This window comes from Cetorhinus maximus, chromosome 7, assembly GCF_964194155.1.
Source record: "Cetorhinus maximus chromosome 7, sCetMax3.hap1.1, whole genome shotgun sequence".
NCBI classification, from domain to species: domain Eukaryota; kingdom Metazoa; phylum Chordata; class Chondrichthyes; order Lamniformes; family Cetorhinidae; genus Cetorhinus; species Cetorhinus maximus.
The window spans coordinates 13,193,598-13,265,686 of record NC_135885.1 but is presented as its reverse complement, the minus strand read 5'-3'; positions in this window follow the sequence as shown (position 1 = coordinate 13,265,686).

The window sequence follows — 72,089 nt, the reverse complement described above, 5'->3', positions numbered from 1 at the left end:
GAAGCTGCAGGCTAAAAGAGGGGGCCTGCCGGCATGAAAGGCTTCCACCTTGTCGTCAAAAACCCACGCCTTGCGTCACCCCCCTCCGCCCCGCAAATTTGAATTTTTATGCACGTGTCCGAGGAAGCTTCCCTTTTGAGGCAACCCCCGAGGTCTCCTGCCTGCCTCAGCAGCTAGCACCTCCCCCGGTGTGGATGTTGATGTTTCAGAGCTGTTGGCCTTCTGATTGGGGATTTGAGGCCTGCCTTTCGAACGTCATGCTTCCAAAGCCCGTGGTAAAGTTCAACGTCTTGTGTGGGAAATGGGAATATGTAATAGTGAAGCAGTAAAGGGTGCTTTTCTGACATTGCACTTGAACCATATTTTGGGCAGAGTAGAGTCAACTTGACTCTGCATTCTTACCTGGTCTGGCTTACTCCAGGCCCACAGCAATGTGGTTGACTCTTAACTGCCCTCTGCAATGGCCTAGCAAGTCACTCAGTTCGAGGACAATTAGGGAGGGGCAATAAATGCTGGCCTTACCAGTGACGCCCACATCCCATGAAAGAATAAAGGCAAAAAAACCCCTGAAAAATACCTTACCTGAGAGTGCTCAATACTGACACTGGGTTCCTGAAACAGAAAGTGCTCTAATCCTAGCACTCAGGTGGGATGAATACCACGAGTAAAATTGCCTGGAAGGCATTCCTCCTCCCCAGCTAAAGGCCTTCAGAGGAAACAAAAATGCCAATGAGATGCTGCGATCTACATTACAGAATCCTGATGGATTGAGTCCAAAGGTGACATTATGATATCGTCAATGGAATTCCTTTGTTGTACTTTCATATACCATCCTCTTGGAATATTAAAACCTGGGAGTACAATTCTAGTCTTTGCCATTCCAAACTTGTCTAATGACTGGATGGAGCATTTTGATGTAAGTAATGCTGGGGTGAAGTGCAATAATATCAGTTCTGCGTGTATGGAGATGAATATACTGGCACTCCAACCTCACACTCATTCCGCAGCTTCAAAGCTGGTTCTGCTCACAATCAAACATTCTGGATGTCAGTGGGCACTGTGTTGAGCTTGGCTGCGGTGACTTGTCAGGGTTAAATATTGGAGTTGTAATAGGGTTGCCAACCCTCCAGGATTGGCCTGGAGTCCCCAGCAACTGAAGATCAATCTCCAGGACACTGCTGTGTGCAACCCTAGAGAATTGGGATATTAAAGAATACTCTTTTATTTTTGTCTTTGAAAAATTCTCTTCACCAGGTATAAAAACATTGGAAACGAGGGAAAAAAAGCTGCTTTGTTGACGATCAAGCATCATCTGATTGGGTAATGAGTCTTTTTGCTTTCCAACTGGTGTATGGAGGACAGTGCATTGCAAGGATGGATGTGTTGCCCGACTGATGGCTGGAGCATGGGGGGGGAAGTCATGTGATTGAACCTCCAGGAACACATTTAATCAGGGTTGGCAACCCTTTGTTGTAAAGAGGAATGGATATGCTGAAAATATGATTGAATCATTTCTCCTATCTCTTTCCTTATGTTCTCTGTCTCTACAACCCTCTGAGACACCTGAGTTCCTCTAATTCTGGCCTCTTGAGCATCCCCATTGCTCCTCCATTGGCCCTAAGCTCTGGCATTTCCTCCCTAAATCTCTCCAGCTCTTTATCTCTCTATCCTGCTGTAAGATGTCCCTTAAAACCTATCTCTTTGACCAAACTTTTGGTCACTTGCCCTAATGTCTCCTTACGTGGCTCAATGCCATATTTTATTTTCTAATGTTCCTGTGAAGCACCTTGGGGTGTTTTATTGCATTAGAGGTGCTTTAATAAAGTAAGTTGCTGCATTTTTGGGGGGGCACCAGAAAGGCTTCTTTATGCAGAAAGCTACCCTTAGGGTTTTAAATGTGTTTAATGAGATAAATTCATAATAAGTTAGATTATGGGCAGGATTTTCCCGTCGGCGAGCAGGGGGCGGGGCCTGGGTAAAATGACGCGCGGTGACATCGGGCGGAACTCCCGACGTCACCGCGCCCCATTTAAATTTTCCTGTAGGCGGGGGCGCAGCAAATTCAGCTGTGCGCCCGCCGACCTGTCAATGGCCAATTGAGGCCATTGACAGAGTCATTAAACTAATTAATGGACCTGCCCGTCCAACCTTAAGGTTGGTGGGTCGGCTAGGAGCCCCAGCGGGCATTAGGAAAAGCATAAAACCTCATCCACCGGCGGGATGAGGTTTCATGTAGGTTTTAAAAAATGTTATTAAAGTTTTTTTGAAAATTATGGACATGTCCCAACTCATGTGTCAGTGTCACAAATGAGGGGACATGTCAGGAATTTTTTTTTTCTATTTTTAATGTTTGTGACAGAACAGCCGATCTCCCTGAGGCAGCACTTAGCCTCAGGGAGATGAGTGCGCTCTTTCGTGTGCATGCGCGTAAGAGCGCACTCTCGGGTTTAGCGATTCCCCCCTTCCTGCACAGGGAGCTCATAGCGCTTCCGTGCGGACGTCGCGCTGGGCGGGCCTTAATTGGCTCGCCTACGTAAAATGGCGCCGCGCCCCCGATTGGGGGTGCCAATCGGGGGCGCGCCTGTGCGTGCCCGCAATTCAACTTCACCCCCGACGGGGGGAAAATCCTGCCCATATATATATATGGTCTGTGGATTAAATGGGCCAAGTGGACTTTACTCATTCGATTCTTTTTTATGCCTCGTGAAGCATTTGCTTCTCCACTGACCAGCTCCCTATCAGCAAAAGTGTACCGAAATGCTTAAAAAGGTTAATTTCCTCTTGTTGGAGCTCATTAAGTTGTTTTGGCTCGAGAAATTTGGAAGCTTTCAAAACAAATCCAAAGCACCAAGTGACAAGTACTTTTCAGAGCACTCCTTTCTTTTGTTCCAGGACTGGCTCGAATCCAGTAAGTTATTTTCAGTGTCAGGATGCGCATGCTGGGGAGAGGCCCCTCTGACTTGCTTCTGTCAGACAGTTGGGAAACAGTGCTTAATCTCCGATAGATGAGGGTTTATTTACCTCAATTGATAATTAATTAGGGCAACGCCAGTAAAAGCAGATACCGAAGTCTCCTTACAAAGTATTACAAAATAGAATGCAGAAATAGGGCGTTCAGCCCATAAGACCTTAAGACCATAAGACATAGGAGCAGAAATTAGGCCATTCAGCCCATCGAGTCTGCTCCGCCATTCAATCATGGCTGATAAGTTTCTCAACCCCATTCTCCCGCTTTCTCCCCGTAACCTTTGATCCCCTTACCAATAAGAACCTATCTATCTCGGTCTTAAATACACTCAATGACCTGGCCTCCACAGCCTTCTGTGGCAATGAATTGCATAGATTCACCACTCTCTGGCTAAAGAAGTTTCTCCTCATCTCTGTTCTAAAAGGTCTTCCCTTTACTCTGAGGCTGTGCCCTCGGGTCCTAGTCTCTCCTACTAATGGAAACATCTTCCCCACGTCCACTCTATCCAGGCCTTTCAGTATTGTGTAAGTTTCAATCAGATCCCCCCTCATCCTTCTAAACTCCATCGAGTATAGACCCAGAGTCCTCAAACGTTCCTCATATGTTAAGCCTTTCATTCCTGGGATCGTCCTCGTGAACCTCCTCTGGACCCTCTCCAGGGTCAGCACATCCTTCCTGAAATACGGGGCCCAGAATTGCTCACAATATTCTAAATGTGGTCTGACCAGAGCCTTATAAAGCCTCAGCAGCACATCCCTGCTTTTATATTCTAGCCCAACAGATCTGCACTGGTGTTTATCCTCCACATGAGCCTCCTCCCACCCCTCTTCACCTATAGCATCAACCTATTGAATGACACTTGTGCAGCAGTAAATAAGCCTGTGGTACGTTATTTTTCAGGGAGCAAATGAACGTCGTTCAGGATTTTTTAAGTTATAATGGGAAAGGAAGGGAAGTAATATCAACCAGCAAATTCCTTGGCTGTAGGGTGTGCCACAGAATCGCAGAATTGTTACAGCACAGAAGGAGGCCATTCAGCCCATTGTGCCCGCGCCAGCTCTCCGAATGAGCAATTTTTCCCAGTGCCACTCCCCGGCCTTCTCCCCGTAACCCAGCACGTTCCTCCTTTTCAGATAACAACCCAATTCCCTCTTGAATGCCTCGGCTGAACCTGCCTCCGCCACACTCTTGGGCAGTGCATTCCAGACCCTAACCACTGGCTGCGTGGAAAAGTTTTTCCTCGTGTCGTCATTGCTCCTTTTGCCAATTACTTCAAACCTGTGCCTTCTTGTTCTCGACCTTTCCCACCAAAGGTTTTCCCTCTCTATCTGAAATTGGACATCAATGAGTGTTTCTAGTTATCTATGTACATGGGGATGGGCTGGGGACTAGCAGGATGGCCCTGCAGTTGAACAACCACAGCTTAATTGCAAAGCGCTGTTTTTTGTTTAGTCTAATTTGGTGTAATTTGTAAATCCGGCCCGATAAACAGACAGTCAATCCGCCAGGAAATGGAATGCTTGAATCGGGATTATGCTTGATCGGAGTTTTTTATGAGCTGCATAGAAAAATAGTTGGTAAGCCTTTTGTAACACATTGTCCATTTAATCACTCATTCACCAGTGCAATCTGACTAAAACTGCACACCAGACCCAATTCAAAAGCTACAAGTCACATGGAAGAGATTGCATTTCTTTTTGCAGTGATAATGGTCCTTTGGTTACCACACATCCTCAATGTTTACCCTCCCAACACATGCTCTTTGTTTATACAGCATCGTGGAGTTCAATTGATGAAGAGACAAATCAGCAAATGTTGCAGAGTAAACATGGAATGCTGATTGACGCTATACTTCTAGCATGACGTCATGCTTGTTGGGAGCCCGGGATGGGGACAGGACTTCATTCCTGCAAGGATCCTGACACTGGGAGGGCCGGAACTGCATGTTTTCCTTAGTAGACCTAGGAGCAGTGACTAAGAATGTACAGCTTAGATGGGCATAACAGAAGTGGGTGACAAATAGACCTTTGGAATTTATGGGGCTGAATTTTACGCCAGTGGGATCTTACGTTCCAGCCGAAGTCAATGGAGGTTCGAATGGCTCACCTTATTATACAGCCCCCTCCCCACCACAACAGGGCAGTAAAATTCCGGCCTATATATTTTCTTTTACTGAATTTGGGTGAAATCAGGTTGAAGCAAACAATAAATTTGGAATTCGTTAGAGTTTCTTCTTTATTCTTTTCATGGGATGTGGGTGTCACTGGCAGGTCCAGCATTTGTTGCCCATCCCCAATTGCCCTTGAACTGAGTGGCTTGCTAGGCCACTTCAGAGGGAAGTTAAGAGTCAACCACATTGCTGTGGGTCTAGAGTCGCATGTAGGCCAGACCAGGCAAGGATGGCAGATTTCCATCCCGAAAGGGCATTCGTGAACCAGATTGGGTTTTTATAATAATCATTGATAGTTTTATGGTCACCATCACTGAGACTAGCTTTATATCCAGATTTAATAATTGAATTTAAATTCCACTAGCTGCCATGGTGGGATTTGAACCCATGCCCCCAGAGTATTAGCCTGGATTACTAGACCAGTGACATTACCACTGTGCAACCATCTCCCCAAGAGAAAAGCAGCTACAGAAGAGAGAAATATAAGTAGGGAGGTCATGTTGGAGTTGTATAGAACCTTGGTGAGGCCACAGCTGGAGTACTGTGTGCAGTTCTGGTCGCCACATTATAGGAAGGATGTGATTGCACTGGAGGGGGTGCAGAGGAGATTCACCAGGATGTTGCCTGGGATGAAACATTTAAGTTATGAAGCGAGGTTGGATAGACTCAGGTTGTTTTCGTTGGAGCAGAGAAACTGAGGGGCGATCTGATCGAGGTGAACAAGATTATGAGGGGCATGGACAGGGTGGATAGGGAGCAGCTTTTCCCCATAGTTGAGGGGTCAGTCATGAGGGGACACAAGTTCATGGTGAAGGGCAGGAGGTTTAGGGGGGATGTGAGGAAAAACGTTTTTACCCAGAGGGTGGTGACAGTCTGGAATGCGCTGCCTGGGAGGGTGGTGGAGGCGGGTTGCCTCACATCCTTTAAAAAGTGCCTGGATGAGCACTTGGCAGGTCACAACATTCAAGGCTATGGGCCAAGTGCTAGTGAATGGGATTAGGTAGGTAGGTCAGGTGTTTCTCACATGTTGGTGCAGACTCGATGGGCCGAAGGGCCTCTTCTGCACTGTGTGATTCTGTAAAGTGCTTCAAATAAATAATAAACATCTATGACGTTATTCACAATGTTCGTGGTGTAGCTGACTGAAGGTGTGTCAACTTTTATCTGATAACAATCCTGTGAAGTGCCTTGGGGAGTTCTATTTATTGAAGGTGCTGTTTTCTTGTTGTTCTTGGTTGCTAGGGAGAGAACATGAGAGGTATTTCCTGCAGCCAAATAGGAAAACCTGTTGTACAAGACATGCTGTTTTCTGACAGCTTGCATTTCTGCAGTGCCTATAACACGAATGTTCCACAGTGTGTCACAAACCGACGAAGGGAAACAGTGAATGGGACAAGGAGGGCTAACTCCAGGTTTTATTGGGTTCAGCCCCAGCTTTGGAACTCATCTTTTTGGAGAGTAAATTTGAACAGATGTCAGGGGAGTCGTGAAATACAGCAAAGCACACACACTTTCAAACCAAGGCGTATCCGCTTGTGGACATAGAGAGAGCGGAGAGGTAGCAGAATGTAACTTTCAGGCTCGATTGGTGTGGGTTGGATTGAGGTCACGATTGCTACTTGTATGCTGTCCTTTCCAATGTATTTCCATCTCACTGAGGGGTAGGAACCAAAGTCATTCTGAAAGATAATACAGCCAGCATTGCAATGGGATAGCGAGTGTAAATAGAGTGCAAGTAACCGCGTGGTGGCACTTAACAATGGCGCAGTTGGTGGGAATGGGATCGTGAGGCACCATCACCACTATAAGAGTCATCCTCGAGCCCGCTCAACCAGTTAACTAGATCATGGCTGATCTTCTAACTCAACACCATCTTCCCACACTATCCCCATATCCTTTGCTGTCATTGGTATCTAGAAATCTATCGATCTCCGCTTTGAATGTACTCAATGACTGAGCTTCCAATGATTTGCACTTATATGCTGCCTGTCAAGACCACAAGACATCCCAAGACACATTACAGACAATGAAGTCGTTTATAAGCATAGTCAGGGTATAATTTAGAAAATGCAGTACCTGAGCTGCATGCAACAAGCTTGACCACAATGCAACACTGAGCAGATAATCTGTTTTGGTTGCTTGTGGGACAAATATTGGCCAAGACACTGGGGATAACTCTCTTGCTCTCCTTCAAAATTGTGCCATGGGGTCTTTAACGCCCATTTGAGAGGGCAGATGGGGCCTTGCTTTAATGCCTCAACCAAAAGCCGGCACATTCGACACTGCAGCACTCATTCAGTGCCATCCTGGAGTGTTAGTCTAGATTTTCGTACTTAAGTTCTGGAGTGGGACTTAGCCCACAACCTTCTGACTGAGAGTGCAAGTAGCTGCATGATGGCACTTAGCAAAGGCACAATGGGAATGGGTTGGTGAGGCATCATCACCACTATAACGGTCATTGGTCATCTCTCATTTACAAACCTGGTAAAATGAAAAAGAAAGACTTAGGAACATAGAGAGATAGGAGCAGGAGTAAGCCAGCTTGAGCCACAGATGACACTAAAATGTCACTTGTCACTATTAAAGTACCTTTGGCCTGTGAATAAACCCCTCATTAATTCTTTTCAATTAAAGTCCAATCACTTCACATCATTAGTTAAAAGCAAAATACTGCAGATGCTGGAAATCTAGAACAAAAACAAAAATACCTGGAAAAACTCAGCAGGTCAGACAGCATCTGTGGAGAGGGATACAGTTGTCATTTCGAGTCCGTATGACCCTTCATCAGAACTAAAAAATATAGAAATGTGGTGAAATGTAAGCTGGTAGAGTGGGGTGGGACAGGTAGAGCTCGATAGGGGGCCAGTGATATGTGGAGAAGAGACTGCCAAAGATGTCATAGACAAAACGACAAAGGGGTATTGATGGTGGTGATATTATCTAAAGGATGCGCTAATGGGGACATTAAGGGAAGCAAGCTAGTGGCAGATGGCCTTAATGGGGGTGGGGTAGAAGGAATCGAAATGGGCTAAAAGGTGGAGATGAAACAATAGATCAAAATAAATTTAAAAATAGGTGGCAAAAGAAAAATATATTTGAAAAAAAATGATAAATTATTGGAAAAATGGGGATCGGAAAGGGGGTGGGGATGGAGGAGAGAGTTCATGATCTGAAATTGTTGAACTCAATATTAAGTCCAGAAGACTGTAAAGTGCCTAGTCGGAAGATGAGGTGCTGTTCCTCCAGTTTGCGTTGAGCTTCACTGGAACATTGCCGCAGGCCAAGGACGGACATGTGGGCATGAGAGCGGGGTGGAGTGTTGAAATGGCAAGCGACAGGGAGGTCTGGGTCATGCTTGCGGACAGACCAAAGGTGTTCCGCAAAGTGGTCACCCAGTCTGTGTTTGGTCTCTCCAATGTAGAGGAGTCCGCATTGGGAGCAGCGAATGCAGTAGACTAAATTGAGGGAAGTGCAAGTGAAGCGCTGCTTCACTTGAAGGGAGTGTTTGGGCCCTTGGACGGTGAGGAGGGGAGAAGTAAAGGGGCAGGTATTGCACTTTCTGCGGTCGCATGGGAAAGTGCCGTGGGAGGGGGGTTGAGGTGTGGGGGGGTGATGGAGGAGTGGACCAGGGTGTCCGGGAGGGAACGATCCCTGCGGAAAGCCGCTGGGGGGGGGTGAAGGGAAGATGTGTTTGGTGGTGGCATCATGCTGGAGTTGGCGGAAATGGTGGAGGATGATCCTTTGAATGCGGAGGCTGGTGGGGTGATAAGTGAGGACAAAGGGGACCCTATCATGGTTCTGGGAGGGAGAGGAAGGTGTGAGGGCGGATGCGCGGGAGATGGGCTGGACACGGTTGAAGGCCCTGTCAACCACCGTGGGTGGAACGCCTCGGTTAAGGAAGAAGGAAAACATGTCAGAGGAATTGTTTTTGGAAAGTGGCATCATCAGAACAGATGCGACGGAGGCGAAGGAACTGAGAGAATGGGACGGAGTCCTTACAGGAAGCAGGATGTGAGAAGCTGTAGTCGAGGTAGCTGTGGGAGTCGGTAGGCTTGTAATGGATATTGGTGGACAGTCTATCACCAGAAATTGAGACTGAGAGGTCAAGGAAGGGAAGGGAAGTGTTGGAGATGGACCACGTGAAAATGATGGAGGGATGGAAATTGGAAGCAAAATTAATAAATTTTTCCAGGTCCCGACGAGAGCATGAAGTGGCACCAAAGGAGTCATCGACGTCACGGAGAAAGAGTTGTGGGAGGGAGCCGGAGTAGGACTGGAACAAGGAATGTTCCACATACCCCATATAGAGACAGGCATAACTGGGGCCCATGCGGGTACCCATAGCCACACCTTTTATTTGGAGGAAGTGAGACGGGTTTAAGGAGAAATTGTTCAGTGAAAGAATAAGTTCAGCCAGACGGAGGAGAGTAGTCGTGGATGGGGATTGTTCGGGCCTCTGTTCGAGGAAGAAGCGGAGAGCCCTCAGACCCCCAGTGGGGGATGGAGGTGTAGAGGGATTGGACTTCCATGGTGAAGAGGAGGCGGTTGGGGCCAGGGAACTCCAATTTCCAGGGGTCTCCCTTGTCCTCACTTATCACTGACCAGCCTTCAAAGAATCACCCTCTGCCATTTCCGCCAACTCCAGCATGATGCCACCACCAAACACATCTTCCCTTCACCCCCCCCCCCGGTGGCTTTCTGCAGGGATCGTTCCCTCCGGAACACCCTGGTCCACTCCTCCATCACCCCCTACACCTCAACCCCCTCCCATGGCACCTTCCCATACAACCGCAGAAGGTGCAACACCTGCCCCTTTACTTCCCCCCTCCTTACCATCCAAGGGCCCAAACACTCCTTTCAAGTGAAGCAGCATTTCACTTGCACTTCCCTCAATTTAGTCTACTGCATTCGCTGCTCCCAAAGTGGTCTCCCTCTACATTGGATGGATCAAACACAGACTGAGTGACTGCTTTGCGAAACACCTTCGGTCTGTCCGCAAGCATGACCCAGACCTCCCTGTCGCTTGCCATTTCAACACACCACCCTGCTCTCATGCCCACATATCCGTCCTTGGCCTGCTGCAATGTTCCAGTGAAGTTCAACGCAAACTGGAAGAACAGCACCTCATCTTCCGACTAGGCACTTTACAGTCTTCCGGACTTAACATTGAGTTCAACAATTTCAGATCATGAACCCTCTCCTCCATCCCCACCCCCTTTCCGATCCCCTTTTTTCCAATAATTTATAATTTTTTTTCAAATATATTTTTCTTTTCCCACCTATTTTTAAATTTATTTTGATCTATTGTTTCATCTCCACCTTTTAGCCCATTCTATCCCTTCTCCCCACCCCACCCCCACTGGGGCCATCTGCCACTAGCTTGTCCTGCTTGCTACCCTTAATGTCCCCATTAGCACATCCTTTAAATAATATCACCACCATCAACATCCCTTTGTCTTTTGTCTATGACATCTTTGGCAGTCTCCTCTTGGCCTCCACCTATCACTGGCCCCCTATCGAGCTCTACCTGTCCCACCCCCCTCTACCAGCTTATATTTCATCTCATTTCCATATTTTTTAGTTCTGATGAAGGGTCATACGGACCTGAAACGTCAACTGTATCCCTCTCCGCAGATGCTGTCAGACCTGCTGAGTTTTTCCAGGTATTTTTGTTTTACATCATTAGCTGTTGACTGTATCTTGCCTTACTTTCTTCTACTCCTCTGACGTCCTGCACCGTGGGCCTTCATCTATCACGTTGGTTGGTCGATGAGAAAAATAATGTGCTCAAAATATAAAGTGCTAAAAATGCACAAACGTGTGTGAGATTAAGTAACACACACATTCCATCCATGTGGAAGCCGAGACCTGGAAAAAATTGCTTCCACCAACTTGTCATCATGAAAACAGCTTTAAAAAAAACCCCGCAATAAAGATCCATTACATGTGTGAAGTTGGCACGGAAACATTGGAGACTGCTAGATTCCATCCTTTGCATGTAAGGGGTGTCCAAATAAAAAGTATGCCTGTTTACATCTGCTACTGCACCGCAGAATGTGAGCATGAATTATTTCTAATGAATTATTGCTAAACACCAATGGCATAAAGGGATGTGGGGATAGTGTGGGGAAAAAGGCATTGAAGTGGATGGATCAGCCAACGATCTGAATGGAGGAGCAGGCTCGATGGGCTGAATGGCCTACTCCTGCTCTTATGTTCCTATGTGTTGTTCTCAACAGTAGGTAACTTAGCTGATACCTGTGCACTGCCTTCAGTGCTGCGTTGGAATTTAGAAGGGGCGTTAACAGCCAGAGAAACACCTTTTCTTGGTTACTAAGCAAAGCTCAATCGATTAGCTGTTTGTCTTTTAAATCAAACGAGCTGGTTTTGAGACCAACACACCCGACTTCCTGCAGCCAAATTCCTTACTGCCTACAAAGTCTGTGGTAGTTCCTTTCTACTCTGCGCACTTAAGCCACTATCTGGCTCGCAAATAAATGTTAAATTGCTTCTCCTAGTCGTCTGCTTCAACCATATAAGAGACCCCTCGTAAACATCTGTCTTATTTGCTAGCAAATTTCTGTGACACCATCAGGGATCGAGAAGTTTTGGGATTTTTTAATCATTCCCTATCAAGGATGTACCAGGTTATTTTTGATAGTGAACAGATGTCATCTAGATTTAACGGACCTATACACCATGGAATAGTTTGTGGGTGGGTTTTAAAACCAAAGCAAGTTTCATCCAATTTCACGGGGTCATGATGAGGTTAAAATGCAAAATACTTTAAACAGTTTAATAGAGTTTGTCTCAACTGATGAAGCTGACAAGATTTCTTCCTGATCCTGCTGTGGAGATCTTGCTGTGACTAAACTTAATTTTCTTAATTAATATACATTAATGAGTTATTTTTATGACTATCAGAATAAGAGAATTGAATGCTATGGCAATGGACTAGAGGACAAAATCAAATAGGGAATTCAGAAGAAACTGCTTTGCTGAAAGGGTGGTGGGAATGTGCAGCTAAATACTACAGGGCTAGCGAATAATATATGGGAGGTGAGATAAACATAGGGAGAAGGGAAAAGAGGAATATGCTAATAGAATTGGATGAGGAAAGGTGAGAAGGGGTTCGAGTGCAGGATAAAAGCTAACTTTGACTGGTTGGGCCAAATGGCCTGTTTCTGTGCCGTGTATTTTACGTAATCCTATGTAAGTTATTTTTGGCAGCCGTGGCTCAGTTGGTGTCCTCTCTCACCTCTGACTCAGAAGATTGTGTGCTCAAGTTCCACTTCAGTGACTTGAGCACAAAATCTAGGCTGACACTCCAGTACAGTAGTGAGGGAGTGCTGTACTTGAGGTACCATCTTATAGATGTGATGTTAAACAAAGATCCAGTTTGCCTTCTCGGGCAGACGGGGGAAGTTGGATGGTAATATTTCTGGTTTCCTGGCTATTATTTATCTGTCAGGCAACATTGCTAAAAACGGATTGGCTGATCGTTATCACATTGCTGTTTGTACAATTTTGCTGCATTCAATTTGGCTGCTACATTTCCTATATTCCTCTACTTCAAAAAGTACTTAATTGACTGTAAAGAATTCTGGGGTGCCCTGAGGTCATTATAAGTCTTTCTTTCTTTCATTGGCATCTTCAAGCAATTCAATTATAATATTGTGTGGACGCAGAATAAAACTCCCTCCACCCCGTTCCAACAAGGCGCTGTAACCACCGACTAAGAAAATGACTACTTATTACAACAGTGATTTTTTAAATTTCCCACCTTTGTTGCTTTTATAGCCTCCCTAAGTGAGATTGGGAGTTTTTAAAAATTCATTCATGGGATGTGGGCATCACTGGCTAGGCCAGCATTTATTGCCCATCCCTAATTGCCCTTCAGAAGGCGGTGGCGAGCTGCCTTCTTGAACCGCTTAAGCCCATGTGGTGCAGGTGCACCCACAGTGCTGTTAGAAAGGGAGTTCCAGGATTTTGATCCAGTGACAGCGAAGGAACGGAGATATATTTCCAACTCAGGATGGTGAGTAGCTTGGAGGAGAGCTTCCAGGTGGTGGCGTTTCCATGTGTCTGCCGCCCTTGTCCTTCTAGGTGGCAGTGGTCGTGGGTTTAGAAGGTGCTGTTTAAGGAGCCTTGGTGAGTTCCTGCAATGCATTTTGTAGATGGCACACACTGCTGCCACTGTGCGTCGATGGTGGAGGGATGAATATTTGTGAATGTGGTGCCAATCAAGCAGGCCACTTTGTCCTGGATAGTGTCAAGCTTCTGGTTGTTGGAGCTGCATTCATCCAGGCAAGTGAGTATTGCATCGCACTCCAGACCTGTGCCTTGTAGATGGTGGACAGGCTGTGGGGAGTCAGGAGGTGAGTTAATCACTGTAGGATTCCTAGTCCCTGACCTGCTCTTGTAGCCACAGTATTTATATGGCTAGTCCAGTTCAGTTTCTGGTCAATGGTAGCCCCCAGGCTGTTGGTAGTGGGGGATTCAGTGATGGTAATGGCATTGAACGTCAATGGGCAATGGTTGGATTCTCTTTTGTTGGAGATGGTCATTGCCTGACACTTGTGTAGCGTGAATGTTACTTGCCACCTGTCAGCCCAAGCCTGGATTTTGTCCAGGTCTTGCTGCATTTGGACATGGACTGCTTCAGTGCCTGGGGATTCTAGTGCAAATGCATGATGAATTAGCAGATGATTTGCACACAACAAACTCCCACAAACAGCAATGTGAGAATGACCAGATAATCTATTTTTGCGATGTTGATTGACGGATTGTTACGATCCCAGCTGAGGTTATCCCTGATCCCAGGGAGGAACTCAGCTTGATAGATTTTAACTTTTATTTGTTTGTTTAAATACGTGGAGAGTAGCTACTGAACAGGGTCACAGAGTCAGCTGATAAACTTTTAGCAAAAGAATAAAACATTTATTAAACAAGAAAAGATGAACTATATTAGAATACTCCTTCACCCACAACCATACCTTTACAGATATATACAGATTTATAAGGATAATACAAGTTACAAAGCAATCTTATACTCTAATGTTCACAGTAAATACACAGTCCATGTAAACCAATAGGCACCCTCTGGTTAGACACACCACACTCTGAAACCAAGTGACAGATGCCACTCCAACCAGATGCTATGGAGCTCTCCTCAACTACCCCACCCCCATCCTCCCAGACGCTTGTCACATCTTAAGCCAACCAGTCTCACTGCACTCCATCTTTCACATGAGAGTTTCCAATCTCCAAGACCTCACCTTGGAATCTTCTCCCAAACCGATGCTTTCTCTCAGATGCCTTCTGCAATGGTTCACCTCCAGGGTTTCAAACTTCCTTCCGATGTGCCTCTTCCCTGGGTTATCAAATGCATTCAAGCTGTCCTCCACGCACTCTCTCTCACCGAATCAGCCATCAACAATACTACTGCTTCACATGCCCATAGCAAAGAGTTATAGACCTTCAGTTGCCTTTTTGGGCCTTCTGACCTCTCAAGCCTTTATCTCTTTAAGCTTGAAGCTTTAAACATGAAGCTTGGGGCCTTTCACTGCCCCTCACTCTTAACTTCACCTAACAGGTCTTTTTCCAGGTTCATGTCCTTCCTTTGACTAGAAGGTTTTCTTGGGACCTTCTCCTGTTCTGCTCCTTGGATTTTTGGGGTTTTTCTCTGTTTCTGCCCCACTCCTTTTGCCTTGGGATCTTTTGGTTCTTTTGGAAAATCTACAGCTCCCTCCCCCAGTGTCCAGTCTCTCTGGAGTCCTGGCTTCAAACTGAAGCTTAAAACTGCTGTTTCTTTATTTTTTCTGTGTGTCCGTGGGAGGGACCTGCCTCGCTGGATCCCTGTTGCTAGGCAACAGCCCAATTCTTCTACTCTTGTGTTGCTTAGCTTCTTAAGTCATAAACTCTCATTAGAAATGTAAGCACCTTTTTAAAGTGAAGCTAAAACTCAATTTGACCTTTTCTTAATACTCAGATACAGAAATACAAATCAAACTTAAACATTAAAGCTGAAATTCATTCCTAACACCCGCAAATACCAATATAACTTACTTAAACTATCTATTTCTTAACAAGGTTGAATATTGGCCAGAAGACTATGATTGATTCCGCTGTTCTTCTTCAAAGTAGCGCTAATAGATGTTTTATGTTCACCTGAGATACGACAGGGCCTTCATTTAATGTCCCATTCAAAAGACAGCACCATCAACACTGCAGCACTCCCTCAATCCTGCACTTCGAGCAGGAGCCTTGATTTTTGCACTTGAGTCCTGCAGTGGGACTTTAGTCCACAACCTTCTGACCCAGAGGGTGACAGTACAACCATCTGAACCATGCCATCAATGCTGTGCACCATGAAAACTGAGTTGAAGTTGCCCCTGTTCAATTCACATGAGACCTCTCCATCAGCAGAGCAAAGAGATTTTCATGTGATAGATTTTGAGCAGGATCAAGTATGCAGACCCGTTGTGTGACTCAGTATCATAAGTCAACTTTAAAACAAAGTTGGCAATTAGATTTCAGCCTCAGGAATCAGCATAGAAGGATTAGGTTTTAGTCTCATTATCTAATTTCATGTTACACAGATTTTGTAATTGTTATGATCTGGAGGGCATTATCTGAAAAGGTGGTGGAAGCAGGTTCAATAGCAACTTTGAAAAGTGAATTGGATATATATTTGCAAAAAGAGAAGTTGAAATGGGAGGATGGCTCTTTCAAAGAGCCAGCACAGGCATGTTGGGCTGAATGGCCTCCTTTTGTGCATGAATTTATTATTCTTATTTGGTTTTCTGCCCTTTTATCCCTTCCTCTCCTGATGGCATTGCTATTCCTGGATTTGCTTCCTAAACTCTTAGCTTTAACAAAGGCAATACCTTTACTTTCATGGATTATTTAGATTGAGATGCACCGTCTTTCAAATATTCAGATTAAAACTGGATACATTACAGTAAGGTTCTTAGAGGTACATGGACGTTTAATGCTGCAAAATGTGGTTAATTCTTAACTGCTCTTCTGAAATGGCCTTGGAAGCCATTCAGTTGTATCAAACAGCTTGGAAACTGTCTCATCAGAATAGAATTGGACAGACCACCTAGAATCAACTTAGGACTTACACCATACGGACTGGAGCTGTTCAAGAAGGTGGTTTACCATCACCTTCATAATTAAGGATGGGCAATAAATGCTGGTGACATCCATATCCCATGAATGAATAAGAACATAAGAACACAAAATAGGAGCAGGAGTAGACCATTCAGCCCGTTGAGCCTGTTCCACCATGCAGTATGATCATGGCTGATCTTGGGCATCAACTCCACTTTCCTGGCCACTCCCGATACCCCTTGATCCCTTGAAAGATCAAAAATCTGTCTATCTCAGCCTTAAATGTATTCAATGAAGAAGCATCCACGACCCACTTGGGTAGAGAATTCCAAAGATTCACAACCTTTGTGTGAAGTAATTTCTCCTCATCTCAGCCCTAAATGATTGTCCCCTTACCCTGAGACTGTGCCACCATGAAAAAAGAGAAAGGCTTGTGTTATATGTCAGAAAAGTTAATTTACTAACACTCTCGCCTCTTGGTCTGGAGTTTGTGGGTCCAATCTCCAATCCAGGGCTAAAGCATATCATAATTACCTGGAAAAACTCAGCAGGTCTGGCAGCATCGGCGGAGAAGAAAAGAGTTGACGTTTCGAGTCCTCATGACCCTTCAACAGAACTCAACTGAGTTCTGTTGAAGGGTCATGAGGACTCGAAACGTCAACTGTTTTCTTCTCCGCCGATACTGCCAGACCTGCTGAGTTTTTCCAGGTAATTCTGTTTTTGTTTTGGATTTCTAGCATCCGCAGTTTTTTGTTTTTATCTAAAGCATATCATCTCAGACAATATTCAGGGGCAGTGTTGAGGAAGTACTACATTGCTGGACTTATCCAATTCATCCAAACCGTGTCCTGCTCTTTCCTTATTTCTACATTAACGGTTTTGTTCTTGTTATTTTGCTCTGCTGCTCTGTTTTCCAGCTGCTTTCTGATCTTTGTTTTTTTAGGAGAACTGATGCACTCTTGTCACTGGCTAAACGAGGCTATGGTGCCACATGTAGACACAGTGCGCTCTCCAAACCAAACAGCTTATTCCCATGACCAGACTGAGAAGTAGTACTGTTTCACGATTGCTGTGAGTTTATTGTGCTTTTCCTGCAGTGTCAGTGCTGTCTTTGTTTGCGGACATACAGAGGCTGTGTTGAAAAGTCATTATATCTGAGCACCAAATACTTTTAACTTCACATTCTCAAAGAATGTCAATTGTTTCCAACAATACAGTTAACTAAAAAAGTGAGAGTTTGTTTTTCAGGGTCTGTTGTGCTAATTTGGTTTAACTCATTGTTTTCTTTCTTTTTAGAACTCTTTCCTGAAAGTGGCAAACACCCAGATGTACCTCACCCAGACGTTGACAAGCAAGAGTTTGTTGATGATTTGACAGTGGCAGGCACCACTGCCAAGCTCAATTCTGCCCTCACCTTACATTTCACAGTTGAGTAGAGGTGGGGCTATCGGACTATAATGAAGACCAGTAAACACTGCTTGGGTTGTTGGATCTCTAACCTGAGAAGGTGAAGTAAATTGTAGTGCCATGCAGCTGCCTGTAGCATGAGGTGAGAAAATGCAGGGCGATTTGAGACTTTGTATTGCATTTACCCAGTAAGTTATCAGGTTTATGGGGCCATTTGACATTGTTAAATTTGTTTGCTAAAACATGCTTTTGTCAGACTTCAAAATGCTTGTAAAGCTTTATTTTGAGGCTGCCTTTCCTATTGCACAAATTACATTGAATTTTACAGCATCGAAACAGGCCATTCGGCTCAACAGATCAATGCTGGGATTTATGCTCACCACGATTCTCCTCCTATCTTATTTCATCTCATCCTTTTAATGGAATCTGGTAAAAGGCACTGGTCATATCTGTTGTAATGATGCATTTCCTATGGATAATCTTAGGTAAGCCTGAGGCAACATTTTTTGGCATGAGGGAAGGTGGATTACTGTAGCGCCTAATGTCGGCGAATGCCACGACAAGTCAAAAACCCTCATTTGACTTCTTCATGAGAAATGCTGGATTAAGGAACTCCACAGTGATCCCCACATCTTCAGGTTGGACAAAGACTCCAAGGTCATCAAGGGCAGAAATTTTCTCTCATCAGATGGGCACACACCCGACCTGAACGAATGTAAAATGACGCACGATGACATCGGGCGAGCGTCCCGACGTCATCGTACACTCGTGCGATATTTCGGTCGGCAGGCGCGCGTGGTTTCGACCAGTGATGAAAAATAAATAAAACCTTTTAGCAGTCATATTTAACATGTCCCTGCTCATGTAACAGAATCACATGGCGGGACACATTTTCATTATTTTTAACATCTTTATTTTCTATTTTAAAGATCTCCAGCTCCCTGAGGCAGCTCTGTGCCGTTAATTGCCCAGCCAGTGTGAAACCGTGATTGGGGCGGGATTGTAGGTGGCGCTCGGCTTCCCGAATGGTCCCGGGCCTGCCCACCGAACCTGCCTGGCAACTGGGAAATCCTGGCCCTAATTTTTGTTGCAACTCAACCAGTTTACCTCTGTCATACTCAGGAAGGCAACACCTGTGTTGTGGAGGTTTTACAAGTCTGATGTTGACCTTAGTCTTGAAGGGTCCAGCTTTGCCAATGTAAGCTGGGAATGCGGGATCAACACACCATCATACTCCTGAAGGGACGTGTGGAACTGAGGACATGTGTGCTGAGGCTGGGTGTGCTCTGGGTCCACAAGAACAGACTCAAAACAGCCGATGGTGCTTATGCTTGCATTGTTTGGCGAGCGGCCGTGTCATTGTTGTTCTGAGAAGGCTGAGAACTTTGGTTGCTGGGGGTGAAGACAGGTCGTTCCTGAGCAAAATGCTCTTTGTGAGACAGGATTTGTGGTTCACGAGAGAGGTTCATGATGATGACATTGGTCAGCAACACTAGTCAAAATACGTGGTGGAGGCCAGGTGTTGGGTGGCTTGTTACACTTTGGTCCTGAAGGAAAAGAGGACGTTTCAATTACAAATGTTGTGACGTCTGCAAGATCGTCTGGTAGGGTCATCTCAATGAAACCCCCTGGCCTGATTGTCACTGACCTTGAGGGAGTGCAAAGTACATGGGGTCATCTCACTCTGCATGTGCTGGAGGAAGCATGAGATTCATAAGCCTAGGTGGTGGAGTCACCTACTAACAGTAGGCGTTTGGGTGGTCGAATCAATGCATCATTGGTTTCCATGAATGCAGTGCCTGAACGTACCTCAACATCAAGGTTCTCCCTAACCAGGCCTTCAAAGGCAAGGTCGTGATGATCTCGAGACAGAGAGAAGTGTGTTTCAACAACAACATGTAAAGGTGATGAAACCTTAGCCTGGTGAGCAGATTGGGATGAACTGTTGACTAGGACACTGAGTCTTATAAATGTGGAAGCACGGATCATGTTGCCAGTGGCTCCACTGTCAGTGGTCAGTTGAATAGCTTGGTGCTTCAAGCCTACTCCTGCTCCCATTGTGTTCTTGTGAATGTGTCTAAGCAGGGTGACTGGTGAATCTGCAAATGGAGTGCTACTGATTTCAAAGAGACGTCAGCAGGTTCCTCACCCCCTTAGTCTAAACAAGAGCCTGTGATGGTGTCATCGTCATCATCATCCAGGGCAGCAGCTATTTTACGAGCTTTTGCCAATACATTGGTGGTCTTGATCCAGCAAATTACACTTGCTGAGGAAATGTTTATCTGGTCGACCCACTTGCTTACATTATGGGCATGACACCTATTGTGTGTGTGTGAAGGATGGGAGTTATTGGGTCTGGTCATGTGAAGTGAGGGCCAAACCGTCCGACGCTTCTGGAAGGCACAAGTGGCAGTACAGAGAGCCTTGGCATCAGCTGATGCGCGAATCCAAGGCTTGGGAGATCTCTTGGTGGATGCCTCTGCTTCACTAGGTATGGTAGGTTAGGATGAATGAGTCGTAGCCAATGTAGGAGAACTGAAGGCGGCATCTCTTCATCCTTATTCAGAGGTAGACCATGATGACAGATCTCACCTTCAGCAAGAGGCTATCCTCAAAGAAGGCGATCAGACATTGATACAGATCCTCATGGCCTTTCTACCCGACTGCATTCTGAAATCAACCAGGTCTAAAAGGTGGGCAACCCTGGCTTGGAAATCATAGGGCAGAATTTTCCGGTCGGCGTGTGGGGGCGGGCCTGACACGCCGATGTGTAAAATGACGCGCTATGACATCGGGCGTGCGTCCCGACGTCATTGTCTGCCATCATAATATTTCGTTCGGTGGGTGCGCGCCGGAGTTGGCTGCGCACCCGCCAAAATGTAAATGGTCTATTAAGGCCATTAAGAAATTAATTGAACTGCTTGAACTTAAAGTTGACGGGCAGGTGAAAAGCCCAAGTGGCCTTCGTGTTTTTCAGGAAACCTCATCCGCGAGCGGGATGAGGTTTCCTGAAGCTTTTGTTAAATAAGTAAATAAATTTTCATAAATATAAAAACACGTCTCCGCTCATGTGACACAGTAATTGGCCCGCCCCGTGTAAAATGGCGGAGTGGAGCCAATCGCAGGCAGCGATCGGCTCCGCGCCCGCTCCTGCCCAGCCCGCCCGCCATAGGAAAAATCCTGCCCATAATATAGTCAGATAGCCTGCCATATCGAAGCAAGTGATGATGTTGATGCTTCAACAATATTGTGTGATCTAACGGGGCAGTAACTCTCTATCTGCCCTATCTGTCCAATAAGTTCACCTTTTGTTGAGCGGTGAATCCTGGGGATGTCACATCAACTTCTGTGTCCCTGAATCCATGAAGAGGGTTAGTCTTGGTCCTCTTCATCCAGGTGAAACCATCAGTGAGAAAGGGGGCAAAGTTAGGATCAATTGTCAAAGTGTGGATTAGGTTCTGCCGGCAATGATCAAATGAATTGACCATCTCGATCTTCCCTCGGCATAACTTCTTCGGTGCCTGATCCGTTACTGCCGTAGTTTCTGCTGTTACTGTATTGTAATACTGTGGACTAAGTAGAAGTCGATATCTGTGTGCATGTGCCACATAAGCTCATCAATGAGGCATAAAAATGTTCCAATATTGCCATCACACGCACTAGGTTATGTTTACCTTCAGATTGGCACATAGCTGGATCACAATATCAACAGTGTTTAGGTGAAAACATCGAGGTTTAATGTTGTGTGTTCTATACATGCTGCTCCACATTTCCTTTTCACTCCCAAGGCGCAGAATTTCCGAACCCACCCCCCCGGACACTCATCCCACCGTGTAATAATTAACACCTTGATTACCAAAATGTCTTTTGCAGTTTTCGAGCTACGCCCCCCCATAGCTTGATTTTGTTTAAAAAGAAAACATTTTGAGACCTCAAGGCCATTTGTAGAACTCATTTGTCCTGCAAATGGTTCCGACAGATGCCTTGCCTTTGCAACTTGCTTTTAAATCTCAGGACTGCAGAGGGTCACAGGGGAGCTTTCATTGAGTGTGGGCGGATTGCAGAAGAAACAATTATTTTCTAAGCTGTTTTGATTCCTCCCCTTCCCCCTCTAACCACTGCAGCCCTCCGACTTGTGATGCCTCCTTGTCATCAACAAGCAGGCTTGCCTGACCTAGCCGGTGAGCAGCTGCATATAGACCGAGAGGTCATTCTTGCGAGCGAAGCCACAACTGAGGCCCATAAAAGTAAGGTAATCCCTAATAAACCCAGCTGGGAGTTCAGGAGAAGCTTCTTTACTCAGTTGCTCAACTGTGGAACTCACTGCCAAATGGAAGTTCAGGCATACATGAAAGATGCATTTAAGGGGAAGCCAGATAAGCACATGAGGGAGAAATAGGAATAGAGGGTATGGTGATAGGGTTGGGTGAAATAAGGTGAGAAGAGGCTTGTGTGGAGCTTAAATAACAGAATGGGCCAAATGGTCTTTTTCTGGCTGTAAAATCTATGTAATTCTATGAAAGGAACTTTCAAAAAGCATTAAATCTCATACTTGATTCCATTTAATTAATTTGTGAGCAAGGAAACCTTTTAAAGGTTTAATTCTGCAGTAAACGTGACATTGACATAGCAATATCATTTTTCTTTTCCCTATTATGCGGCAATTACGCTGCTGGGTGTTTAGTTTATTATGGAAAAACAGGGTCCATATACTCAGTACTGCGTTGCTTTTGAACTAAAACATCTGTGCGTGCTGTAAATTGCATCAACCATTAGTTGCTGGAATCCTGTTCAGCATATTTGTCAAATGGACGCTCATTCCTCATCATGTGACATGCGGACAGGTGGTGGATGGTCTGACCAAAACAATAACTGAGAACCTTTAGTGGTTGCCTAGCAGAACGAGAGAGTGAGAGAGGAAGAAAGTGGCTCTTAGTTGAACTATGGCATCTAAACCACAGACTTGAATTGAAGCCAAGTCCTTGATGTGGTCGGGTTGATCAGAACCACAGCAGAGTGTGGAACTGATCCTTACTGGTCATGGCGACCTCAGATATCCTCTGGTCTGTACTGAGTTGCCTAATCTCAAGCTAAAATATCCCTGAAAGGAACTTGAGGAAGTGGGAGAGAGGTGGTGGATCATTGTGAGGGGAGGCGAGGGTAATTTTTTTAATGCAGTAAGTCGTTATGATCTGGGATGCACTGCCTGAAAGGATAGTTTGAGTGGTAACTCTCAAATGGAATTGGATAAATACTTGATAAAGGAAATGTTATTGGACAATGGGGAAAGAGCAGGGGTGGGAGTGAGGTTAATTAGACAGCTCTTTCAAAGAACTAGTATAGACACTGTAGGCCGAATGGTCTGCACTCTTTAGTTGACAGGGCCCTCAACCGTGTCCGGCCCATCTCCCGCGCATCCGCCCTCACGCCTTCTCCTCCCTCCCAGAAACATGATAGGGTCCTCCTTGTCCTCACTTATCACCCCGCCAGCCTCCGCATTCAAAGGATCATCCTCCGCCATTTCCGCCAACTCCAGCATGATGCCACCACCAAACACATCTTCCCTTCACCCCCCCTGGCGGCATTCCGTAGGGATCGTTCCCTCCGTGACACCCTGGTCCACTCCTCCATCACCCCCTACTGCTCAACCCCCTCCCATGGCACCTCCCCATGCAAACGCAGAAGATGCAACACCTGCCCCTTCACTTCCTCTCTCCTCACCGTCCAAGGGCCCAAACACTCCTTTCAAGTGAAGCAGCATTTCACTTGCATTTCCCCCAACTTAGTCTACTGCATTCGTTGCTCCCAATGCGGTTTCCTCTACATTGGAGAGACCAAACGCAGACTGGATGACTGCTTTGCAGAACACCTACGGTCTGTCCGCAAGCATTACCCAGACCTCCCTGTCGCTTGCCATTTCAACACTCCACCCTGCTCTCATGCCCACATGTCTGTCCTTGGCTTGCTGCATCGTTCCAGTGAAGCTCAACGCAAACTGGAGGAACAGCACCTCATCTTTCGATAGGCACTTTACAGCCTTCTGGACTGAATATTGAGTTCAACAATTTTAGATCTTGAACTCTCTCCTCCATCCTCACCCACTTTCTGTTTCTTCCCCCTCCTTTTTGTTTTTTCCAATAATTTATATAGATTTTTCTTTTCCCATCTATTTCCATTATTTTTAAATGTATTTCCACCCATTGGTTATCTATACCTTTTAGTATTATTTCACCCCACCCCTACTAGAGCTATCTGTACCTTGCTTGTCCTGCTCTCTACTCTTAATTAGCACATTCCTTTAGATAATATCACCACCTTCAACACCTCTTTGTTCTTTTGTCTGTGACATCTTTTGGTTATCTCTTCCTATCACTGGCTGCTTGTCCCAACAACCCCCCGATTTCACCCCCCCCCGCCCTTAAACCAGCTTATATTTCACCCCTTTCCTATTTTTACTTAGTCCTGTTGAAGGGTCATGAGGACTCGAAACGTCAACTGTGCTCTTCTCCGCCGATGCTGCCAGACCTGCTGAGTTTTTCCAGGTATTTCTGTTTCTGTTTTTGTTTTGGATTGAGAGATTCCTTGTTTTGTTCTAACCTTTTCACTGCGTTGTACAGCCTGAGTACCAGGTACCACACCAGCACTGAAATTCATACACAGCATTGCTCAATTATGTGGTAGGCCGAATGTCTTTTTTGGACTGACGGCAGCAACCTGTTAATGGGAAATACCACTCGCATAGCCACTGCACAGTAGCGGTGTGAAATGGCTTGTTTAACCTTGTTCAAATTTTTGAGATACTTTGCTTTTCCAGGGTAATTTGAGGTAAACTGGGAACTTTTCAGGTGAGAAAGTGGCAGGGTTTGGCCTATTTGGGACTTTGCGCTATATACAGTGAACAATGATCTGTTAAGGGTACCCATTGTCCCACAGGACAGCTTTGATATGTTCCGTTTCTCCATCAAGCTTGAAAGTTGGCCAAATGGCTAGGGTCCCCTTTACAAGATTGCTGATAAGGCCAATCCTATAGCACGTGGAGCTAAATGAATGTATATTTACATGTATATTTGCCAATGAAGGTAGACTTGCGGTAAACAGTAGTGGAGAGCCTATTAGCAGATTTCTCAACTAGCACTCCGAGGAAAGAGAGGGCCTTAGACTGCTCCATCTCAAAAGTGAATTTGACCATGGGATGGAGCGTATTAAAGTGTGTAAGGATTTCCTTACACACACCTGCAGGAGGTTAGAGTTCATTGCATCAAAAACACTTTTCTTGTGGAAACCGATGAAAATGTTAGCGAGCACTGGACCTAGAGGGGATCCCACGGCTACACCATCTATTTGGGCAGACATGGTATCATTGAAACTGAACTTGACTGCGCGAGTTGCTAAGTTCATTAGCTCAATGAGCACAGATTCAGAAAATGATGCGCCTCTACATTGATATGTGACAAAAATGTGGTGCAAATGCCGGTTGCTTCCTTCAGTGGTACATTCATAAATAAGCTTGCAATGTTGGAAGAGCACACCGATAAGGCATTGCTATCAATACGTAGGTCACATCTCGTCTTTGTGAAGGTGAAGGAATCCTTCACTGTGTACGTGGAAACTTACTAAAAACTAGCTGTAGTAATTCACTCAACCGTTAGGCCAATTGATGCTGTGCAGAACCAGTCATTGATAAAATAGAGTGTAATGGGACATCAACAAAAGGAAAATGTTCAATATGTTCTTGCACCTTTTTTGAATTACCTGGGAGCTTGGGGAGCCTATGGTTTCCTCTTGCTTTCTCCACACAGTGTTTTGGCCAATCAGAGACAACTTGCCAACCAATCAGCACCCCTTTTCTCCTGTGGTGTAAATTGTTTTGATCGTTTGAAATTATGCATTCTTGCATTTGTCCTGATGAGTGCAAGACGAAAAACTTCAGCAACATGTCTCTCTTTTCAGCAATATTCAAGTTCTGCACCACATTAAGTGACAGTTTTTATGCCATTTCTGAAAAACTTATGCACAAATTTTGCATTAGAACGAAGACTATAATTCTCCATTATTAAAGTTGATCGTATCAAGGCTGAATCCCAGAGACTTGAATTTATGATTGCATTAATCACTACTCAATACTTTGCTATCTCTCTTTGAACACTTTGAAAGCTGAACATTTTTGCATTTTATTTGACCAAGCGAGATTTAATATTCTGAGAAACTGGGATTCCTACATTTTATTAATTTGCAGAATTACAAAAGCATTTTTTTGGTTGGAAGATGAAATTGAGTAAATATTCCCTTAAGATGGCAATGATTACATCCATCAAGAAGTCTCAAATTGCTTGGGGATTCACGTTTCACTTCATCTCTTGAAAATTGCTGCTGATATATCGCATTAGTAATGTCCCCATCGGAGACCTTGACCTCTTATTTAACCGTTGACATCTCAACTTGTGTGCTGACGCGAGTTTACTTTAAAATAATCTCAGACATGAGCTACACTGACTGATCTTTGGAAACTGCTTGAAAAAGAAGGAAGCTTATACTGATTCTGACTCAACATGTATCAATGTTCTGAAATAATGTGCCCCCTGCACCCTACCCCCCCCCACCCCCCCACCCCCCACCACAAGAAATTTCAAAATTCTGGTCTTGGTCATTAAAAATCATAACCAGGAATCAGGAGTGTCAGCACTCAGGAGCACTGACCTCCCACATCTGAGATGCCAAGAAGTTCATAATTTCAGGGTCGTGGGGTCAAAGTGAGAACCTGACGTGGTTCAAAGGGATTGTTTCCTGCCCTGCCCAAATTTCTCCCTTCCTTTTCTGGACTCAAGAGATGAGCAACCAAGCTGATCCCAGTATAAAAGGGATAAGGTAAGAAGAAACTGTACCTACAGTATATTTGAGAGGTGGTTCAGAGAAGGTTTACCAGATTGATACCTGGAATGAGCAGGTTGTCTTATGAGGAAAGGTTGGGCAGAGTGGGCTTGTTTCCACTGGAATTTCAAGGAATGAAGGGTGACTTGATTGAATTATATAAGATCCTGAATGGTCTTGAAGAGGTGGATGTGGAAACGATGTCTCCTTTTGTGGGAGAGTCCAGGACTAGGGGCACTCTTTTTAAATTAGGGGTCACCCTTTTAGGACAGAGATGAGGAGATTTTTAAAAATTCATTGACGGATGTGGGCATCGCTGGCTAGGCCAGCATTTATTGCCCATCCCTAACTGCCCTTGAGAAGGTGGTGGTGAGCTGCCTTTTTGAACCACTGCAGTCTCTCTGGTGTTGGTACACCCAGGAGGGAGTTAAGGATTTTGACCAAGTGACAGTGAAGGAATGGCGATATATTTCCAAGTCTCTCAGAGGGTTGTGCGACTTTGAAACTCTCTGTCTCAGAAGGCAGTGGAGGTGGGGTCATGGAATTTTTTTTAAGGTGGAGATAGATAGATTCTTATCAGGCAAGAGAATCAAAGGTTATCAGGGTAGATAGGAAAGTGGAATTCAAAACGCAAACAGATCAGCCAGGATCTTATTAAATGGTGGAGGAGAATCGAGGTGCTGAATGGCCTACTTCTGCTCCTAATTCATATGTTCCTGTGGAAGATAAGGGGTTGGATCATAAGACCATAAGAAATAGGAAAAGGAATAGATGTTTCAACCCCTTGAGCCTGGTCAACCATTCAATAAGATCATGGTTGATCCCTGGATCCATCCTCCCGTGATCCCCATGTCCCTAGATTCCATTAGAATTCAAAAAACCTATTTTGAATATCTTCAGCGATTGAGCATCCACAGCTCTCTGGGTTAGAGAATTCCAAAGATTCACAATCCTCTGACTGAAGAAATTTATTTTCATCTCAAGTCACTTGGGTTGGCTACATTGAATGATACGGATATGTTAAACGCAGAACATTCCTTCAAATTAAGTCAGAGAAGTAGGACCAGAGGCCATAAATTTAATTTAGCGAAAGGTAAATTTAAACCATATGTTAAAATGGGCATCCTTACTCTAAGAGCAACAAATATTTTGCATCATATGCCAGATTGGGTGCAGGTTGATGCAAAGGCACTCAGAGTGCTGCTGAATAATATAATGAGAAAATGAGGGTACAAGAGAATCTGAACAAAAACAGGAGAATGTCTAACAACCAATCACAATTTACCTTAATCCTACCCTTTTCAGCAGAAATTATTCTATAAATGTCACATTTCGCTTTCCATTCAGCATTTGGTACTTTTTTTCTTTTCACACTCTTTCCATTTTGTGTTCTGATCCTTTCTCTCTCTCTCTCCTCCTCTCTCTTCCCCTTTTGACATTCCCTTGCCTTTCAGCCTTTTCTCTAACCTTGATGTCTTTCTCGTCTCCCAAATCTTTCCATGTTTCTGATTTCAGACTCCAGCCTGTGGTATACTTTTTGTACTTGTGATAACTTTGCCAGATTTAATCTATAAAGTTGCTGCCTTATTGAAGAGGACTTTTTGATACATACATCATGTAAAGCTAAATGTGTCTTTCCCAATTTATTTCCACAGATAGGCTTGTGTGACTGCAATAGCATTTCCAAATCACTTTGACACTTGCTTGGAAGGTGACTCAATATTTCTATTAAGTTTTCAAGCACCCTCTCATTATCCAATTTGATTAGAGGAAAATCAATTTCAGAGTCCTGCACTTCTACTTCTTTCTTATCACCCACCATCTCTGATATCTCTTTTTGTTCCTCTTCCCTGTCAAAGCACTTTTTAAGCATATTTACATGACACACCCTCTGCTTCTTTCTTCTATCTGGATTACTTATTAAATAATTTACTTCACTCATCTTCTTTTCAATCCCGTAAGGCCCACTAAATCTTGCATTTAATGAATCACCTAGTACTGGTGACAAAACTAGTATTTTCTCCCCAGAAACAAAACTGCAAGTTTTAGCATTCTTATCTGCTTTCTCTTTCATCATTTGCTGTGATATCTTTAAATGCTCCCTAGCCAACTCATGCTCTGTTCAATCTTTCCCTGGAATTTGATACGTAGTCCAGGAGAATAGTTTCTGAATTTTGACCCACCAATTTGTCATGAATCAATTTCACTTACCTCATGACCATAAACTAGTTCAAAAGGACTAAAACAAGTCGATGCATTAGGAGCATCTCTAATAGCAAATAATAAAAATGGAATTCCTGTATCCAAATCCTGTGGATAATCATGACAGTGTGCTCTTATTATAGTTTTTAAAGTTTGATGCCATCTTTCCAAAGCTCCTTGAGACTCCGGATGATAAGCTGTTGACTTAAACTGTTTTATCTCCATCTGTTCATTACTTCCTTAAACAGCTGTGACATGAAATTTGATCCCTGATCTGATTGTAGTTCCTTAGGTAAACCATATCTTGTAAAAAAATTTAATTAACTCCTCCACAATCTTCTTAGTTGTAATATTTCTTAAAGGTATCGCTTCAGGAAACCTGGTAGACAATCCATTATTGTCAATAAATATTGATTTCCACTTTTAGTCTTAGGGAGGGGTCCTACACAATCAATCATGACCCAGGTAAAATGTTCTTCAATTGCTGGTATTGGGATTAAATGGGCCACCTTAATCACTGCTTGTGGTTTTCATGTTATTTGATATGTATAACAGGTTCTACAGAATTTGACTACATCCCTATGCAATCCTGGCCAAAAAAAAACCTCTGTATCTTTTCCTGTGTTTTCCTAATTCCTAAATGTACCCCCATTGGAATTTCATGAGCAATCCTCAGAGTCTCATTTCAATATCTGGAGTGGGGGAGGTAATGGCATAGTGGCATTGTCATTAGACTAGTAATTCAGAGACCCAGGGTAATGCTCTGGGGACCTGAGTTCACATCCTGCCACAGCATATGGTGGAATTTAAATTCAATTAAAAAAAAATTAAAATATCTAATGATGACTATTGCTGATTGTTGTAAAAACCCAACTGGTTTACTAATGTCCTTTAGGGAAGGAAATCAGATGTCTTGTAGAGTCATAATATTATCGTCTCTCTGCTCTGACTCAAAGACTTACTGTCATGCTCAAATCACTCAACTAAGGCTTGCAGGCTCAGTCTCCCTCAGGCTGTCCTACAAGTATGGGACAAAAGATGCCCCTTAAAGGACATGGCACAAATAGCAGTCCATGTTCAAATGCAGCAAGATCTGGACAATAACAAGTGGCAAGTAACATTTGCGTCACACAAGTGCCAGGCACTGACCTTCTCCAAAAAGAGTGAATCTAACCATCGCCCCTTGACATTCAATGGCATTACCATCACTGAATCCCCCCACTATCAACATCCTGGGAGTTACTATTGACCAGAAACTGAACTGGACCAGCCATATAAATACTGTGGCTACAAGAGCAGGTCAGAGGGTAGGAATCCTGCAATAAGTAACTCACCTCCTGGCTCCCCAAAGCCTGTCCACCATCTGCAAGGGCACAAGCCAGGAGTGTGATGGAATACTCCACACTTGCCTGGATGAGTGCAGCTCCCACAACGCTCATGAAGTTTGACGCTATCCAGGACAAAGCAGCCCGCTTGAGTGGCACCCCATCCTCAAGCATTCACTCCCTCCACCATCAACGCACAGTAGCAGCAGTGTGTACCATCTACAAGATGCACTGCAGGAATTCACCAAGGCTCCTTGGACAACACCTTCCAATTCCACAACCACTACAGTCTAGAAGGACAAGAGCAGCAGACAGATGGGAACGCCATCACCTGGAAGGTCCCCTTCAAGCCACTCACCATCCTGACTTGGAAATATATCGCCGTTCCTTCACTGTCATTGGGTCAAAATCCTGGAACCCCCTCCCTAACAGCACTGTGGGTGTACCTACCCCACATGGACTGCAGCGGTTCAAGAAGGCAGTTCACCACCACCTTCTCAAGGGCAATTAAGTATGGGCAATCCTCATCCAGCCTATGATGCCCATGAATTAATTTTAAAAACTGTTAAAATATGGGAGAATCCCTTAAAATGCAAGACAGTTGGTCAGCCTGCCCATGTTAGCAGTTAACTCTTTCCTAAGTGAGTCCCAGGAGCTGCCCACAACCAGCCTTCCTGATCATAATTTTTTTCTCACAGCAAATTGTTATCTTTTTAAATAACAAGAAAACATGTGTTCCATTTCAGCTGCAGAGAAGAGTTCACCTAAGGGTTATCTAGCTCCTCAATGCCAAACACCCTGCTTTTGTTCACAGCTTTTAGATGCAGAAACCTGGGGCTGAATTTTGCAGGCTGAAATCCTGCCGTCTGACACTAAAGCCAGAGTCCACCTCGCCCTGTTGGGCAGTGGGGCCCTGTGGCAGTGACCAATTAACAGGCCACCGTCAGGGCCATCATCCAATTGAGGGTAGTGCCCTGCCACCTCTAACTGTCCACGCAATTAGATGGTTGGTTGCTCGGCAGCGCCACCACTGATGGTGGCCAGTGCTGAAGGCAGCGTTCGAGGAGGACCACCTCCTTGGTAAGGTGCTCTCCAGATGTGTTAGGGGAGGCTGGGGTCAGTCAGGCAGTCCCTGCCAATTGAGGGTGCGGAACCGTGGTGCACCAGTGGTGAGCCAGGTGAGGGAGGCCATTGCCACTGGGACCGCTCCATGGGCTATGGAGTGCCCATCATGGAGCTCGCTGGAAGGTAACCGGGGTTTTCTTAGCTGTTTCCCCAAGTGATGTGGGCAAAATGACTTTTGGGTGATGGGGAGTGACCCTTAATTGGGCTTTAAATGCCTCACTTGCCACCTAGTAGCGGGCGTGCTTCTGAAGCCCCCACTGCTGGCAATATGCCGCTGTGGCCTGAAGATGGTGGGACTCTCCCAGGTGCCTCCCCCTGCCATATTGCCTGCCCTCCTGCCGCCCAGCCCATTGCCAAAAGGCTTGGAAAATACAGCTCATGATCTCTGGTGGAGTTTTAACCCCCCAAAAAAGGATGGGTTGGGGTTGGGCGAGGTGTTAAAACATTAAAAATCTTAATTTTAAACCCAACCCACCTTGAACCCGCCCACTTCCAGTTCCAACGGAGGGACAGGCATGGGATAGACAACCAACCGAATCTGGGGAGGCATATTGCATATTTAAATATTCTTATGGCCTGAATTTTACCTATGGCAGCGCGCGCGATTGGTGGGCTTGGGACCAGTCAGGAAACCGGCCCCCGACCGCGATTGGCGCTCGACCTCGATTTCACACCGGCTAGCCAATTAACGGCCAGCCAGCGTGAAACATGAGCTGAAAAGCTCAGCGCTGCTGGGGTGGAAGCGGTAAGAGGCCGGGCCATTCCGTTTCCACGGCCGCAGCTGAGTGCTGCGAGAAAGCTCCCTGAAGTCAGACTGCTGCCTCGGGGAGCTGCAGGCCCGAAAATGCTAAAATAAAGTTTGAAGAAGCTGCAAAAAAAAAAATGTCCATGCGTCATAATCAATCACCTGAAAATGAAACTGGTCAAAATGCTGCCCATAGATATTTATTTTAATTTTATTTCACAATGGAAATTTCATCCCGTCCTCAGATGAGGTTTGATGAAAGATGTCAAGGCCGCCTGACCGATTCGCCCGTCCGCCAACCGTAATGTTGGGCGGGTTACGAAAAATCAGAGACAATTGCGCCGTTACTGGAATTAATTGCCCTCTTAATTGTCGGCGAGCATGCTTCCGACTTTAGCGTGCTTTTCGATCGAAATATCGTGCGAGTGCGCGATGACATCGGGACGCTAGCCCGACATCTTCTCGCGCAGTTTTACACCCGATCGGGTTGAGCGCGCGCCCGCTCGCGGGATGTAAAATTCAACCCAATGAACCTGCACGTCTCAGCTTTTATCTATCTTCCAGTTTTAACCCCGGCTGGCCAAGCTTCAGGGGCATCAGGAAACCTGGCAGCAACAGGAAGGCACGAAAGGCTGCATGGAAGAAATACATGGCTTCCCAGTGCTGCTTGTGAGCCAATAGAGTGGGAGTTTTTCCTGCCAGCATCCCCCAAGCTAATTTGCCTCCCTCCCCACAATCAGACCTATCCACAGCAATTGGATCCTTGCTCTTAGAATCAAACTCTCCCTATAATCACCCCATGACCCTTCAAGGCCCACTGCACTCCCCCCTCCTCCCCCACTGTGATCGCTATCTGTCTGCCTGAATACCTACCTTCTCCTAGGCTGCAGGGATCCTGTTGCATGCTGCTCCAATGTGTCCAGAATTGAAGGGTAACATACAGGTGCAGCAAGCAAGTAGGAAGGCTAATGGTGTGTTGGACTTTATCACAAGAGGATTTGATACAGGAGTACCGAAGTCTTGCTTCAATTGCGTAGAACCTTGGTTAGATTGCACCTGGAGTACTGTGTGCAGTTTTGGTCCCCTTACCTTAAGAAGGATATTATTGCCATAGATGGAGGCAACAAAGGTTCACCAGACTTGTTCCCAGGATGACAGGACTGTCCTATGAAGAGAGATTGGGGAAACTGGGTCTATATTCTCTAGAGTTTCGAAGAATGAGAGACGACCTCATTGAAACCTACAAAATACTTAAAGGAATAGACAGGGTAGATGCAGGTAAGATGTTTCCCCTGGTTGGGGAGTCTAGAACCAGAGAACACAATTTCAAAATAAGGGGGAAGCCACTTAGAACTGAGATGAGGAGAAATATTTTTTTACTCAGAGGGTTGTGAAGCTTTGGAATTCTCTACCCCAGAGGGCCATGGAAGCTCAGTCATTGAGTATGTTTAAAGCAGAGTTCGACAGTTCTAAATACCACTGATGTAAAGGGATATGGAGATAGTGTGGGAAAAAGGCATTGAAGTGGATGATCAACCATGACCATATTGAATGGCAAAGTAGGCTCGATGGGCTGAATGGCCTACCCCTGCTCCTATGTTTCTAACTCGTGCACACACCTCGCTTGGAAATCCCACCCCAGTAAAGATCGGGTGCAATGCGGAACAGAACAATGTCAGCTGACTAGTTATTGTCACTTTCCTCGAACCCTGCATCTCCTTTAATTACTAATAATCGCCCATCATACCAATGTTAAATTGAAACTCACGATACAACAAAATACTTTCTCCCCAAAGAAGACTGTCTAATCAAAGAGTTTCACTGCCTTCTGAATCTTTCCTTCCAAAATCCCCTGCATTACTCAAATAACATTTCCATCAGAACAGCAAACCATCAAGATCAGCCATCTTTGCAAAATCGAAAGCCTAATTAATATGATTAACTCTCTTCTTACTTCCACATTACCATCCTGTCATGGTGTTTCTTTGCTTTAAATGATTATGAGATTTTGAAGGGCATAAATTTATTTAATTAACATCAGATTTCTTTTCTTTACTTTCAACAGTACTTACTGAATCTGTGTTGATGATATGAAATGTGTATTGTTATTAGAACACCAGATACCCCCCTCTCCTCCCTCCCCCCCACCCCCTCCCGCAGCTCCAAACCCGGGTGGGAGTAAGCACACTGTAGCAATTAGACGTCTTTCATATTGTTAGTTAACCCGCAACATTTCATGCCATTTTGTTGGTTTTTTTAATATCTGATTTGGAAACATCAAAGGTAAGAAGGGAACTTTGTAAATGCTGGGTTGCCGACCACAAAGCAATATCACATGGGAGAAAGAGCAGCAGCTCATGATTTCCATGGGGACTTGAAGATATGGAGTGTTGTGTTATTAAAGAGAAGATTGGAGCTGTTTGTTTTGGGGGAGCGCTTGCCATGGAAACCTCCTAAGGATCAATCACGAGAACTCCATCGAGCGACGGCTGTATCAAGTTATCACGCTGTTCCCTACCACGACTACCTGTTTCCCTTAAGGATGTGGCTGTTGCAGTTCCTCACAAAGCTTCAGATGTTTCACCCATTCCCATGTGTGATGAGCCGGCCACATTCCAGGATGTTACCCGTGCTTCTGTCTATGGTGTGAACTCCCTGGGATGAAGCGCAAACAAAGCTGCGAATCCTGCCAAGGTTGAAACTAAACTGAAACAACGGGGAGAGTTATGGTGTGGTTAATGTCATGTACATGGACTTTCAAAAGACGTTTGTTAGGAAAGTGGAAATACGCGGGATTAAAGGGACTGTGGCTACGTGGATAGAAAATTTGCGAAGGGACAGAAAGCAGAGAGTCGTGGTATCTGAAAGGGTGGTGGAAGCAGATTCAATTGTAACTTTCAAAGGGGGAGTGCAGTAACATTTGAAATGTCTGAGTATGGGGAAAGGGCAGGGGAGCAGGATGAATTAGAAAGCTCTTTCAAAGAGTCAGCACAGACATGATGGGCTGCATCGCCTCCTGTGCTGTATTAGCTCATGATTCAGCATTTTTGTGAACCTGTGAATTTACAATCTACTGCCCAATTTTGGTCCCAACTCATTCATTGTCAATCCGACTCAAAGATATCCTCAAGAGGTCATGGAAACCTTCAGATCATTTGGACATTCACGTCACACGAGTGCTAGGCAATGATCATTTCCAACAAGAGAGAACCTAATCACCTCCCCTTCACATTCAGCAGCATTAACATGATTGAATTCCTCACCATCAACATCATGTGGGTTACCATTGACTAGAAACTTAACTGGACCATCCATATAGATACAGTGACTACAAGGGCAGGTCAGAGGCTGAGAATTCTACAGTGAGTAACTCACCTCCTGACTCCCCAAAGCCTGCCCACCATCTCTAGGGCACAAGTCAGGAGTGTGACGAAATATTCTCCACTTGCTTGGATAAGTGCAGCTCCAACAACACTCAAGAAGCTTGGCCCCATTCAGGAAAAAGCAGCCCGCTTGATTGGCACCACATCCACCACCTTGAACATTCACTCCCTCCACCACCGATGCACAGTGTGTACCATATACAAGATGCACTCCAGCAACTCACTTAATTTCTACCACTTGGAAGGACAAGGGCAGCAGCCACATGGGAACACTGTCACCTGCAAACTTCCCTCCAAGTCACACACCACCCTGACTTGGAAAAATATCGCTGCCCCTTCAATGTCAGAATCCTAGTTGAAGAGATGGCCCACTACCGCCTTCTCAAGAGCAACTCAGGATGGGCAATAAATGCTGGCCCAGCCAGCTTCGCCCACATCCAGTGAATGAATAATTTAAAAAATGCTTTGAACAGGTTTCATATGTGAAAAACTTCTACATGCTTAGAAGCCTTCTATGTTTTTCTTTTTTGCGTGGTCAATTGGTCATAACTTAGCCATGTCCTGAGCTGTTGGCCATGCTGAGACGTTTGATCACACTATCATTATGTGGAAATATTATCAATAGTTTGACATTCTGACCCAGCAACATGAAACTCTGACATTGGACCCACTAATGTTTATGCTATCAGAGGGAGGGATCGCCAGGTGTGGACCTTGGTGGTTTTGGATACATTTCTGGTGCTTCTTTATTCACCCTCCCCCATTGATTCTGGCTTTGGGAACTCCTGACCCTTTTGTCAATGAGGTTGTAGGGAAAACTGAAGCCTCTGTGCCCACACGACCATCTCAAAAAATCTGCCCAAGGCCAGGATCAATGCTCCCTTGAAGCAGAGTACATATACAGTCGTGCAGCAATGGGGAATGTGCAACACAGCCTGCTTAATAGCAACATTCTCTTTAAGATGTATACTGGCTGTATGTCAATCTTAAATGGGACTGTGTAATGCAACAGCATTACAGTTAGGCAGAACATTGGATTGGACCCACTGAACCTAGGTTCTGGAAGTGTTTTGTGGACTGAAATTATGACCAAATTCTGCTGGAACGGCTAAACAATTTTGAGACCTTTATGATGACACCTGAAAATATTACCCCTATCCGGTTAAGCTGCTCTAGTCAATATATGAATACACTATTAATGCCTGAATACATTGCACTTACCTGGGCTATGCTAGTAATACTTTGAAATATGACCAATATTTGGTCATTCATTGCTAAGCCAATGATGTCTATGCTGTGCTGGCCATGTCATGGATGATGGCCATAAACTGAAAGACCTTCTGCATGGTGAACTCGGTCACTAGGTGTCCATACCTCTGCTACAAGGACGCGCGCAATCGAGGTATGAAGATGGCGGATATTGCCAATGACAACTGGGAGACAGTCGCTGACGGTGGTGACCTCTGGAGGCTGACTGTTTGAAAGGGCGTTGGAAGAGGCGAGCCGAGACAAAAACTCAGTGGGCTGAGAAGAGGGCCCAGTGAATTTGGAGGCCCGTGAATTGAGCAACTTCTCAGGCAGCAAAAGCAGCAGGGGCTTCCATGCCAGAGTGAGGTTCCTGACCCACACCAGGCGATGCTTGACACAGGGATGACCACCAAGGTGCAAACCATCGTCTTACGAGACAGGAAGCTTACCATAGACCTGGTTGTAATAAAACCAAATAAAAATATTACAAATAGCAATATTACCCATTGCGGCAGTAGGGTCTGGAACAAGCAAGGTTAATGTGGGACTGAGTACAGTACCGCCCACACAGTGATGTAAGAAGGCACATGACCCAGTGCCAGGGTCAGTCTAGAGATGGACAGAGGTGTGTAAAGACCTAGGATGAAGTCAGCTCCATACCTTTACCTTCCATTATGTATATGTATATAGTTATGAGTTGTTAATACAGACTTGCTGTTAGTATACTCAAGTCTACGAAGCATATTTCATGATGTCAGAAGCAGGATTCTTCACTCATGAATGCCTGTATTATTTGTTAAAAAATAAGGAAAAATTGTTCTTGCGATGTTGGTAAAGCAATATTTATAGTCTTTTCTTGGCCTCCACCTATCACTGGCCCCCCTACTGAGCGCCTCCTGTCTCACCCCCCTCTACCAGCTTATATTTCATCTCATTTCTATATTTTTTAGTTCTGATGAAGGGTCATACGGACTCGAAACGTCAACTGTATCCCTCTCCGCAGATGCTGTCAGACCTGCTGAGTTTTTCCAGGTATTTTTGTTCTAGATTTCCAGCATCCGCAGTATTTTGCTTTTATTTATTGCTCTTTTCTAGTTAGTCTGAGAGCATTAAGCCTGTAGTTCGTGGTCACATATATGCTGAGGTACTGGGTTTCCTTCTGTGCAAGACTCCTGTTGGGTTTTTAAGGTGTGCTGGCAACTTTCATAGATTTTTTTTTTTCTGACTCCAGCCCACAAGTGATCACATTTATTGAATTCAACACAACTTGACACACTGAGGTTTGAACTCACGAACCCCTGGGTTGCTGCTTTAACCACAAAAATGGCACCAGCATATTCCCCTGGGCCCCTGGAAGACCTACTTCATATGTTAATGTGACAGTCTGAGAGGACCTTCAAACACAAGTTGCACACACTTACGGAGCAATGCCAAAAACAACCGTGATTAATGAAATCATACCTTGGAAATGATTTAAAAGAATTTAAACACTGGTGACACTGAGGAAAAATAAGCATCTCTTTTTAATGATGTCAACGATGACTTTTGACAATCGGCTCATTATTCATACACAAGTGATGATGACCTTTGACAATTGGCTCATTATTATTACGCAAGTGATGGATCAGCAATTGTCAGAACCTATTTTATTTTGCTTTTTGCCAATATATCCGTCACTGCCAGTCCGACAGGGGCAGTTGTTCAGTTCCTGAGAAGCACAACTGTTTATTTTATTTTCCAATTTTGTAAGGGCACTTTTTTTTAGATCAAGTATTTATGCAACTGCTTTTCAGTTCCCTCTCATTGCAAATTAAACAAACTCAGTTTGAGTATTTATTAAATGAGTTTGGGAATTTTTGTTTCATTATTCATTCTTGGATTGCGGGGGGGGTGGGGGGTTGGTCATTGGCAAGACCAGCATTTATTGCCTATCCTTAGTTTCCCTTGAGAAAATCATGGTGAGCCATCCTTTTGAAATCAACTGAATGGCTTGCTTGACCATTTCAGAGGGCAGTTAGGAGTCAAGTGTTGTGGGTCTGGAGTCACATACACGGGGACAGACCAGTTAAGGCCAGCAGATATCTTTCCTGAACGGACATTAGTGAGCCCTTGGCTTTTTACAACAATCCACTACCTCCATGGTCGCCATTACTGATCCCAGCTTCTTATTCTGGATCTATTTAATAAAATTAAATTCCCCACCGGTCATGGAGAGATTTGAGCACATGTCTCTGGATCATTAATCCAGAACGCTGCATTAACCACTATGCTTATTGTACCAGGAATGTTCTTCATATCGCAAACTCTGTGCAGCCCATCCCATGTCATTTTAGTTACATTGTCTGAGACCTTGGGAGGAACTTAATGGTTGCAGCAGTGGGCCCATCCTGACAAACTTGCTGGGGCCAGTCCGCGCCCCCCTCCGGCCTGATTTAATACCAGTCAGGCAATTAATTGGTTGGCGACAGATCCTCCAGGTCTTCAGGGTGGATGGCCAGCCAATCAGAGGCCAGCAGCTCTCCAGTAGGCCCAGACTAAAGATCGCTGCAGGAGCCCTGGAGGGAAGGTAGGTGAGACAGTGTCACCGGAGCCAGTCATGGAGGCTCCGACGAGGGGAGGAAGGAGGGGGAGACAGTTGGAAGGGCAGACCGGTGTCTTCCCACATGGGCGGCCTTTGCCGGTGGCAAGTCTCTCTGTTGGGCATAGGATGCCCAGGTAGAAGGGAGCTCCCACCAGGCTTAAACGCCAGGGTTCACTTCACAGCTTACCCACATGGTGTGTGCCATCCCCCACCGCCGCCCGTTGCTGGTTGAGTACCAGTGGTGGCAGGAGGAGGCCCTTTAGTGGCCACATAAGAGCCTCAGTTAGCCACCGGGTGGGAAGGCCTTCCTTGACCCTTCCCCCATATTTAATCAGGGAGAATCAGAAATGTGACTCCATCCTGCACCTCCTGCCTAATTATATCACCCCCCGCCCAACCCACCTTCTAGCCCACCTCCTGGTGGGGGGGTAGGAGGGAGGGGGCCGTGGAGGGAGGGTGGTGTTATATTCCAACGTTATGTCATGTGGCTGTGACTAAGTAGAAGAGCAGGATACAACTATGATGATTCCTCTGTTTCTGAACCACTATCTGGCTCTTGACCCTTGGACTATCAAACAACTCTGGGGGATCCGATGTTGCTTAGCTTTATTAAGCCCTCAGCTCACATCATATGGTGCTCAGATAAACCCAGTATTACAGTAAGAAACACCTATATTACTGGAAAGTTGCTCCTGCATTACAGGTATAAACTATCCTTAAAAATTCCAAATGGTTTGTCTGGTCGCTCAGGGCCACTGGTCAAAAACTCAAGCCCATTAATAGAGGGTTTTCCTGTTTCAGTTTTTGTCACTTTGCATCATTATTACTTAAAGGTTGCATTGCCACTCTTGTTTCACTAATTACATGTTCCTGGCCAATACTTATCCCTCAGTCAAACATCACTGAAACAGATTATCTGGCCATTACCACATTGCTGCTTGTGGGAGCTTGCTATGTGCTAATTGGCCGTGGCGTTTCACACCTAAGAACAGTGGCTAGACTTCAAAAGTGCTTCATTGGTTGTAAAGTGCATCGAGCTATCCTGAAGTTATGGAAGGCGCTACCTAAATGCAAGTTTTTTTCCTCTTTCCCACTTTCATTTTGCTACAGTTTGTTCAGCAAGGGGATTGGAGTACAAGAATAAGTAAGTCTTGCTACAATTGTACAATTGACTTTGGTGAGACTAAACCCAGTGAGGTTTTGGACTTCATATTTAAGGAAGGATATATTTGCATTGGAGGTGGCACAGGGAGGGTTCACTCGATTGGTTCCTGGAAATGATAGGTTTGTCCCATGACGAAACACTGAGTAAATTGGGCCATTATTCTGTGTAATTTAGAAGAATGAGAGGCGATCTCATTGAAACATACAAGATTCTGAAGGGGCTTGACAGGGTAGACGCTGAGAAATTATTTCCCTTGGATGGGGAATCTAGAACAAGGGGCCACCATCTCAGGATGAGGGACCGATCATTTAGGATTGAGATAAGGAAAAAATTTTTCACTCGAAAGAGTTGCAAATTTTTGGAATTCTCTATCCCAGGGGGTAGTGGTTGCTTCTTCCTTGAATATATTTAAGGCTGAGATGGACAGATTTTTGATCTTTCGAGGAAACAATGGGCATGGGGAGTGGGCCGGAAAATGGAGTTGATGCCTAAGATTAGCCATGATCGTACTGAGTGGCAGAACAGGCTTAAGGGGCTGTGTGGTCTACTCCTGCTCCTATTTCTTATGCTCTTATTTTCTCAGCCTCCTGTATTGTTCTGGATCTAGACCTGAGAGGTGGAAGTTCAAAACAGTCCATGACTCACTAAAAGCAAAGCCAGGAGCTACCTAACAGGATACTTAGGCCATATTATCAGAAGCTGGTCATTCTATGACTTCCTGCTTTTTATCAATATCTGCTATTTTTCTAATATCTGCTGCACCATTACTGACTGGTGCAAAAGAAAAACGCTGCAGATGCTGGAAATCTCAAATAAAATGCTGGAAATACTCAGCAGGTCTGGCAGCGTTCATTGGGGGTGGGGTGATAAACAGAGTTATCATGTCAGTTCGATGGTCTTTTGTTAGTGATGTTTGCATTTCTGATGATGTTCTTAGATGAGGATCTGATGAAAGGTCATCGACTTGAAACCTTAACCCTGTTTTTCTCTTTGCAGACGCTGCCTGACCTGTTGAGGATTTACAGCATTTTCTGTTTTATGACTGGTCATAGGGAAAAAAAAAACTAGTGAACATTTGAAATCTCTAATTTAATCCGGTCATATTATCAGAGTGTCCAGGTTAGACAATAACGATAAAATCATGATCACATTTGGAACTCCATGTTGTTCTGACTGGTTAATGACAGTGCATGTCACTGATAGAGCAAGTAGCAGACTGCTCCTGTAATCAGTTGACTGGGCAGAAGTTCTCTGGAGGTCAAAATGGATTTAAAGGAAACCTGCCATTCTCCCTCTTTAGGTAATATCCTCGTTGTCCAAGGGCTGTTAATCGTGGCTTCACTGTGAGGGCAAGGTGCAGAGGTCAGTCCCAAGAACTACCACAGCCAGTACAGGGATTGAACCTGTACTGTTGGGGCAGAATTTTGCCCTCGTCGGACGGGCGCAGTGGGCGGGCCCGGGAACGGTCGTGAAGCCGAACGCCACCCGCGACCGGGCTCCGATATGGATTGCAGGCCGGCCGGCCAGCTAATGACCCACCAGCCTGAAACGTGCGCTGCAGCGCTCAGCGCTGCTGGGGTGGGTGGGGGGGGGGTGGTGGGAGAAGCGCAAGTGCGGAGTGTGTGTGCATGTGGGGAGTGCGTGCAGTAAAAGCTCCCTGAGGCACAGAGCTGCCTCAGGGAGCTTGAAGATTTTTAACAATAAAAACAAACGTATTAGAAATAATGAAAATATTTAACACGACGTGTTAAAAGTTTTAAATTTTTTCAAAATCACTGGTCGAAACCTCATCCCACCTGTGGATGAGGTTTTGCTAAAAATACTAAGGCCGTTTGGCCTTTTTGCCCGCCCGCCAACCGAACGGTTAGGCGGCAATGAAAGATTCGAGTCAATTGGGTTCTTAAGGACCTTAATACGCTGCTTAATTAATGGCAGGCGCGGCTCCGACTCCCACGCACACCCGCCCACTGAAATATTGCGTGAATGCGCGATGACGTCAGGACGCTTGCCCGAAGTCATTGCACGTCATTTTACGCTCATTTGGGTCGGGTGCGTGCCCGCCCAACAAGCAAAAAACCCTGGCCTTGTTGTTACTCTGCACCATACTCTGGCCACCTAGCTAACCGGCCATTCATCCACATATAAATAGCCCTGAACAGCTGAAAATAGATTTAACACAGTGATCCAACCAGAAGGTACACTTGACAGGTACAAAACTGCTCCCACTTTAGGTCCACAGTTTATGTCATCCCCTGTATCACTTTATTGGATCACTGATTTCTAGTTCAGTTGTTCTTTATTCTCTATGCAATACACATTTACCATCCGTGTTCAAAGTTCTTTACTTTGCACATGTACAACATCAATCAGCCTCCACCTTTTCCTCCTTCTGCTCTTGAGGCAGATCAATCAACTCTTTTTAGTTAACTTTCCTCACTTTCCTTTCATGCACTATATCCAGTTTCAAACTCTCATGGGCTCCAGACAATTACCTATTCATTAAACACTCCTGCTCCAGTTTTTATTGCACCTCGTGGGATCTGCCACTTTTTACTCTCTGCTGTACTATGAGACCGTAGCACAAGGCCTGTGGTTCAGGCCTTGGGTCTATCTATAATGTATTATTCCTTTTCATATCTGAATGCAGTCCATTCAATAGTGGGAGTCACGTAGAAACTAACATCCTGTCTAAGGTATGGAGGTGATCTCCTAAAGGATCTCTTTAGTCTGCCCTTTTAAAATTAATTCATGGATGAGCAAGGCCAGCGTTAATTGTCCATCCCTAATACTTATGGGCTGAGCTCATGATTTGATCTCTGCTCTGTGCCTGGTTACCATGGCATAAGGTATCCACTGGCTTGTTAATTTTTGGATTGTGCCTATGAAGTTTCTATTTTACATCAATTGTGTTCTGGATTGAAACTTCCTGCAGTTGGCATGTCAGGGCTTTTGGTTGCTTTATAAATACATTTTTTCACACTTACTGGCACACATTTATATTTTGAATGGTCTGGTCTGTGTTTTATTAATGGAAACCTTCAGGGAGGTACCTGTGTTTGTTCTGTTGGCATTGGACTTCATCTGGCAGCAATGGGCCTCACTTGCAGTTTGGGCCTCACCTGGTGTTTGGGCTTCACCTGGTGTTTGGGCTTCACCTGGTGTTAGGGCCTCACCTGATAGTTGGGCCTCACCTGGTGTTTGGGCCTCACCTGGTGTTAGGGCCTCACCTGGTGGTTGGGCCTCACCCTGTGGTTGGGCCTCACCTGGTGTTAGGGCCTCACCTGGTGGTTGGGCCTCACCCGATGGTTGGGCCTCACCTGGTGTTTGGGCCTCACCTGGTGTTAGGGCGTCACCTGGTGGTTGGGCCTCACCCGCTGGTTGGGTCTCACCTGGTGTTAGGACCTCACCTGGTGTTTGGGCCTCACCTGGTGTTTGGGTGTCACCTGGTGGTTGGGCCTCACCTGGTGGTTGGGCCTCACCTGGTGTTTGGGCCTCACCTGGGGTCCCTGAATTACCCTGAACCAAACAGGTCACCTACTGAAGTGAAGGCACATCTACAAATCTTCATCCTTTAGAAAGGGCGACAGTGGGGTTGTGATCTATAAAAAATGCACAGACTTGTCAGGCTCACTGGCTTAGTCATGTCCTTAAAATTTTTAATGTTCTTTTATCACTTTTACAAAAACTTTTTTTCTCAAGCAATTCATATTTTCTCATTTTCTCATTCTCAGATACAAATTATCATGAATTTCTTTAACTGGGCTCTGAGTTATAAGAAATCCAGCCAGTGAAGTGTATTGGATTTAACATTAAACATTCTGAAGTTTTACTTCATTTTACTTTTAGGATGGGGATTGAAACTTGGCAGAACCTTTCCTAAGGAGATTAAATGAATCTGGGTAGAGTCTGTGATAGAATAGATTTTACATGGACAGTGGAAGGAGTGGTTGTTGTTATGAGATTGAAGTCTCCAAATAACATTTGCTGCACTCAGCTATTGAGTTTTGTTGTAAGTATTAAATATGTAACTAAAATATTGAAATCCTTTTTTATGAACATGTTTTATTCAGGAGGGGTGAGGGGGAGAACAATTCATAACAGGAATCTGTTAAACATTGTAAGTCAACAAAATCAATCCTTGTATGCCTCACTAAGATGTTGGTTAATTCAATTCCTCATTCAGCAACTCTAGGAATCAATCGTCATCCTTGTGTTATCCTTCTATGACCTCAACCCCCCCCCTCCCCCTTTTCCTGTAACCTCCTCCAGCCCTACAGCCCTCCAAGATCTCGTCACTCCTCCAATTCTGGCCTATGTTACGTTCCTGCTTTTAATCGTCTCCACCGTTACTGGCCATGCCTTCGGCTGCCTGGGTTTCAAGCTCTGGAATTCCCTCTCTAAAATTCTATGCCTCTCTTAGCTCCAACTCTTCCTTTAAACTGCTCCTTAAAACCTATCACTGTGACCCAAACTTGTGTTCATCTGTCATTATGCTTATTAACATTTCTGTGAAGCAGCTTGGGACATTTTCTCGACACTAAAGGCGCTATATAAATCCAAGTTGTCGCTATTGTGAACATGAACATGCTGTTGCACCCTTATCCACTGGTGTCTAAAACCAATTGGTGGAAGCGGCCCAGGTTTGCACTAAGTGCAGCAGCAGGCGGGAAAAACAATGTTTTCCTCGCCAGGCGTGAGGTGGCTTTTCACGCCGTATCATCCCAAACCCACCGCCTTAATTATGCATTCCCGGGATGCACACCGATGGCAGACGGGCTCTGAATCACCTGTCACATCGTCACCTCACCGCTTCATCACTCCAGGCACCAGATTTAAAGTACAGCTGTGCTCAGTGCTTCCAGTCCCGGGTTACAGCAAAGAAGACATGGCCCTGAAATGCAAGAAGACTGCAGCCCTCGAGCGCCTGTTGGACATCATGGAGGCCCCGCTGTGATGTCCCCTACCCCTGGTCTGGCCGCAGGAGGGGCAGCAACACCACCACTCCGGCTTGGTAGGCGATGGCAGTGGTGATCAGTGCCAATGCTGCACAGAAGAGGTTGGCCATCCAATGCAGCTAGAGGATGAAGGATCTCATCTGTGCAGCCAGGGTATGGCAACCACCTCATCACTCTAAACTCTCACACTCACAAGCCCATCACACATTCACTGGCATCTCACTCACTGCCAGCTCAAGGGACATCACCACCCATTCTCACACACATACCCTCACATGTCTGTGGTAACTATGGTTTTATTTGATGTGTAGTATACTTTTAATAGGAGACTAGAGAGGGCTAACTCTGTAGTTGGTTAGTAGTCAGTGGTCTGCAGTGAGCAGCAGAAGTATGTAGATAGAGTTTGGTGTAGAAGCACACATTAGTAGCTGCTGAGAATCATGTAAATAAACAGAGTATGTTTCACCTGAGAAGTGTCTGCTGAACGACTCTATCTGAAGTACCAGCTTGGTCACCCCACAACAAGTGTACAACTGGGACTCACGAGTCGCCATAAACTGGCGACGAGGATAGAGCAAAGAGAAAATGAAGGGAATACGAGGATAAAGCGATGATAAAAGTGAAAATACAACAAACAGACATCGAGAGTAAAATCCCAGAAGAAATCAGAAGAACTGAAATCAGGCTGTACCTCACACAGTCAGAGTGAGTAAAAGTTTCCATTCAGATCGTTGAAGCAATACTCTCAAAGCATGCAACAATTCGGGAGAATTGATCCATTCGATCCAGGCACGGACGATTGGTCTCATCGTATTGAATGCCTCGCATTCTGTTTCCAAGCAAACGAGATTACGGGGCAAGAGAAGAGGCGGGTGTTCCTCTTGTTGACATGTGGGAATAAAGCCTATGGCTTAATTCGAAGGTTGATGGCACCCAGTGCCCCAGATTTGAAGAACTTTGACAAATTGGTGGACTGCTGAAGGGTCATGACCAGCCGAAACCCTCGGTAACGATGCAACGCTTCAAGTTTAATCCAAGGAATAGAGCCCCTGGGGAGACAGTTGCTTGTTATGCAGCAAATTTGAAACAGTTAGCAGAACGTTGCGAGTTTGGTACATCTTTAAACCATATGCTGAGAGATCGTTTAGTGTGCAGTGTGAATGAAGGCGCGATTCAGAATAGATTACCGTCAAAACAAGTTTGGATTTTAAGAAGGCACGAGAGACGGCGCTGGCCATGGAAAGCGCAGTAAGGTATTCAAAAGACATACAGGGAGCGCAAAAGGGCGCCGTCCTCCACATTGGGCGAGGAGGCCCCAGCCGAAAAGGATGGGGAAATGTAAGGCTCTGCCGAGAGGCGGGAAACAGCCACCACCAACAGAAAAATAAAAAGAATTGACTCAGCTGCGAAAATAAGGAATACCGGCAGCAGAGGTGGAAAGGAGCAGACTAGTAACGATTGGCAATTTAAAAAAAATCGACTGTTTTTATTGTCATCGAAATGGACGCATAATGAGACAATGCGAGGAAAGAATCAGGCAGACTTTCAAACAAAAGAAAAAACCCTGTGAGATTTACAGTGTAGAAGAGCCTGAAGCAACAAATTCAGATATTGATCTGTTATTTAATTTGAGGGTAGAGAAAACAGAACCAATATATATCTATCAGTAAAAGCGAACGGCAGACCTGGTCGGGTGGAAGTGGACACAGGAGCTTCCACTACAGTGATTGGCGAGCATACCTTCAGATACCTCAAGAGTGGAGAACATCAACTAAATTTAGAAGAAACTGATGCCACATTAAGGACATACACCAGAAGATATTCAAGTTAGACGCTTATGTAGAGTTACTGTCCATTATGGAAGCCAATCAGCAAAGCTACCCTCGATGGTGGTAGCAGGTGAAGGACCAAGGCTCCTGGGATGAGACTGGTTAAAGGAGATTAAATTAGAATGGGCTGAAATTTTCCAACTGAGAACAAGTGGGGTACCAGAGCTACTAAAAAGAATATGACACAGTCTTCAAGGATGAACTCGGGAAGATCCAGGGGCTGCAAGATTCAGAGGCAACCCCCTGATTCATGAAGGTGAGACTGGCGCCCTATGCCCTAGGGGAAAAGGTCAACACCGAACTGGACAGATTAGAGAAACTGGGCGGTATACAACCTGTGCAGTTCTCAGAATGGGTAGCGCCCATAGTGCCCATCCTTAAACCTGACCAATGTGTCCGAGTTTGTGGAGTTTGTGGAGACTACAAATTAATGGCTAATAAAGTGGCTAAACTAAAAGGACACAAAAATCGAAGGCCTATATGCCAAGCCGGCAGGTGGAACCGCCTACACAAAGCTTGATATGAGTCCTGCTTATCAACAATTAGAGTTTGAGAAGGCTTCCCGGGAATTTGTCACAATTAGTACCCACAAAGGGTTATATCAGTGTACTTGTTTGCCTTTTGGCATCTCCTCATCTTGCACCATCTTCCAGAGAACAATGGAAAAATTTATTTCAAGAACTCCCCCGCATTGTAGTTTATATTAGACAACATTCTGGTGACAGGTCTCACTGAAAAGGAGCATTTGGCGAGCTTAGAAGAAGTCTTAAAATGTTTCTCGCAGGCTGGAGTGCATTTCAAAAAAGAAAAGCGCACATTCCAAGCGAGGGAGGTAATCTACCTGGGTCACTGGGTAGATTCACAGGGCCTCCACCCGGTTGAGGATAAAGTAAGAGCCGTAAGTGAGGCACCTGTGCCAAAGAACGCCTCAGAGCTCAAACCATTCCTAGGAATAACCAACTATTATGGGCGTTTCTTACCAAATTAGTCAACGGAACTGGCACCCCTGCATTAGCTACTCAAGAACAACCAACATTGGTCTTGGGAGGTGGCCCAGAAAGAAGCGTCCATAAAGGTAAATAAAATTGTTGCACTCGTCCAACCTGTTAGTGCATTATGACCAGACAAAAGAGTTGGTGCTGACATGTGACACATTTCTCTACAGAATGGGAGCAGCACTCTCCCATTGAATGGACAATGGCAGGGAACGGCCTATAGGGCATGTATCAAGTACGCTCCCCACAGCGGGGAAAGGATATTCGCGGATAGAAAAAGAAGGCCTGTCAATCATCTTGTGTGTCAAGAAATTTCACCAGGACGTACACGATTGTCCTTTTACTATCGTTTGATGCCACAAGCCATTGCTAGGATTGTTAAGTGAAAACAGGGCTATACCACCCAACACCTCAGCAAGAATACAGAGATGGGCATTGGTCCTGGCAGCGTACGAGTATACTTTTGTACACAGGCCTGGCAGTTAAATTGCAAACGATGATGCACTGAGTCCTTTGCCCTTACAAAAAAGTTATAAGGACGTCCCAGTTCCTCAAGAACCAGTTTGTTGTTAAATGTCTTAGATTCCTCGCTGGTATGTGCTAAAAAAAATCAGCAGACTGGACAAGTCAAGACCAAGTCTTATCCAAAGTATGAGAACAAATGCTTTATGGTTGGTCACAAGAGCCCGTTTCTGACGAAATGAAACCGCACTTCAACAGAAGACATGCAATAACCAGCCAGGATGGTATCTTATTGTGGGGAGCATGAGTGATTGTTCCTCCAAAAGGGAAAAAGTCATTGTTAATTGAACTATACAGTGCACATCCAGGAATTTCACGAATGAAGACCGTAGCACGCGGCTCTCTATGGTGGCCTGGAATGGATGGAGAAATAGAGAGCTTAGTGAAGAATTGTGTGCAAAGTCAGCAATTGCAAAAGTTACCTTCAACAGCTCCATTGCACCCTTGGGAGTGGCCAGGAAGGCCATGGGTAAGATTACACATTGACCATGTGGGACCTTTCATGAGAACAATGTTTCTGCTGATTGTTGATGCCCACTCAAAATGGATGGACGTATATGAGGTGAGGTCACCAACATCTTCTGCTACAATTGAGAAGCTGCATCAAAGTTTTGCCATCAACGGACTACCAGAAGTGGTCGTATCAGATAACGGCACAGCCTTTACGAGTGTTGAGTTTCAGTGGTTTATCAGTCTCAATGGTATCACTCGTGAAAACTTTACTGTACCACCCTTCATCAAATGGGCTGGCTGAAAGAACAGTTCAAACATTCAAGCCAGGCATGAGAAAGTTAACTGGAGATTCCTTAGCAACCAAGCTAGCACGCTTTCTTTTTCATTGTTAGGACCACTTCTCACACACAACAGGTGTCACACCTGCAGAATTATTGATGAAACACTGCCTCAGGATGAGATTGAGCCTAATAATGCAGAACTTAGGGGAGAAGGTGGAAAGGAGTCAAGGAAGTCAGAAGACTGGACACGACTGGCATAGTCATGAGAGGAAATTTACCGTGGAAGAGACTATATATATGAAGAACTTTGGAGAAGGACCAATGTGGTTACCAAGTGAAATAAGTGCAGTGACTGGACCTCTATCTTACCACGTGAAGGTGGAAGACTGAGTCATACAGAGAAATGTGGATCGTTTGAGGAAGAGAGAGACAAATCATCAAGAAACGGTTCCACCAGTGTTTGCGATCGAGTCAACTTTTCCTGTTGAGAGAACTCAACCTAGCACAGATGTGTCTGAAGCATCTGTTGTATCTACAAGAGTTGAGGAAACAGATTTGCAGGTGCCCACTGAAGAACCTGATGTTCAGACAACTCAGAGAAGGAGGTTCCTGACACAGCATCCGAAGTTTGGAGCTGAGACATTCTACATGCCTAAGGAAACCCCAGAAAGACAGAATTTGTAAATTGCTTATCAGTGTAAATAATTTGCTATTTTGAAAAAATTGTGATTGTAAATGCAAAATGTGTGTTCAGAGTAAAAGGGGGAGGGGTGTAGCAACTATGGTTTTATCTGATTTGTAGTATACCTTTAAGAAACATGTCATAATGGAAGATCACATGATCTTGTGTACCCAATGGAAGAGTAGCACGGACTATCTCTGTAGTTAGTTAGTAGTCATTAGTCTGCAATGAACAGCAGGAGTATGTAGATAGAGTTTTGTGTAGAAGCACACAATAGTAGTTGCTGAGTATCATGTAAATAAACAGAATGCGTTTCACCTAAGAAGTGTCTGCTGAACAACTCTATCTGGAGTACCAATTTGGTTACCCTGCAACAAGTGTGCAATTAGGACTCACAAGTCACCATAATGTTTACCTGGCCTCATCTCCCTCACCATCTTGAGGCCACTTGCATAGATCAACATGTGCCCCCACATACGCCCTGGGATACCCTCCTTCCCCAGTACAGATCTTGTCCTGCAGCCTCATCTCTTGCCTGAGGCTGCTGCCCCGCCTTCCCCAAGCAAGACCTTGCCCTGCAGCCATTGAAAAGCCACTCACATATGGCTGATCTGGTAGGTAGAGACCTATCCATGGACCCCCCGCAAAAGTGATGTGGTGCTGCCTGTGAAGCCTGGCGCTGATGACTGTGAGTGCTGACCGAAGCAAGGTAGGCAAACAAACATTGAAGTCCCGAGCGAATTGCAGCCCGCCAGGTGTATGCCTTGTATATGCTATTGTGAAACATGTCAGTGTATTTTCCCGCCAATATGGGCAGATGATCTAGCGGGATTTGGGGGGGGGAGGTGGGGTGAGTCCGGATGGCTGGCCTTATAACGTTATGCAGATATATTACAATTAGGTTCCTGACGTCCAATGGTGGGAAATGCGGCCCGCCATCGATGGGCTGAGTGGACGATGGCAAACTGGTTTCACGACATTGTGAAACCGATTTTTGGCCTTTTCGCCATTTTGCCCGCTCACGCCACCGAACACACCTAACGCTAGCGGGCACGGACGATTCTGCCCAATGTTTCAGGTTGTTGTCAAGAAACGTTTTGCCTGAAAGATTGGGAGGTGGGACCTAGTCCAGATGTATGATTCCTTTGAGAAGTTTAGGGTTGGAGTGAAGATAAAATAAGTTAATTCCTTGATCGTGGAATGACTGATCAATAGGCTAACATTCTGTTGTTCTTATGCTATATAGCAGTGATTCCCAGTTATACCTCTGCACAATTTAACTCCTTAATGGGCAAACTAAATCAGATGAGGGCAGAAAATTGAAACATTTGTTGATGAAAGTTTCACTAATTCTATCAACTTTTACAATTTGCCACTTTTGCTTCTGTTTACACTGCAAACAGCATGAGCAGGGGGAAGGTGAAATTTATTTTGGAAACTTCTGGTGTGTTACGCTTTCGCAGAAGCAGTATGAGTCATAGAGGCCCACATCATAGAAAAAGGCCCTTTGGCCCATCGAGACTGCATTGGTCAATCAAGTGCCTAACTATTCTAATCCCATTTTCCAGCACTAGGCCAATAGCCTTGTATGCCATGGCATCGCAAGTGCACATCCAAATACTTCTTAAATGTTATGAGGGTTTCTGCCTCTATCACCCTTTCAGGCAGTGAGTTCCAGATTCCCACCACCCTCTGGGTGAAAAAATTCTTCCTCGCATCCCTTCTAAACCTCCTGCCCCTTACCTTAAATCTATGCCCCTTGGTTATTTCCCACCAATGGGAAAAGTTCCTTCCTGTCTACCCTATCTAAGGCCTTCATAATTTTATACACCTTAATCATATCCCCCTCAATCTCCTCTGCTCCAGGGAAAATAACCCCAGTCTATCCAATCTCTCCTCATAACTAAAACTCTCCAGCCCAGGCAACAACCTGGTAAATCTCCTTTGCACTCTCTTTAGTGCAATCACATCTTTCCCATAATGTGGATTCCAGAACTGCACGCAATACTCTAGCTGTGGCCTAACCAGCATTTTATACAATTCCAGCATAACCTCCCTGCTCTTATATTCTATGCCTCGGCTAATAAATGTATCCCATATGCCTTCTTAATACCTTATCTACCTGTCCCACTACCTTAAGGGACCGGTGGACATGCACACCAAGGTCCCTCTGATCCTCGGTACTTCCCAGGTTCCTACCATTCATCGTGTATTCCTGTGCCTTGTTTGTCCTGCCCAGGTGCATCACCTCACACTTATCCGGATTAAATTCCATTTGCCACTGATCAGCCCATCTGACCAGCCTGTCTATATCCTCCTGTAATCTAAGGCTATCCTCCTCACAATTTACCACCCCACCAATTTTTGTGTCATCCATGAACTTACTGATCAACCCTCCTCCATTCAAGTCTAAATCGTTTATATATGCCACAAACAGCAAGGGACCCAACGCCGATCCCTGTGGAACCCCACTGGACACAGACACCCAGTCACTAAAACACCCCTTGACCATCACCCTCTGCTTCCTGCCACTCAGTCAATTCTGGATCCAATTTGCCAAATTGCCTTGGATCCCATAGCTCTTACCTTCGTTATCAGTCTCCAATGCAGGACCTTATCGAAAGCCTTGCTGAAGTCTAGGTAGACTATGTCAAATGCATTGCCCTTATCTACACTCCTGGTCACCTCTTCGAAAAATTCAATCAAATTGGTCAGACATGACCTCCCCTTAACAAAACCATGCTGACTGTCCTTGATTAATCCCTGCCTCTCCAAGTGAAGATTAATTCTGTCCCTCAGAACTGCTTCCAGCAGTTTCCCCACCGTTGAGGTTAGACTGACTGGCCTGGAGTTCAGCATGTTTTAAGTATGTTTCAGCACATATGTTTTAAGAGCGTAATTGCGCTGATACTTAAGAGCTTTATTATGATGGATTTGGCCCATACACAGCTTGTCAAGTGAAAGTGTGTTGAAAAACATCAGAATAGTTATGACGGATCCCTAAAATGGTATCCAGCACACTTGAAATGCATGCAGTGTAGTTAGTTGTCACATCGACCAGCTGCTGATCCTGCACGGACTGGGATCTGCTGCTGTCCATCAGCTTCAGGAGATGGAAATTGGAACAATGAGCAAACGTGGCTGGAAAATAATGGTGAGAAGGCAGGATTGTGATTATCCATTGAAGGTAGATGGACAAAATCTATTTCTGCTGTTTGGGGGTTCGAGGAATGGGACATAGCCAAAAGATGACAGCTGAATCTTTCAGGATTCACACAAAGGTTGGCAGAAATTTAAAATTATTGTAACGCAGGATTAAAAGCAGAGGGAGCGCAGTGATTCTTTATTCCACCAGCATCGAACCTATAAGCACATTCATGAAAAAGCTTAATTTGAAGAAATGAACCTTTTACAATGGACATCTGTAGCCCAATGCTACAGACACACAAGAAAGCTATCGAGATCTCAACTCCTGGTCTCAAATCAGCCGCGTAGCAGAGTAGGTTGTAGAACAGCGGGAGCAGGGGTGCCTTGCATCCAACAGAGCGATGGTTAGTGATCGCAGCAAAGAAACAAGGGAACCGTTACACTCGTGTTTCTCACGTGTATCGGTGCAGACTCGATGAGCCGAAGGGCCTCTTCTGCACTGTGTGATTCTGTGATTCCGTGACACACCTATTGCTGATTCCTCTTGACGGTGTGAACCAGGTTATCTTTCCACCCGGGCCAGGAGGAGTGTGTTCCTCACCTTGTGACTTCTCAAACACAGGGGTCAGGATTTTCTGGGCGTCGGATGGACTCGGCTGGGGTGAGCGTAAGCAGCCGCGAAATGGACCGCCGTCCGCGATCAGGCCCCAACCGTGATGTCATGCCAGTTAACGGCCAGCCAGCGTGAATGGCACGCTGCAGCGCTGCCTGTGTTGGGGGTGGGGGTGGGAGGAGGGTGAGCGCGGAAGTTCGTGGGTGCGCCCAGTAAAAACTCCCTGAGGGCACAGAACTGCCTGAGGGAACTGAAGACTTTCCAAATAAACAATAAAGAATTTAAAAATGTTAAAAAAAAAATGTCCCTTCATGTGACTCTGTCACATGGGCAGGGACATGTTAGAGATGAGTGCAAAAAGTTTTTATATTTTTAAAATCGCTGCTCAAAACCCCATCCTGTCAGTGGATGACGTTTCGCCAAAAGTGCAAAGGTCGCTTGGCCTTTTTGCCCGCCCGCCAACTGTGAGGTTGGAGGGGCAGTGTAAAGTTTCAAGCAATTACTTAATTAAGGGCCTTAACAGGCTGCTTAACTGTTGGCGGGCACGCTCCCAACTCTCGTGTGTGCCCGCTGATCGAAATATTGTGTGAGTGCGCGATGGCATTGGGACGCCCGCCCAACGTCATTGTGCGTCATCTTACGCTTGTTTGGGTTGGGCACACACCCACCCGATGAACGCATGGCCGCCTGACAAGTGCAATATTCTGCTTAGGGAGTTTCTGTGCTGTCCAGACAGACCTCCTTCATCTCTAGCAGCTGTAAACTTGCTCCAATTTGCTTCACCAGTTCTCCAGACACCGACGGAGACTTTTGGCTGCTTTATTTGTGGCTCTTGCTTCTGCAACACTGCAGCTCACTATTCGGGGACCCCTTCATCTTCTGCTTGCTGCTCTCTCTATCTCTTTCCTTGTAGCTTTTGACTTTGCACCCCTCCCTCCCCCACCGTATTTCAGTCTACGCTCAGGGCTTCTGGTTCTGCCCCCAGAGGACACTGCTCTCCATCATCACCACCTGCCTTCAGAGGCGTGGCTGACAAAACTCCTTGGCAACCGGGGAGAATGCCCTGTAGAGAAGGCCCCGGGTCTGGCGTCCAGCTTCACGCCGAGGTCCGGAGTCGGGAGTCAGGGCTCAGTGCGACTCCACCGCTCACTTTTTAAAAAATGTATTCATTTGCTGGATTTGAGAGTCGCTGGCAGGGCCAGTATTTGTTGCCCATCCCTAATTGCTCCTGAGAGTCTTCTTGAACCGCTGCAGTCCATGTGGTGTAGGTACACCCACAGCCCTGTTAGGGAGGGAGTTCCCGGATTTTGACCCAGCGACAGTGAAGGAACGGCGATGTATTTCCAAGTCAGGCTGGTGAGAGACTTGGAGAGGAGCTTTCAGGCGGTGGTCTTCCCATGCATCTGCTGCCCTAGAGGTTGTGGGTTCGCAAGGTGTCATTAAAGGAACTTTGGTGAATTGCTGCCATTCTATAAATGGTACACACTGCTGCCATTGTGCACCACTAGTGGAGAGAGTGAACGTTTAAGGTGGTGATTGGGGTGCGGTGCAAGTGGGCTGTTTTGTCTTGGCTGGTGTGGAGCTTCTTGAGTATATTTGGAGCTGCACACGTCCAGGCAAGTGGGGAGTATTCCATCCCACTCCTGACTTGTGCCTTGTAGATAGTGGATAGGGTGTGGGGAGCCAGCAGATGAGTTATTCACTGCAGAATTCCCAGAATCTGACCTCCACAAGCAGCAATTGATGCTAGATCAATTATTAATTTTGAATGAAAGACTGCTAAATTTTTGTCAGTCAGATATATCTAGAGACATCATGAAAGGTGAGCTGGTGGAGTTGGGCCGCAGATCAGCCATGATCTCATGGAATGGTGAAACAGGCTCGAGGGGTTAAATGGCCTTGCCCCTGTTCCCACATTCCCAAGCAATTTTAATTGACGCCATTTTAATTTGGATTGCAGTGGCCCTCCAGTACTGCAGCAGAAGACATGTAGACCCAACTCTTCACTGGTCTAGTCTGAATTGGGAAAAGGGGGCAGTTTTAGCATTATGTTTGCTGGGAGCTGAGTCACACTAGTCTGAATTAAAAGGGGTGCAATAGAAAAATATCTGAAGAGAACACATGGTATCAGAACTGAACATTCCCCGATCAGGACTGATGCTTGCAAAGTGCACCAGGCAATAATTGACAGGTCCACAAACGTAATTTTTTTAATCCATTTAAGTTAAATGGACAATTTCTTCTGCTGCACTATTACTGATGCCTTGCTCTTGGTGTGGGGTCTTGCCAGATGGCAATGTGGGGCTGATAGGGAGGGTAATGAAATCAGAACCTTCTTCTTTATAATTTCTATTACACTTATTCTCCATCTATAGGACGCTCCATTTCTCGCCAGCGATGTATTCAGTTACCTCCAGAAACCAGTTATGCCGTCTGCCTCGATTGACATTTCCTGGTAAATTGTTCCATAATTCTATTACTTTTAGGGTGAAAGTGTTCTGCTTCTTACTCCAAACTTCCGAAAGTTTAACTTGTGTCCCTTAGGTACTTTGACCATTCTCCACAGTGAACAATTTGTCTGGTTCCATTTTGTTGAGGCTTGTTGGGCCAAATGGCCTTTTTCCTGTTCCTAAAAAGTGTTATGTTTCCTGAGATTTATGCTCACTGGTCACATTTTCGTCTTAATTAAAACCAGAAAATGTTGGAAACGCAGAATACATCTGTTAATACCTGAAGAAGAAATCAAATAGCTTAATGGCTGGATGCTCCCTCTTGACACTTCCAGGGCTGAAGAGCACAACTCTGTTTCAGCCTTGTGACAGGGGGCTAAGAGCTCACTCTATACTCGAAATCTCCAGCTCTTCCACCATAATGCAGAATTATAAGGTGACCAGATAGGGTTAGCCCCCCCGTCCCTATTTAAAATGGTCTATACACACTCACCAGGCGACAGCACTGTAGCCCTCTCCAGTATGGATGCAGGAGAGGCCCCTGCCTGAAGGCCAGCTTCCTATCATCCAGGCCTAGAAAGGCCGGCCCAAGTTCAGGAGCCAACTACCTGCCTGTTGCCGTGCCAACCCAGAGCACCTGGCAACAGAAGCTGGAACTCTTCCGTTGTGTCAGCGCCCAAACCGGACACTGATCCGGAATCCCCGAAAGAGACAAAGTCTCTTTAAAACACCCCATTCACCTGACCCTCAGCCTAACCACAGTCCCTGGGCCTGAGCAGCTGAACCCCCAGGTTACCAAAGTGGACAGGCAGGAGCTAAGCTGGACAAGAGCAGCTCAGCGGTACAGTCCAAGGGCCTGGCATTGTCCTGCAGATCGCCCAGAGCAGCTTGACCATCACTCACCCCATGTGATCTAACCACCCAGGAAAACTCCCAGACCCTTTTGAGGATACTTAAACAGGAGGAAGGAATGCCTGACCCCCCCCACAGAGGGAAATTAGAACTCTAGTCCTGAATGAACTTCCCCATGCAGATGAATTTCAGATCCTCCCAAGACACCTAAACCTTCCAATCTCAGGACCGGACAATGTCCTTGCTGATGTACACTCCAGGGTTTAAACCTTAAAGAATGAAAATTCAGCAGGGAACTGCCATTGCCCCTTCTAGCTGTGCATCTGATGTGCCAGTGTGAATGAGAAAATACATGTATACTTCTTTACTTCCTATTCTTCCTCCTCAAGACCACGTGAATAATTTTTAAAAAGGAAACAGAATTTATTTTTTCCCTAGGTTGGCAAGGGGCGTCAGGGGGCTACAACCTCACTGTTTTATATATATATATATATATATATATATAAGTATATATATATATATATATCTCCCTGTTATTTATATATATATATATATATATAACATTTTTATATAAATATATATATCTATCTCTCAATCATCCTGGAAATCTATATTAAAAAAATTTTAAAAACTGGACAAAGACTTAAACTGACCGAATCCATGACTGGCTATGACTCACACAAAAGGAATTTCTGGTCTTCAGACCAGCAGCAACCTTATTATCTGTAAAGAGGTGCTAATGCCCCTGTGACTGCAGAGATCAAATCCCAAGGAATCATATAAAGGCCCTTTACATTTCTTAGGCCAGGCCCCTGGCCAACGGAGACGATTCATCTGTGAGGACAAAGGAGTCTGGATCCTCTGTTGAACTCATTAATGGTTGAAACATGAACCATCTCAAGACTCCAGACAAAGGACATACATGCTTTGTCCAAACCGAGGTGGAGAAGTGGGAGTCATGTGATGTGGCCCGTGAAGCCCCCCCAATGTGGCCCCCCCAGAGGTAGTTTTCAAAATGCCGCTAAGTGCAGTGAAAGAAACTGTTCCTCCAATCACAGGTCGGTCATGAGCCTATCAGCAGCAAATGTGGGAGAGAAGCAGTCTGTGATTGGAGGAGCAGCAACGTTGGCGGCGGTGAGTGGGCTCCGGAGAAGTGGGGGAAGGTGTGAGAAGAGAGAGAGAGCAGCAGTGTGTACCATCTACAAGATACATTGTGGGAAGCGCCAGGAAGAAAATTCATCAAGGCTCCTTAGACAGCACCTTCGAAACTCTTGACCACTACCATCCAGAAGAACAAGGGCAGCAGATAGATGGGAACACCACAAGTTCCCCTCCAAGTCACTCACCATCCTGACTTGGAAATATATCGCCACGCCTTCACTGTCGCTAGGTCAAAATCCTGGAACTCCCTTCCTAACAGCACTGTGGGTGTACCTACACCACATGGACTGCAGCGGTTCAAGAAGGCAGCTCACCACCACCTTCACAAGGGCAACAAGGGATGGGCAATAAATGCTGCCAGCTGGGGTTCTCTTTCAGTTGTCCACCTGAGTTGACCTGTATCTCCGTCCACCCACTGATCACATTCCCATGTAACACATCCATCGCAAAACTCCACTCACTTTCGATTTCGAAAACCACGGTCGTGGTCAAGTACATCATCAGCTCCCCCATCCTTTCCCCTCCACCAGTCACCCATGTCCTTTCCCCCATCACTGTGGACTTCCCTGGCATCACCTTCCACCTCCCCACTGTCACCAACCAAGCCGAACCCTTGTCTTTCCAGGATGTCCAGGTGAATGTGCACATTCCCTGCCTTCCTGACAATCACAACCTCCTCCACACTGATCTCCCCGACCTCCTGCCTCCCATCCCCAGGGTGTGTGTCTGCCTCCGAGTCTCCACCATCCACCCTCATGGTTCCTTCTACCGTTACTAATGTACCCTCACCCTCCTGCCCTACTGGCTCCCTTTGCCCCCTCACAAACTCACTATTCCCTCCTAACACGCCCACCCTCAGTTCACTGCCCAGGAGGCAGTCATTGACTCCACAGGCTCCTCCCTTAAATGTTCACCTGGACATCCCCCACCTTACTCCCTCTTCCACCCTTGCTCCCTCCTTCATCTGCATACCTTCCCACCCCTTACTCCCTCCTCCATCCTTACTCCCTCCTCCACCCTAGACACCTTCCCCCCTTAAAACTCCCTCCTCACCTCGAACACATTACCCCCTCCGAACTTCCGCACTGCCTCGGACACCTTCTGCCCTCCGAAGCCCCTCCCTTACACCTTCCTCCCCCCTTCACCTACCCCCCCCAACTTGCTGCATTCTCCCCAATTACACCCTCCTCCCACTGTATTTCCCCCTCCTCCCTCCCAACCTCACACTCCCACCCCCCGCCACCTTTGCCTCCCCCCCACAACCTCCCAGCCCCACCCTGCCACCACCACCACCCTCCTGAAACCGCCCTGGTGTACACCTTCATCTCCCACTCACAGCTGGGACTTCTTCTCCCCCCCCCGCCCATCATCTATAACAGCCCATGGCCAGAAGCGTGATGTTCTGAAGCAAACCCGAAACATCAATGGAGACCTCTGACCTTCCGGGAGTTGCTCACGGTGGATCCATGTCCATGAGGATCCACCCAGGATGCAATGCACATGTTCCTCCAGGGTCCTGTAGCTGTAGGGCTCCAGCACCTTCTTCTCCTCGGATGTCCGTGATCTGAGCAAGGCCCTAACGGCCAGTCCTACACGGCACACTGTCCAGGTGCGTTCTGGGCTGGCGTGTTTTCCTGCCGGTGTAACGGTACGTTGGGCGTTGGGAGACAGTTCCGGTCGGGCCTTACTTTGCATCCCATCACTGGGATGAAAATCGGGTTCACGCCCGCCTCCAGCATTATTTGCGTTCCCACCATCGGACTGGGATTTCATGCCTGGGTGGAACAAAATTCTGCCTCTCACACCGATGCCCTGCCCACCATGATGCCCACTGCCAACGGGACCGGACGATTCTGCCCAGTGATTATGGAAGAGAGAATGAATGAGTCAGTGTGGGAGAGAAAATGAGTGAGCAATTATGGGAGAGAGTGAGTTTGTTTTTTATGCATTCATGGGATGTGGGCAACGCTGGCTGGGCCAACATTTATTGCCCATCCCTAGTTGCCCTTGAGAAGGTGGTGGTGAGCTGCCTTCTTGAACTGCTGCAGTCCATGTTGTGTAGGTAAACCCACAGTGCTGCCAGGGAGGGAGTTCCAGGATTTTAACCTAGCGATTGTGAAGCGATATATTTCCAAGTCAGGATGGTGAGTGGCTTGGAGGGTAATTTCCAGGTGGTGGTGTTCCCATGTGTCTGCTGCCCTTGTCCTTCTAGCTGGTAGTGGTCGTGGGTTTGGAAGGTGCTGTCTAAGGAGGCTTGGTGAGTTCCTGCAGTGCATCTTGTAGATGGTACACACTGCTGCCGATGTGCGTCAGTGGTGAAGTGAATGTTTGTGGATGTGGTGCCAATCAAGCGGGCTGCTTTGTCCTGGACGGTGTCCAGCTTCTTCAGTGTTGTAGGAGCTGCACTCATCCAAAAAAGAGGGGAGTATTCCAACACATTCCTGACTTATGGCTTGTAAACGGTGGACAGGTTTTAGGGAGTCAGGAGGCGCGTTACTCATCACACGATTCCTAGCCTCTGACCTGCGCTTGTAACCACAGAATTTATATGGCTAGTCCAGTTCAGTTTCTGGTCATGGTAACCCCCAGGATGTTGATAGTGGGGGATTCAGCAATGGTAATGCCGTTGAATATCAAGGGGCGATGGTTAGATTCTCACTTGCTGGAGATGTTCATTGCCTGGCACTTATGTAGCATGAATGTTACTTGCCACTTTTCAGCCCAAGTTTGGATGGTACAGTTCTGGGTTCCATACTTGAGGAAGGATGTGAATGCATTGGAGAGGGTACAGAGGAGATTCCTAAGAATGATTCCTGGGATGAAGAACTGTAGCTATGAGGATAGATTGGAGAAGTTGGGACTGTTGTCCTTGGAGAAAAGAAGGCTGAGAGGAGACTTGATACAGGTATTCAAGATGCTGAGGGGTATGGGCAGGGTAAATAGTGAGAAACTGTTCCTATTCAAGAGAACATCAAGAACTAGAGAGCACAGATTCAAAATAATTGGCAACAGGAGTAAATGTGATGTGAGGAAAAATGTTTTCACCTAGAGGGTGGTTGGAGTCTGGAACAAACTTCCTGAAAAGGTGGTGGAGGCAGGTTTGATTGAGTAGTTCAAAAGGGAATTGGATTGCTACCTGAAAAGAGAGAAGGTGCAAGGTTACGGGGATAGGCCAGGGAGTGGGACTAGGTGGAATGCTTTTTCAGAGAGCCAGTGCAGACTCGATGGGCTGAATGGTCTCTTTCTGCACTGAAAATATACTGTGATACTGTGTTCAGTTCTTGCTGCATTTGGACATGGACTGCTTCAGTATCTGAGGAGTCACGAATGGCGCTGAACATTGTGCAATCATCAGTGAACATCCCCACTTCTGACCTTATGATGGTCATTGATGAAGCAGCTGAAGATGGTTGGGCCTAGGACATTACCCTGAGGAACTCCTGCAGTAATGTCCTGGAGCTGAGATGACTGACATCCGACAACCACAACCATCTTCCTTTGTGCCAGGTATGATTCCAACCATCGCAAAGTTTTCCTCCCAATTCTCATTGACTCCAGTTTTGCTAGGGCTCCTTGATGCCACACTTGGTCAAATGCTGCCTTGATGTCAAGGGCAGTCACTCTCACCTCACCTCGGGAGTTCAGCTCTTTTGTCCTTGTTTGAACCAAGGCTGTATTGAGGTCTGGAGCTGAGTGGCCCTGGTGGAACCCAAACTGGGCATCAGTGAGCAGGTTATTGGTAAGCAAGTGCCGCTTGATAGCACTGTTGATGACCCCTTCCATTACTTTACTGATGATCAAGAGTAGACTGATGGGGTGGTAATTAGACAGGTTGGATTTGTCCTGCTTTTTCTGCACAGGACATACTAGGGCAATTTTCCACATAGCCAGGTAGATGTCAGTGTTACAACTGTACTAGAACAGCGTGGCTAGGGGTGCGGCAAGTTCTGGAACACAAGCCTTCAGTACTATTGCCGGAATATTGTCAGGGCCCATAGCTTTTGCAGTATCTAGTACCTTCAGCCATTTCTTGATAACATATGGAGTGAATCGATTTGGCTGAAGACTGGCATCTGTGATGCTGGGGACCTCTGGAGGAGGCCGAGATGGATCATCCACTCAGCACTTCTGGCTGAAGATTGTTGCAAATGCTTCAGCCTTATCTTTTGTACTGTTTTGCTGGGCTTCTCTGTCATTGAGGATGGGGACATGTGTGGAGTCTCCTCAGTTCTTTAATTGTCCACCACCATTCACAACTAGACTTGTCAGGACTGCAGAGCATAGATTTGATCCGATGGTTGTGGGGTCGCTTAGCTCTGTCTATCATTTGCTGCTTGGCACACGAGTACTCCTGTGTTTTAGCTTCACCAGGTTGACACTTCATTTTTAGGTGTGCCTTGTGCTGCTCCTGGCATGCCCTCCTGCACTCTTCATTGAACCAGAGTTGACCCTCTGGCTTGATGGTAATGGTGGAGTCAGGGATATACCAGGCCATGAGGTTACAGATTGTGTTTGAGCACAATTCTGCTGCTGCTGATGGCACACAGCCCCTCATGGAGGCCCAGTCTTGAGTTACTAGATCCATTTGGAATCTACCACTTTTAGCGCAGTGGTAGTGCCACACGACATGACGGAGGGTACCCTCAATGTGAAGGCAGGATTTCATCTCCACAATGGCTGTGCGGTGGTCACTCCTATTGACACTGTCATGGACAGATGTATCTGCAGCAGGTCAGATTGGTGATCGGTTACCTCACCACCTGCTCCAGACTAAGTCTAGCAGCTATGTCCTTTAGGATTCGGCCAGCTCAGTCACTAGTGGTGTACCAAGCCACTCTTGGTGATGGACATTGAAGTCCCCCACCCAGAGTACATTCTGCACCCAGTGCTGCTTCCAAGCAGTGTTCAACATGGAGGAGCACTGATTTATCAGCTGAGGGAGGGCAGTACGTGGTAATCAGCAAGAGGTTTCCTTGCCCATGTTTGGCCTGATGCCAAGAGACTTCATGAAGTCTGGAGTCAATGTTGAGGACTCACAGGGCATCTCCCACCCACCTGTATACCACTGTGCTGCCACCTCTACCTCACCAGTGGGACAGGACATACTCAGGGACGATGCTGGTGGTGTCTCAGCCATTATCTGTAAGGCAAGTATGACTTCCATGAGTATGACTATGTCAGGCTGTTGCTTGACTAATCTGTGAGACAGCTCTCCCAATTTTGGCACTAGCCCCCACATGCTAGTAAGGAGAACTTGGCAGGGTAGACAGGGCTGAGTTTGCCATTTCTGTTGTCTAAGTCAATGCCAGGGTGGGTGGGGGTCCATCCAGTTTCATACCAGTTTATGCAACCGAGTGCCTTGCTAGGTCATTTCAGAGTCAACCACATTACTGTGGGTCTGAGTAACATGCAGGAAACCTTCCCTAAAGGGGCATTACTGAACCAGATGGATTTTACAACAATTGTTTCATGATCATCATTAGATTTTTAATTCCACATTTTTACTGGATTCAAATCCAACCATCCGCCATGGTGGGATTCAAACCCACGTCTACAGAGCATTGCCCTGGGTCTCTGCAGTAGTAGCCTATTGGTAATACCACTGTGCCACCACCTCTACTGAGTGTGGGAGAGAGAGTGAGTGAGAATGGGAAGTGTGTGTGTCTGATTCACTTGCAGTCTCAGGATTCCGACTCACCCTCACCCCCCCCGACACCAACACACCCACTGACATGGTGGTGAGGGTGAGTGAGTGAGCATCAAGAGATTGGGAGCGAGCCAGACAAACAGACTCTCTCCCTCTCACACTCTAATGGTGATCTTTATTGATTACTCTTTAATGATCAGTTTATCGCTTTGACATTGATTTATTTTTGCTCAGCAAGTTGCTTCTTTTCTTCAAACCTCGACTTCATTTTGAAATTCATGTTTAATGTTGTGCCGAACCTCATCTTTCTGAAATGTGCTCATGGGCCCCTTGAGTGGGAAGAAAATGGAAATGTGGCCCCCAAGTGAAAAGGCTGGTCAAAGCCCATCCTATGCAATGGGCCTTCAGTTAGGCTTCTCAATAAAACGGGAAGGCTTCGCTCCTTGTTCCAGCGAGAGTGGCAAATTTGACCCACAGAGGTTTATTCTGTAGGTTGACAAATCTGCAATGATAGCTCTTTGAGTAGCAATAATGGCCGACCCTTCTATCCCTTCATTTCCTGAAGGAATACGAGTTCCACGTTCTTTACTTTGGAACAAGGAAACTCCAGGGCTGGGATTATCCAGCACCCCCCCCACCCCCACCCCCGCGGAGGGTTCCCCCGCGGTAGGGCTGGTGAGCCATGAAAATCTCTGCTCACATCGGGCGGGACCGGAAGATCCCGACGGCGTGAGGGACTGGAAAATTCCGGCCCAAGAGTTGAAGCCAGATTTTCTCCAGAGCGTGATTTCCAGAAACAATAATATCAAATGAGTTCCACCTCATTGATCCATTCCTCACGCTGCCTGATGTTGTGAAGTTACCTGTAATTATATTGTTTAACTCCAAATGCTTTTAGAGATAATTAAACTCAAGTGTTTGTGTTTATTTCAAGTGTGAGGAGCAACTATATAACTTAATGAGGGCCCTTGCTCCCCTCACTTTGGCCTTTGCAGCTGAAGTTGTTGGCATAGAGCAAGCGGCTGCTCTGACTGCACCATAGGCTCATTAGTGTTTCTGTTTATGGTACTTTGTGTGGCTTGGCGTGCAGCAATCGTTCTTTCAACTCCATTTATTGATCTCTGTTCCTGCTCCTATTTATATTTCTGAGTCTGGAACCTAAACCTGCGGCAGAATTTTACGGCCCCTTCGCGGCTGGGGCCAGGTCATAAAATGCGGTGAACGAGCCAAAATTCCATTCGGCGGGACCGTAAAGTCCCACGGACCGTAAAATTCCAGCGCGTTCAGCGCTAAAGAGCACAACTCTTCTTCCCGCCTTGGCGTTGCCCTGCACAACGGGCTTAAACAGGATCACAGAATTGTTACAGCACAGAAGGAGACCATTCAGCCCATCATGTCTGCACCGGTTCTCCGCAATGCATCTAGTCCCGTTCTCTCACCTTCTCCCCGTAACCCTATACATTCTTCCTTTTCAGATGACAGCCTAATTCCTTTGAACCCAATTCCACCCCACTCTAAGGCAATGCATTCCAAACCCTAACTACTTGTTTTGTGGCAAAGTATTTTCTTATATTGTTTTCGTTTCTTTTACCAATCACTTTAAATCTGTGCCCTCTCGTTCTCGATCCTTTCATGATGGTGGGAACAGTTTCTCCCTATCTACTATCTCCAGACCCCTCATGATTTTGAATGCCTCAATCAAATCTCCTCTCAGCCTTCTCTTCTCCAAAGAAAACAGTCCTAACTTCTCCAATCTATCTTCATAACTGAAGGTCCTCATCTCTGGAACCATTCTTGTGAATCTTTTCTGCACTTTCTCCAATGCACTCTCTCCAATGCCTTCACATCCTTCCTAAAGTGAAGTGCCCAGCACTGGATGCAATACTCCAGCTGAGGCCAAATTAGTGTCTTATCCTGACTCAAAATCCTGGAACTCCCTCCCTAACAGCACTGTGGGTGTACCTACACCTCATGGACTGCAGTGGTTCAAGAAAGCAACTCAACACCACCTTCTCAAGGGCACTTCGGGATGGGCAATAAGTGCTGGCCTAGCCAGCGACACCACATCCCATGAACAAATAAACAGGGAAGAGAAAGACTGAGAAATACATAACACAATGGAAAGGGGGTTGGGGAGGGGGTGTGGGTGGAGATTTGAGCACTTAGTTAAAAAAGGAAAGGACTGTAAAATTACAGGCTGATCAATCAGGGTTTATTCTTTGGCACTGTGGAGTCATGTGCCGAATTTGTGCCAAGAATTATCAGATGTGCAATGTTTTGAATTCCATCTCGCCAGTAAAATGATGGAATTAAGGAAAAGCACGGTGCCAAGTGAAGGAAGCAGAAGGAAAGAGACTCCCGAGATTGTAGCTGGAGTTGAGGAATCTGCATGGGAGTGTCTGGACTGCAGAATAAAGTGTGTCGAGTAGTGTGGGTGCAGCCCGTTCCAGTCATAAGAACATTCCTCGCCTTTGAATCAGAGGGTTATGGGTTCATGTCCCACTCCCGGAAACCAAGAACTGTGATTGTACTCGAAAGAGTTGCAATCTGTGACTGTTGATAACTCGAAAGAGTATACACACTCTCTCCCTGAGCTGTAGATATTTCAAGTTTCGTGCTCTGTACCTAAAGTTGAAATTATGAGGAGGTGTCAGCTGTGGCTCAGTTCATAGCACCCTTGCCTTTGAATCAGAGGGTTGTGGGTTCATGTCCCACTCCCGGAAACCAAGAACTGTGATTGTACTCGAAAAGAGTTGCAATCTGTGACTGTTGATAACTCGAAAGAGTATCAGTTGGATTAAGGGTTGTCTAAGGGCAACATGGGATGATTCTGGTTTCTGGGAAATTTAAGGTATGTGGAAATTTGGGTTTGTTTTCATTTTTTAGCAGTAACTTCACGCAAGTGTTTGTAACTTTGATGGAATTGATTCAGACAAACTGCCTTCTCATTCAGAATTACCTGGAAAAACTCAGCAGGTCTGGCAGCATCGGTGGAGAAGAAATCAGTTAACGTTTCGAGTCTTCATGACCCTTCGGCAGAACTGAGTATAGTTAGGAGAAAGGTGAAATATAAGCTGGTCTAAGGTGGGGGGCGGGGGGAGAGAGAAGTTGAGGGTGGGGTGGTTGTAGGGACAAGCAAGCAGTGATAGGAGCAGATAATCAAAAGATGTCACAGACAAAAGGATCAAAGAGGTGTTGAAGGTGGTGATATTGTCTAAGAAAAGTGCTAATTACTTAACTTTTCTTAGACAATATCACCACCTTCAACACCTCTTTGATCCTTTTGTCTGTGACATCTTTTGATTATCTGCTCCTATCGCTGCTTGCTTATCGCCACAATCACCACACCCTCAACTTCTCTCTCCCCCCGCCCCCCCACCTTAGACCAGCTTATATTTCACCTTTCTCCTAACTATACTCAGTTCTGCCGAAGGGTCATGAAGACTCGAAACGTTAACTGATTTCTTCTCCACCGATGCTGCCAGACCTGCTGAGTTTTTCCAGGTAATTCTGTTTTTGTTTTGGATTTCCAGCATCCGCAGTAGCTTTTAGCTTTTTGTTTTTGCCTTCTCATTCATCTGCCTGCAAGTAGCTCACCTTAAATGAGCGCTGGCAGTGTCGCCTTCACTTCACAGTGTAAAACTTATCATGATTCAGATCAAATCCGCAAACCCCCTTATTCCTAGCATTCCCCAATTTTTTTATCTAAGGTTAAAATGAGCGGCTCGGTAATAAATTTATAACTCATATAATTCATTTTTCTTATATTACAATAACGACTAGATTTCAAAAGAATTTCATTGGTTGTGAAGTTCTTTGGGATGTCCTGAGATCATGAAAGATGCTATATAAATGCAAGTCTTTGGCTGGAATTTTACCGGCCATTGGAGATGGGCTGGGAGGCGAGGTGGATGGTAAAATGATGGCGGAAGGTGTGGAAGGGAAACCAAATGTGTTCTTGTTGCCACACGTTATTCCCAGCCACAGGAATGATAATGACTCAGCTGCCCACCAACTGGAGGTGGGCGGCCAATTAAGGTAAATAATTGGCCTACCGATGGCCATTTTACCATCCCGCCGACATTTTACCAGTGTCGGAACTGCCCTCCCTTTGCCGCAGGGGAAGACCACCTGCTCCATGGAGGTGGCTACCCAGCAACTTCCCGGCTAGGCCTTCCTTGTGGGCCCCATGGTACATGGAGAGCCCCCCCAACCTGAGCAACAATGATGGCTGCCTTTGCAGCCTTGACACCATCGTGGTGGTGGTGGGGGGGTGGTGGCGGGGGGTGGGGGGGGGGGGGGGTGGAGAGAGAACCACCCCTGCTCCTCTTCAATAAAGTGTCATGGAATCTTTTCTACCATCTTGAGAGGGCAGAAGGGTCCTTGGTTTAACATCTTGTCTGAAAAATGGCACCTCTGATAATGTAGCCCTCCCTCGGTACTGCGCTGGGATTATCAGCCTGGGTTGTGCACTGAAGTGAGATTTGAACCCACAAATGTCTGGCTCAGTGATGAGAGAATCACCAGCTGACCCATAACAGAATAAGTAATGATGGACGTGAATCTATTAAATGAACTGTAAATAGTACTTGAGTAATTAAGTAACACAAAATAATTTTTCAGTAGAGTCAAAGTTAACCCAGTACAAGTAGAAAAGGTAATTTTAACATGCTATGTTATTCCTATTGGATTAGCTGCAACTAAAAGGGTTAATGGTCCATGCATTTCTTTATATGCATTCTATTACATATGGACTCTGTTAATACTGACACGTGACTAAAACAAGCCCCATAGTAATGCTCAGTAGGTCATTACATTCCTATCAAGACATCAGATAGATCAAACGAGGGCTGCCTTGGATAAAAATTATGTCACAAAGTAATTTTGATTGAATATTCGTTAAATGTGAATGCCAAGTTATGTCAATAATAAGAATGTCTCATGTCATAAATTGCCCTAATGGAGAAAGTCTGGGTCAACTGTATCAAGTAAGCACCCTCCTTGCCTGCTTTCAGAACTTGAAATCCATATGCACTGGCTGCAGTATATCCATGCCTTCTAGGGGTGCTTTTCTGACTATGCTCCATAGTTGTTGGGAGCCTTGCTCAAGCCAAGCAAATATGAGGAATATTGGATGTGCGTTGCATGGAACTTTCCAACCTGTTTTGTTTAAACTTATTCACTTGGAATTTCTGATCCTTGTTCCTGGCAGTTGTAGCTATGAAATCAAAGTTAGGAAAAGTATGGAAGAGGGCAATTAGAATGATACAGCATTGAGAGGCCATTTGGCCCCTCGTGTCTGTGCTAGCTCCTTCAAAGAGCTTTGAAAATTAGTCCCACTCTCCTGCTTATTTTCCTTTTCAAGTATATATCCAATTCCCTTTTATGAGTTACTGTTAGATACTGCTTTCAGGCAATAAATTCCACAATGTACCAGCTCACTGTATAAAATATTTTCTCCTCACCTTCCCTCAGTTAGATTTACTCTGTGAGAGTAAATGATTGTTAACCTTGCCTTGATGCAAGACATCGAGCAAGCCTCACCCTTTCAAGTAAGAAAGACTCACATGTATTTAGCGCCTTTTATGACTTTGGGACATGCTTGAGTGCTTTACAGGCAATGAAGTACTTTTGAAATGTAGTCACTGTTGTAATGTGGGAATTGAGGATAAGGCAGATGCAGTTCTGGTAAGGTTTTGCTCATTCAGGGACATGTTGCAACATAGCTGGCTGTTAGGAACAGACACAACTCTGCAGATTTTAAATGGAATTTGAAATCAGTTTAACTTTTTTTTGATCAAGCCTACTTATTTACTTTTTTTATATTCCCTCCTGCCCCTCCCCCGCCCTACATTCGGCATTGAAAGAAATGGCAGCTGGTGTAATATGAATAATGGAGGGACGGTATAGGCTATGACTGGAGAAAGAGAATAAACACAGCAGATAGGCCGATAGAATAAGAAACAGATGGAGATCGTATAAAAACATAAGAAAAAATCAGAGCCAGGAAACAGCCATTCAACACATCACTACTCATTGCCTGAGCACTCATTCCCCCAGCTTAGCATCTAACTGCATTGTCAACAGGCACTAATATCAATGATGCTACTGCGGCTTTTGGCATATCACCCTTTCTCTTTAATGGGCCAGGCTTTTGCTGGCGCCTGCCTCAGTAGTTAATCTTGTTCAAGCATCTCTTAGGTTTTAATATTTCTATTATCCACAAAGTTGCTGGAGCAGCGAGCTGGTAAAAATGGTGCAACGAGTGTAGCTGGGCATCTGGGACCTTGATGAATGACAGGAAAAACAGGGTATCCCTTATTCAAGGAGATTTAAGATTGCAAAATAAACATACACAGGACTGGATAGGAGGGCCAATTTAAAGGGGGTAAATTCGATGCCAGATCAAGAATAGGAGCAGAAATAAAGAGGAGGAAAGAATTGAGAAAGAGAGAGAGAAAAAAGAAACAGAAAGGAAAAGTAAGAAAATAAATTAAAAGATTTAAACTTGCGCATTGTTTCAATCGCATAAAACAATTCACACGCTGAAAGACTGAGATGCCGCACTTTGAATTGTTCAATTTCTGGGCAAGAGAGGTTGATTGGCCGTCGTTAGCAATTGTCAGGTAGCTAAAAGGATACTTACACTGATAATTACAAGACCTATATTCCTATGATGAGTTCAATGGGCAATTAATGTGTAAATGCAGCAACTTCATGAAATTCATGGGGCTGTTCGGGGTGAGATGCTATTTCTCGCGAGGGTAAGAACAGAGCAATGCAAGTTATTTAGCAACTTGTAGCAATTTGCAATTCACAAGGTATCTCTTTGTTGCAATGTTGCTGGCTGATTTGCGCATTAATAATGGTGTGTGTCATTCAAGAGCCATTAGTTTTACAAAATCTGCCCCAAAATACAATGTAAATTTCATTTTAACTTATATGCATTTATATTTCAGATACTGCTGGCATGATCTCCTTTGGAATATTGTTCCAGATATATTTAAAAATACTTTATACATATCATAATGGGTTGCCCCTTAACTTTTTTCTTTGTAGAGGGCGGGAGCTTACCTTGCTTTAATCTTTTCGTATGCCTCCTCTCCTTCTTATGGTCATCCTTATTCTTCTCAGCAATGCCCCTAGTGTATGCCTGTTCCCTAAGTAGTGCAGTTAGCAAGATACTATACAGTACTCCAAAGCCTTTAAATGCCCCTGAGATATTTTGATAAGTGTAGATAGAGAGAAACTGTTCCCACTGACAGGAATGTCGGTAACCAAAGGGAATTGCATTAAGAAATTTGTCAACAAATCCCAACCCCAAGCCGGACCCTCTTTGTCTAGTCATGGGAGAATTAATATCAAAAATAACACATAGGACGGAATCTCCCCCGCCACCAGCGGGCGTTGTGGCGGGCGGGGGCGGACAATACTGTGGCAACATGAAAATCGTTTTCCCGATGACGGAATTTGGTGATTGGAACTTGCGGTCCTGTCGTCGTGGCGTGAAAATGGCATGTCGCCAATCCCATCACAGGCCGTCGGGAAGCCCTTTTGCATCCCATTGACAGGACTCAGATTAACCGGTGTCTGGAACTTTCACTCTACACCCCCTCCACACCCCCCTACCCCACCCCCCGCCTCGGCCAAGCATCCCTCCTCCTCCTGGCTGACGTGAAATCACGCCGGTCCAGAACACATCCGGACCAACTTGTCGGGACTTACCTGGATGGAGACCTGGGAGAGTTCACGGGCACTGGAAAAGACGGAGGGCTCTGAAGTTGGTGGTTTCCTGACCACCACATGGTCCATCGATTAGGTAGGCCATCGCTCGGGTCGACTATCCAGCAGCACTCGCATCGATTGGTTGGACCCGACTAGCAGGTGTGGCATTGATCGGGTGGACCCGACTACTGGTGAGTGGCAGCATGAGGTTCTGTGGCATGGCGATGGTCTTCCTGTTGTGGGGACAAGAAGATGGGAGGAGAGGGAAGAAGAGGTGGGGTGAGCGCAGAGGCCTAGAGGAGGGTGGGGAACATTGGTGGTCCTAAATGGGGGAAAGGATGAAGAGCAGTGGGGGTCTAGGATGGTGAGGTATTCTATGGAATGGGAGTGTGGGAAGGGCTGTGTTGGAGTACGGGCATTGGGGGAGTGGTGCGCTGGTCTGATTGGGCACTAGGGGAGGGGAGGGATTTAG